Source organism: Glycine soja, chromosome 14 (assembly GCF_004193775.1).
Source record: "Glycine soja cultivar W05 chromosome 14, ASM419377v2, whole genome shotgun sequence".
Taxonomy (NCBI): domain Eukaryota; kingdom Viridiplantae; phylum Streptophyta; class Magnoliopsida; order Fabales; family Fabaceae; genus Glycine; species Glycine soja.
The window spans coordinates 45,909,381-45,981,469 of record NC_041015.1 but is presented as its reverse complement, the minus strand read 5'-3'; the positions used below and the strand labels follow the sequence as shown (position 1 = coordinate 45,981,469).

The 72,089-nt window shown below is 31.7% G+C and overlaps 5 protein-coding genes and 2 long non-coding RNA genes across 7 annotated transcripts; 1 reads left to right on the top strand and 6 right to left on the bottom strand.

Annotated features, from left to right (window-relative positions):
• Nucleotides 1-265: 265 nt before the first annotated feature.
• On the bottom strand, nt 266-1,600 carry LOC114384459. The gene is made up of 3 exons (XR_003660698.1): nt 1,538-1,600; nt 1,292-1,463; nt 266-461 (listed from the first exon to the last, which is right to left on the bottom strand). It is a non-coding gene; the product is annotated as an uncharacterized LOC114384459 (long non-coding RNA).
• Nucleotides 1,601-1,829: 229 nt separating this feature from the next.
• Nucleotides 1,830-2,064, bottom strand: LOC114384458. Its single transcript, XR_003660697.1, has 2 exons — nt 1,998-2,064; nt 1,830-1,904 (listed from the first exon to the last, which is right to left on the bottom strand). It is a non-coding gene; the product is annotated as an uncharacterized LOC114384458 (long non-coding RNA).
• Nucleotides 2,065-2,574: 510 nt separating this feature from the next.
• LOC114384138 lies at nt 2,575-3,937 on the bottom strand. The gene is made up of 4 exons (XM_028343800.1): nt 3,895-3,937; nt 3,620-3,711; nt 3,178-3,336; nt 2,575-2,977 (listed from the first exon to the last, which is right to left on the bottom strand). The coding sequence occupies exons 3-4, from the start codon at nt 3,321-3,323 to the stop codon at nt 2,575-2,577; spliced, it is 549 nt and encodes a 182-aa protein (XP_028199601.1). The 5' UTR covers nt 3,324-3,336; nt 3,620-3,711; nt 3,895-3,937.
• A 7,105-nt stretch (nt 3,938-11,042) lies between these two features.
• On the top strand, nt 11,043-12,476 carry LOC114384137. Its single transcript, XM_028343799.1, has 2 exons — nt 11,043-11,258; nt 12,090-12,476. Exons 1-2 carry the CDS (start codon nt 11,043-11,045, stop codon nt 12,474-12,476), a joined length of 603 nt encoding a protein of 200 aa, XP_028199600.1.
• Nucleotides 12,477-18,530: 6,054 nt separating this feature from the next.
• On the bottom strand, nt 18,531-19,740 carry LOC114383741 (protein EXORDIUM-like 2). The gene has a single exon (XM_028343475.1). The coding sequence runs from the start codon at nt 19,695-19,697 to the stop codon at nt 18,747-18,749; it is 951 nt and encodes a 316-aa protein (XP_028199276.1). The 5' UTR covers nt 19,698-19,740; the 3' UTR covers nt 18,531-18,746.
• A 21,213-nt stretch (nt 19,741-40,953) lies between these two features.
• LOC114385508 (protein EXORDIUM-like) lies at nt 40,954-42,152 on the bottom strand. The gene has a single exon (XM_028345622.1). The coding sequence runs from the start codon at nt 42,076-42,078 to the stop codon at nt 41,134-41,136; it is 945 nt and encodes a 314-aa protein (XP_028201423.1). The 5' UTR covers nt 42,079-42,152; the 3' UTR covers nt 40,954-41,133.
• Nucleotides 42,153-66,320: 24,168 nt separating this feature from the next.
• On the bottom strand, nt 66,321-67,496 carry LOC114383089 (protein EXORDIUM-like). Its single transcript, XM_028342682.1, has one exon. The coding sequence runs from the start codon at nt 67,421-67,423 to the stop codon at nt 66,482-66,484; it is 942 nt and encodes a 313-aa protein (XP_028198483.1). The 5' UTR covers nt 67,424-67,496; the 3' UTR covers nt 66,321-66,481.
• Between the last annotated feature and the right edge of the window lie 4,593 nt (nt 67,497-72,089).

Sequence of the window (72,089 nt, the reverse complement as noted above, 5' to 3'; positions counted from 1 at the left end):
AAGCTGATAAACAATTAGTTGATATTACATCCACATAAGAGGAAACGGAAAGTAAACTAGATCACATGGATTTGAAAGTGTAAAGGTGCTCACAGGAATTAGCATCAAGATTGTCACTGGAATTAGCACAATAATGTCAGTCATGGTTCTGTTTAGTCTCTTTCTTTGACTCCCGGAAGCCTTGCAGCCGTGCACTTGCCTTACAAGTATTTCTAAACCAACCATAATGTCTATGAAGAGCAATATAATACCCATCCAAAGGTCCTAGTAAAATTTTCCACAAATAAAGAACCTACAAAACAACTTGTTTACAAGAAACACGTGATTAGAACTCTTACTGCACTTGTGGATGCCAACTTGATGCTGTATCTCTTGATAAAACTTTCATGTTGAGGATTTGACTTGTCGACACAGGTATCTTCCTCGTATGTTTTCTTATTTGTGATTGCTGAAATTGGAGCCTATGATTAAAAGAAATGAGAAAGAATTGGTTACTAAGAGCAAGGAATATGTATAACTGATGTTCCACAAAGTTGACACTTGAAAACACTAGTTCAAAACTGTAGGTCATTGGTTTGTTATGCATTAAATCCTGGGCCAACATATTTCGTGCAGAATAGGGAATCTTACTACCATGCATCCATGCCGTGCAGAAAGCACATGCAGTAATACTGCAATAGAGCTCATCACTTTCAATTTTTACACTCAAACTATGTTTATTCTGCTAACTTGCATTATTAATATTTAGAAGGAAAAGAAAAGATCATGACCACATAGCAATTTCCTTTCAAACCCCATTCCTAAAACAAAAGGAGTTCATTATAAAAAATTCACACTACTGAAGAACTTCTCTCTTTGGTGGATATCTACCGAGTACTTTGATCATTGTAGCTGATTTCTGTTTTTACAATGCCTTCAGTCTCAGCTATGAAGCTATTCAATAAATCTCAATGACAACAAGATTCACTTTGTTTCCTAATCCTACTGATTTTCCTAAAGGAATTATAAAAACCCTTTAGATTCTCTCTTATCCTTCAAGGATAAATTGCCAACTACCAAGGATACTTGATAAAAATAAACATCAATAAAACCAACCTTCATCATTGCCAAAATACATGAGCTAAAAGGCCAACACTGAGAACAAAAATTGAACCAAAACCTTGCAATCGAATTAAAAAATGGCTAGATAAATTTGAGTATCACAGAAGGCAGCAATTTACATCCCAAGTTTAGCAAGATAATGAATTTCCTTAACTTAGTATCTATCATGTGCGTTGCCTAAGTAACATACCTTATTGAATATACAACTGTTTTGAAAATTGTTCTTTGGACATCCTTCTGTAGTTAAATCATGTGGCATCTGCTGCACTTCAAACACCAGAGGTAACTTGGGTCCATTTATACTTCCCATATATGATGTATGGTTGTCAAATGCAGCATGATCCACAGTATTTAGTGATTCACTGCAAATAGGCACTATTTAATGATCCACAATATTTAGTGCTTATAAGAATCCATCAAACCAGAACCAACCTACCCTGAATTGTCATAAGCAGCCCAGTGATATTGCAGACAAATACTTAACAAACCCTGACTACGATGTTAAAAAGAGAATAAAAAATACAAGGTCAATAGTAATTATATTCTTTGACTAGTAAAACTGATGTATGAATTAAATATTACCAACAAAGCAAGTATGAGCGCAAAGCTGTGTCCAATGATTTTTGAGTTGAGCGATTGAAGTGTGCAAATCCAGAGAAAACATCATAGCACACAGTAAACACTACAGAAGAAATTATCTCTTTCTCTGCCTGGCGAGCATTATGTTAAGACCTTTTCTCCTTGCAATTTATTTGAACATATGAACCATAAAAATCAAGCCATCCTATCTCATCAGTTACCACCTGAAAGACAAAATAGATTACAATTAGTGACATTTAAGCCCGACATAGAAAAGGTATTTAACATCAGCATTGGCTGAATTAACAGAAACTAACCTCCATGAAACACTGATACACTCGAATGGAGGAAAATTCTGGATAAACAAAAAGACTTCCACATTCCAAGTAACTAAAATCAAAGCATTGAATCTTCATGATCAGTATCTTCAAAATTGGAATGGTTAAAATGTAACAAACAAGCAAAGAGATCAACCTGAGGAAGTTCTTAATTACTCCGTCAAGATCCTTAATGCCCATTGCCGACAAAAATATTCTAGTCCTTCTTCCAAGATATGTAAAAAGTCCCAATGTGGCCAAGCTATCTGCTTGTATCTGTAAAAGGTACACCATAAACAACTATCTGAATGTAGAATGATATATAACCACTACACGTGTAAAAAAAACGAGATTAACAAGATCAGGTATTTGGTAGGCATGTCAGACGTGATCATGTAAACTGTGACTAGGAATATATTCTCTCTGTTTTTTAAAACTGAAAAAAGAAAAATGCATGCACAATGATAAAACATGTTCTCTTCATGTCAACTGTGCATCTAGAGAACAGGACTGAAATTTGATCCAAAATATGTTTGCCTAAATGTTTATGCTATTCATTGTGAATGTGGCAAATTTCTTAAATAAAAATTATAAGATTAAGTTCTATGAATCCATGAATTTCTGCATGAGTCTGCAATTTGACCTTTTGCTGAAAATTTTGCTTTTTTGAAGTGATGCTTTCTTCACAGAAAGCTTTCAATAATTTCTTATGGGCCAAACCAATCAAAAACTCTAGGTCCTCAGTTTTCTCATTGGGAAAGACCTTCCCACCAAAATGGGACAAGAAATTCAGTTCAAATCCCGCCTCAGTTGCTAACCGGTGTAACTTGTCCACAGGTGCAAGATTGAGTGAGAAATCCATGAGCTTGACCAAAACATCTTCAAGGGACAATACAAGTAAGGGGCAGCAGATGCGCCTAGCGCCCAATTTCACCACTGCACTACAACAGGTTATAGCCACAATAATTCCTGCAATACCGCTGAATAGTTTTTTGTCAGGCTAAATTCCTTCTGCTGAATATTTGGCGAATCTAACAGAAATAAACATAATAAAATCATCAACTTGAAGAATAACTTTGAAAGTCAAGCCAATGCAAGGACATTTGTTGACTATGAAAAAGGATTTTCATCCCCAAGGTTCAAATATATGTTTCTGAAAACAAGGTTGTTTCAAGCAAACCTTCCTGCATATTCCACAGACCACTTTTTTAGAAGTGGAATAAAATATCCAGCTATTCGTGGCATTTCAGTCTCTCTAAACCACTGCACCAAATACGGATGCTTCATTTTCAGTCGAATTTCAATGTGCTCTCCTATTTGATTCATTATTGGGCTCAGACTGAAACCAGGGAGGAAAAGTTACTCAGATCTGAGCAATGCTTATATCAGTTGAATATGACAATATCACGTTTACTATTACTAGTCATAACTAGTAAGGATAAAGTGGAAGTAGTAAATATAATATAATATGATGCACAACTATTCTTCCAATCATAGGGTTGATAAAAGCCTAACTTGTTACATCTATTATATATATATATATGTCAATGTTACAACTGACAAGAAAAGCAATGTCCCAAAATTATGTTACAAGTATGCAAGAGAAAAGGGTAAAAGCTTACATCTCTTTAACAGGGGAAAATTCATTTAGACGTTCATGTGAAAGCAATATCTCCAAATCAATTGCTGCTTTAATTAAAGCATGAACTGCAACCTGAAAGAATATGCCATCTGTCATATTTTTATTAGATCCAATCAACCATTCTGACTCAGGGCAGAAAATAAGTGTATGCACCTTTTCTTTAACAGGCTTATATCACAATTTGCCAGCTAATAATGTATATAAAAAAAAGTGAATTAACTTGTAGGAGACAACTAAATATTTTGCTGCATGTACCTGATAAGCAATACGTCTATGCCATTCATGCACATTCTTCCCAATCTAAATCCAAGTCTTTCAAGTGGAAGGTAGTCAAATGCATCTAAATCCAACTGCATACTTGCTAAGTGCAATGGCAATTTCTATTGTCTATTATTCAGGCATGTTCATAAAATATATATTTATAGGAATGGAGGGAGAAACTATATTGATTTTGACTAAAAGTATATATCCAAAAGATTTAATGTCATAAAGCAACTTTTTTTTATTAAAATCATTGAGAAACTAATCCAAACATGATATTATCTTATTTATTAGTCAAACAGAAAAAACATAAGCATTCCAAAGAATGACATCATATGCTTAAAAGAAGTATGGTATCTATGGAATCAACTACACATGTTTTTTTCTTGCCAAATAGTTTCAGTTTCAAGTCTAAAATATTGTTTGGTATATCAACGAGTTTTGCATTGACTGCCGAGGGCCTAACACAACCTCCTCCTTTACTCAAACTTGGAACCAGATATGAAACCATAGGTGGAGTTCCTGGATCTAAAATTTTGTTAACCCTATGATGACAGGTAATGTTTATATGAATCTAGAGTATATATATAATGTACTCAAGAAGTAAAGGTGATTTCTAACCACAATATCTGGGCGAACTTCTTCATAAAATCAGTATTTATGTTAGTTACCTTGATATGCATTGGATGACCTATTCCCTCGAATCCAACTCCTCATCACCCTTTAACTATCACCCTTTAACTATATCAAACTCATTCCAGAAAGAGCTTGATATACATTGGAATCAGTATAAAGTTAGTTACCTTGATATGCATTGGATGACCTATTCTTTCATGTGTATGAGGGATGGCATCATGAAGTATATTTGAAGTCTTCAACCTTTGCCATGTTTTCTGTCCAAAAGTAGAGAATCAGCTATGCATTGTCCACATAATTACATCTATGTACAATGTCAAAACTTCACCTTCCTAAGATAATTTTGAAAAGAATTTCTAAAATTAAATTTCAATACTAATACAAGAGTCACAAGCTAAATGAGATTCACATCTGTGATGCCAAAAAGATTTCAAAACTAACAAACAAATTTGTTTTTTAAATTGAAATGGATTTTGGGGGGTATTTGCTGACTCGATATATTCCTCTAAAATAACCCTTTGAAAATGTGTTTTCCACATGTTAAGAGAGATGGACTCATCCTAAATAGGGACCTACAAATTGTCCCATGCAATCTTTGCAAGAGTGTGTGCCTCTCTCTCCATGTGATCCTGTTACTTTAAAAACTCAAATGAGGACTCAAATTTGTCCTTGTCTCCATCATGCAGAATTGTCTTAAAAGACATTTCTTTGGAACCCTTTTTTTAATAACGAGGGTACTGGTGATAACACCTAAACAGTTAATGGTCAATATCTGCTTATTTGTTATTTGAAAATATAAATATAATACATTATTTTTGTTTTCTTATTTCAATTAAGTGAGACATTTGACAAAATATTGACCACAACCTACTAAGGGAACCAGCACAATCACGAAAATAAAGGGTACCCAAGAATCTAGCTTAATATATATATATATTCCCTGACACATCTAATTTATTCATTAAAAGCTGATAAGAAAATCATATTACCTCTGTGAAGCAAAGAATATATCTTGAAGGCAAAATCCCATTATAAGCATTCTTCACTCTTTCAATAGTGGGGAATATAATCCTAACAGAAGGATTCTTCAGTTCTTCGCTAGCATTCCAGCAGCCCCACTGCCAAGGCATAATAAATTATTGAATTAAATAATAAACATAATTTCAACAAATCATGCATCTTGCAAAAAAGATGTAAAACTTTTCAAGGAAATATAATGTAAGAGCAAAGGCCTTCAAATTTCTTCGGGATCAGACTCTTCTGAATCAAAATGTTGCAATGATTTCTTCCCAACAGAAGATGAAAAATCAGCAAGAAATTTTGAATTGGCAGATGAACCAATAGAAGATGCACCTGATAGACAGAAAAGGTATCAAACAATATATAGTCCAAAAGGAGGAAAAAAGAATGAGGTCAGCTTGTTGATTTTAACCTGTAATGAAGAAACGTTGCCATTGTACTCAATAATATTCAAAATGGGCACTTAGTATTTAAAAAAAACGGGGAATAAAATATAAATTTGAAAATCATGACATAAATGGGGAATCCAATGTACATGGTGCAAAAAGAATTCTCAAGCAACTTAGTATTTACCTCCCTCAAAAGTTTGAACTGGGTTGGGAACAAGAACACTAATAGCATTTTCATCAACATAAATAATTGGATTTCTTCTTAAAACAATCTCCAACTTCCGATAAAAATTCTTACAAGACTTTCCGAGGAAAGAATTCTTTTAGTCTTGCACTATTTGAGTCTGCCACAGTACGGAAAAGATGGCTCAAACCAACCACAGATGCCACAACTGAACCAAGAAACTTCAAACCCGATAAAAAAAATGCACATGAATTAGCATCTACAAGAGTATAAATAGCAGTCAAAGAATCCATAAACAGAGGAGAAGTGGCTTCACCTAAGCCACCAAATGATTACATGGCTAACGATATTATTGTTGGAATTTAACATGAAAGCTAAGATATTCTACTAGCATACCTTAACCACAAGTCAGGTTTCGGGGTATATTATTCTAACCCAAGCTAGGTGAATACATCAGTTATCAATAACGGATGGCTGCGGAACATGGCAGAAGGCTGAAATTCCACCACATAAGCATGCCATTGCGCCTTATGGTGTCACCATGGCCAGACTTCCTTCAGAAATTGCCTACAGCAGTTGGAAAAAAATCCACCATGGCAGGGCCATAGCCACTATTTAACAACACTTGATACAGTTTGCAAATATTAAATTTAAAAGCACAAAAGTATGTTAGTTTATGTCCAAAAATAAATACAGAGGCAGTGGCAAGGGAAGCCAACCCCAGCACTGCAAACAGCAATATCTCTGCATGACATACTTGAGTACATACAGGAGAAGCCTCAAAAGATTCTGACAGAACAGAAGTTCTATAAAAGTGAATTCCAGGTACTGAAGTAACAAGATGTCCTATTGACCTCCAAAGTCATATTTTGTAAGCTGAGTAATCTAGTGAGCCTGGCTGGGTGCATCAATAACAAGAAATGCCATAAACCTAGCCAACTGAGCAGTGAAGTCACAGTTTGAACCTTGATGAATGTCAGCATTGCTAATTTTTGGGAAAAGTGATGCAAAATCAACAGAAGTGACATGAGGGAAATCTTGTCACCATATAGTGTTAGTCACACTGTTCCACTACATAACCATGAAAATTGATCAACAGTTTTGCCATGTTAATGACATACAAACATTGAATCATATAATAGTTGTAAACCTACTATAAGCATGACTTAAGGTACCTATAGAAATGCTAATTTACATAAATATAACCTGATGATACAAATGTTGCTATTATAGGCTTCAAAGTTTATATTAGGGACACTAAGGCAATTGCAGTTGATGTCTTACAGATAACCATTTTACAAGTATAATGCTAACAGTTACAATGTTTTTATACTGAACTGAAGTATCATATAAGTTAACTTAATTGAGTGAAGTGGCCTCCAAAACTGAATGTTAATAACTAGAAGTTTGGTTCATAGAACACCTGCTTTTCCACCAAATAAAGTAGCGTATTGTGGCATGCAATTGTAATTGGTAGATGAAGGCACCTTTCAATATGTCAAGAACCTAACAAGACACCTTGGTTAGGATTGTAAAACATATAAACACAAGTAAAGATACAACATGGTCTGAAGAAAGAGCACTGTGGAAGGAGCCACAACACGAGACAATAATAGCCTGGAACAAGTGTCCATGAGTAAAAACATTCATAGAAAAAACAACTGAACTGATTCTCATAAAAATTAAAAAGAACAATCAAAATAGAATAGCAACAAAAGACAGATTCTTGTGCTCAAATAAAGAAAAATAACTTTCAGGTTGTAAAATTGAATGGTAAATTACTAACATTATGAACAGACAACAAAAGTAGAAAAATATATAAATAAATATAAACTGTTAAACCTCCTACATCATATAAAACAGAAAAGAGGATGATATAACAAATTTGGTGAATCACTGATTTTGGACTCGTTTGCCTAGGGCCAGCTATTCTGCCTACAAAGCAAAAGCCTCAACAAGGAAAAATTAAACTCATTCACAAATAAATAAAAAATGTAAAATTACCATGCTGTGTCGGGATCCTTTGGCTCACAGAAGGGTCTATTCTTGGAAGAATTGTGTAGTTGTCCTCCCCATCATTCACTCTAAATCTGATAGAGGCAAAGAAATCTCATTGCCAATAAGAAGCATTGCTTCTTTACAATTATAAAAGAATAAGTATGTACAGGAGTTAGAAATTTGTGAATTTTATGTCTGATGTCTTATTAAAAAAAAAGAATCAGCGGTATAGCAAAAATGTAATTATTGAAAACCTAAGGGTCTTCCCTTGCTTGATATCGTTCCATCTGCCATTAATGACAAGAAATTAAAAGAAGAAGTTCCATTCTCTCAATCCAACAATTTTGTAGAGACAACAAAACACAAAGTTTCATAAATATATTTCCAAATAAATACAAGCCAATATAGTGACATTTGTCTCAATAATGTTCACAATAACCAAAAAATTTCCTATGTCAACTAAGACTTTGTACATTGATTGCTTTGAACTTTAAGAAAATATGCTGCCCATTTCTGGCGAATCGTTGTAATTGTTTCGTTGTCTAACGCCGTTCCATCAAGAAACCACTACAAAATATGAAGAATACAAAGGGTGTATTTAATGAAGATGTAAAATGAATGAAAATACTACTAAAATAGTAATTTGAAGATGTTAAACCGAACATACCATGCTCCAATCATTCTTTAAACCCCCACTAATGATGTTCCACATCCAATGCATCACGTAGTAGCCACACTCATACCCTCCACTTTGAACATGGCTCTACATTCCATCTGTCACATGGGTATTTTACTGGAAACAGTAACAGGGATGCATGCAGAAAATGGTTTGCTTTCACACGGCTTGTGTGAATCGAACTCTGTCATAAGTGATTTGAAGGAACATAATTATAGGACAAAGCAAGAGCTTGATATGTGCAGAATCTTGAAAGGGAAATTGCTGGCTGACATCAAGAACAGTTTTGATCGTATTAATAAGAAAGAAGTTGAAGCTGGAGAAATCACCATCAAGCTAAATAATTTTGCTAAAAACATATCAGACCTACAACTTCAGGAGGAGATGATGCTGCAAAGGTCGAATGAAATGGGATCCCAACTTGCTAAACTGATGAGGGAATTGGATGTGAGTAATACAGATATTGTGACATCCCTTTTAGATCAAGACAAACTACTGAAAAAGAAAGTAGTGGCCATTGAATGTGAGGCCGAATTTTTTATGGCAGATTGGTATGCCAGAGACTTTGAATCAGTTACCATTTGATTCATGTAGCCAATCTCATTTAGTGGAAAAAGGCTTTGGTTTCTGTTGTTATTTATAATCTTTGATGCCATGAGCCACTCTTTGTCTTTCTTGGTGGCATAATAGTTGAAATTCTTTTTACCTTAACCATTATCACTATTTTTAAATAAGGAGTAAATCTGTAAATGACTATTAATTTATTATTTTTAATTTGAAAACATAAGCTTACTCTTATAGTATAAAAAAGCTTCTATTTCATTTTGATTTGATATAGAATTCTAAACATATAAAGAACCCTTGTCACCTAATTCAATATATTTTTCCTTGGTAAAAGAAAGTGGCCTAGGCCCAACCAAAATTGAATTCTTCTACGGACTTAATTGGCTCAAATATCTCTGTAAATATAGAAGATGATTACAAAGTTAGGAGGATAAGAAATCCTCCTTTATAAGTAAAAAAAAATAAAATGAAAACAGAGATCCAAGAATCAATGAAGCTAAGCTACCCAATATCCCAACATATCTGTAAGAAAAACCCTTGTAAAATGGTTGTGTACTCCATGTAACTTACTCTTGTTTCTTTTTAAAGTATGACATAGAAATATTGAAGATTATTCTAATTTTCTTTTAGGAATAACTGTGGGAAGAGCTTTGGCATATTTTGCCTGGATGAAATGAAATTTTATATTATTTGGATGGTTTATACTGTACACTAGATGGAGTAAATGCTAATATGGCAAACCATGGTTTGTACTTTAGTATTGTCAGTGAAATTAACTTACAGGGTACTCTAGTCTAAGTTGAGGGCCTTAGTTATGATGTTGAGACTCTGTTTTTAAAATATGAAGATAATTGTTAATGAATCATGCTTGTTTTCTTAGTCTTTTGAAAATGATTTTGAAAATCATGGTTTGGTGACCAAAATTATCATGCAGGTATATTTATATCTTTCTGCTATTGGGATGCTTTTGTTGGGAGGAGCATTAGCATGCTATAGTGAGCAACAACTATTCTATTTTTCCATTCTAAGTTTCAGTAGATTTGAATTTAATTCATTTCTTTTGCTTAAATGGATGTACTGCTTTGTTTGTCTTGTGTGTGGAAATGCATCAGTGTTGAGCAATGCACGAACAAGGGAGCAAAATTGCACAAAAGGAATGAAGTTGATGACTTCAATCAACCATTTTAATTTAAATTTCACTAAAATTAGGATTCTACACTAACTTCTGGTAGGGATTAAAGACCAACAAATTAAGATTCAACTGTATATGAACAAAGTTGAACATATCGACAAAATATCAAATTAAAAAAACATAACCAATATATCAATATAAATATAGTTTACTATTAAAACACCATACGAACATCAACCAGAGCTTCAATAAGAAATAGCCACTGACCCGTTTGCAGCCCACTCAAAAATGCATCAGCTTCTTCATCAACAAGTCATCGATGACATGCACGTGTCTTCCCTGCAACCACAATTACCAAACATCATCATTAAAAGAAATTACATGGAACCTGCGACCTTTCTTCAATAGTACACGAACCAGTTAACCTAAAACAAGGTTAAAATAAGCTTAACCTAACAAAGTTAGTAATTGACTAACCAATCTCTGTCTTCACGAAACTTCGAGCCGAGAAGTTGGAGCGATGAAGTCGAAGAGGTGAGGTCAATGTCAAAGAAAGGAGCTTCAATGGAAGAAGGGGTAGGGCTTCAATGTCAAAGAGCTGAGGTCAATGTCAAAGAAAGGAGCAAGGTGAAAGGTCTAGGGTTCAAAGCAAGGAGAAACGAAGGAGCAAGGTGCAACATGAACAAACACGCGAGGGTTCAACCGAAGGAGCAAGCAGAAATGTCTAGGGTTCAAAGCAAGGAGAAAGGTAGCAGAAAGGTACAGCCGCGAGGTTCAAACGAAGGAGCAAGCAGTTTGGCTTTTTTTTATTTTTAGAATTACGACAGTTTTTTTCTAAAAACCGGCATAAATTTTTTAAAACATAACATTCTAAGATAACCGCCTTAGAAAGTGCGTCGTAAAATGCAATTTGTTACACAATAATTACAAAAATGCCACTGCACCACTTTCTAAAGCGGTTCCTCAAATAACCGTCGTAAATCACGTGTCTTAAAAAGTCATTTTTCTAGTAGTGTGTCAATATGTCGTTTGTTCGGGTGAAATTAAACTCAAATTCTTTAAACAAAGTCTCAAATTTGAGTATTGTGAAAGAAAAAAAAAATATAATTAAAAAAGGAAATTGCAATAAAGGTAGTCTATCAAAATCCACATGCCAAGGTCATGGCTACCCTTCGTAAATTCATCCTTGACAATGGTCGAAGTTAGAGGAGAGATGGTGGTAGTGAGGAAGAAGCGAGATTAAGGGGGGAAAAAGTTCACTAAATGTTTTAGTATCTCATTGAAAACTGAAAACATCAATCATTATAAAACTTTTACTTAATGCTAAAACATTAGTCAATTTGAAATGAAGAGAGTAATTTTTTTACTTATATTTACATTTTAAACATTTGTTTCAATATTTACGACCTCGGGATTTTCCTTTCAACGTGATGCTGGAAATGTTTCATTAATTATAGGTTAGCAAACAAACTTCTATAATTTTTTTTCAAGACATCTAAAAAAAATTATAACAAAAATTGACATACTATAAAATCAAACACTTGTTAAACATGTATTTGTAAAAAACAAATCTATTTGTTAATACTTAAGGAAGAAGGTGGAGGAAGATACTTGGGCTTCCCTGCAGTGGTGGGTAGAAGTAAAAGGGCTAACTTTAACTTTATTAAAGATAGGGTGTGGCAAAAAATCAGCTCTGGGAGTGGGAGGATGTTATCAATGGCGAGAATAGAAGTCCTTATAAAATCAATGGTGCAATCTATCCCTACTTATTGTATGAGCATTTTCCAAATACCACAATCTACTGGGGATGAGATTCAAAAGACGGTGAATTATTTTTGGTGGGGGAAGAGTACGAGAGGAGTGAAGGGAATTCATTTGTTGAAGTGGGACTTCATGGGTCTTCAAAGCAGGCTTGGGATTCAAAAATCAGTTCGCTTTCAATTTGGCCATGTCAGGGAAGGAGGCTTAGAGAATTAGTTCCATGCCAAATGTTTTGCTAGCTCGAGTCTTCAAAGCTAAATATTTTCCAATAGGGGACTTCATGGGTGTGACTCTAGGACATAACCTATCATATACTTGGCGAAGCATTTTTTATGCTAAAATGATTATTAAAGAAGGCTTTAGATGGAAAGTGGGTAGTGGTGCTGAAATTAGGGTGTGGAATGAACCCTGGCTGAGGTTAGAGAGCAATCTTTATCTAGAAACTCGTATTATTGATGCCTTGAGTGGAAGTTGGAATCCTAGCCTTATTCATCAGTTGTTTTGTCCTCGGGATGCTAATGCAATATTGAGGTTGCCAATCATAGATCCTTATACAATGGATGAGAGAGTTTGGAGATTCGCTAACAGTGAAAATTATATGGTTAAAAGTGCATATCACTTTATTATGCACTGGTTTATAGATGACGACAACGTGAACAATGATGGAGATTGGCAGTGGATTTGGAAATTGGAGGATCCACCTCGTGTGAAACTATTTTTGTGGAGACTTTGTAAGGAGTGCTTACCTAGAAAGGCTAACCTAAGAACACATGTTGTAGACTGTACACTAGAATGCCCTCTTTGTGAGTAGCAAATAGAAAACTCGTTCCACACGTTTGTGACTTACTCGGTGAACTGGAGCTATTGGGAAAAAATCCAGCTACATCAAGTGGTTGAAGACCTGATATGTGAAGTGGATTTGTGCTCTGGATTTATTTCCAGGTTGCTTTGTTGTGTCAGTGTAGCAAAGGAAATTAGTAGCTATGATGCTATGGAATGTCTGGAAGAGAAGAAATGATAAGTTGTGGAGTAATAAAGTTGTGACAGATTTAACAATGGTTTATAATGCAAATAATTTCTTCCAAGAGTGGATTTAAGCAAGGGAGGTGCATAGGAAAGTAGGGAAAAAGACTGATGAGTACAACAGTGACCATTGGATTCTTCCTCTACTAGGTTGTATAAAATGCAATGTGGACACGTCTTTTAGAGAGCATCTGAATCTTAATGGAGCCGGGATTTGTCTTCAAGACCATCAAGGTAACATTATGGCTATTAGAACTAATTTTAGACACCCTTGTTTAAAGGTTGCAGAAGGAGAAGCATGGGCGCTTGAGGAAGCTATGGTGTTTCAAAATGTAACTTTTGAAACTGACATTGAAGTCACAGTGAATAAAGATCAATAATAAAGCCATGGATAACTTTGAGTTGGGCCACTTAGTTCAAAAGCGTAGGAGAACGTTAGTGATCGACTATTCCATCTTATGCCATTGTTTCCAATCCAATATGATATATTCATTTGTGGAGCTATTTACTTGATCTAGACATTTTTGGAACACCTCTAATAAAGGAACAAATAGTCCATTTTGAAAAAATTTATTGTTAATCTCTTTCGGATATGATTATATCTGATCCAAATGAGAAGAGCTTGCATTAGTATCTCAATTTCAATTCAAGCATGGGTTTTGCTAGAGACAAGTCAATGGTGTTGCCCATCTCTCTCTATATTTGTAATCATGCCATTGCTAGTGTTGAACAGTTAGTGACCAATGAGATGATATAAATATTTTCCAGTAAAAAAATACTTAAGGAAGGAATAATGACAAAAGAGATATGTTGATCAATGATGTGCCTTATTCAGCTTGAAAAGTTTCTTTATGAACAATAGGATATGACGATCAAAATTTAAATACTATATAGATATATACCACCAACAAAAGTAAAGTAAGCTCCTCAACAATTCAAAGTATTCCAATTTATAATCAACCCAAAAAACAATCCAAATGTAAATGAAAACTAGTTAGGAGGTGTCATGAAAATCTAGCTCAATTAATTGAGTAAGGATGTTTAAGTTGTTGTAAATCTCTTGACATTGTCATCGATTTCTATAGATATAAGAAAACTAATTAAAAAGTTTTTTTTTTCGCATAATTGAAAACATGTCTAACCGTTTCAAAATATTTAGATTTTATAAATAAGGTTTAAACTATAAACATACTTTCAGACAGAATACAAATTAGTTATTTAAATTTAATTACACTACAAGAAATGTCACTATTAGTGACCCACAAAAATGTCACTATATGTACATTATCTGTGGGTATAGGTATATTAGACATTTACCCACACACAATTTTAATGTAGGTTTTGAATGAGATTAAGTCACACATACAAATATCACTATAGCCTATATCTATACTTTATAACAATTGTGGGGAATTAGTTTATTAACATATGCCCACAGTATGCCCTGACACTGTAGCATGTAGACCTTTTTTTCTCCACTGAAATTTGATACATTATATTTTATTACTGGTTGGGTCTCCCATTCCCATCGCTTGATTATATTTTATTACTGTATTGCATGCATAAACTAATTTTATGATAAATTATATGACAAATCTAATTTTACAAAAATAATGCTAAATTATTTTACTTCTATAACAATTGATTTTCTGCAAACTCAATTCATTACTTAACCTGCCAATGACATTAAGAACATATTCTTAAGCTATCTACACACTAAACAATAAGATTAATAACTAAAAGTGGCCCTTGATAATCCATTTCGTGATCATAATTTGTTCAAAACACACCAAGATTATTAAAGATCTGTTTATCATCCAAAGAGAAAAGAAACACACTACCTAAACTGATAGAGATTTAAAACACTAAGTTTCATTTACACTAATACAATTAAATGTAATAATACATGACCACCTTGGAAGTTACCATTTTCACTCTATAGTTCACATAAAAGATCCCTACAAAAAGGAATTAGAAGAATTTAGAACAACAAAGATAAGACGACAATAATAGGTAGTAAAATAAAGAAGGAAGGATCATAGAAAAATGACAAAGAAGATTGAACCTGCTTCAAGTGACCCTGGGGAAGTAGAAAACCTTCTCCCAATACAAGGAACATAAAATTAACCATTCAAACCACTTCAACTAAACTTTAAAAACCAACAATAAAAATCATCAAGTAAAAGATATTTGATCAATGTCACAATGAAGAAGGAAAATATTCACATGATCTCTTAACAAGGAAGAAAAAATAACCAGAACATCATATCCTATAGTAGTATAACTAGTCTAAATCAGATCATTGAATGGTAAAATCAACTTCTATATATTATTATAGGTACATAGATTATCAAGTTTTTGTTTTTTGGTTCAAAAGTATACCGTTGATTGAGTTCAATGTCTTACAGTAGTAAATATTAATTTCTCCTAGGTTATTTAAGTTGGAAAATATATCTAGTAAATAAGTACAATGCTAGATCTTAATGTTAGAGAGTTAACATGAAATAGTGAAACATTACTTACGCTCATTTGCATCTTGGTAGCTCTCTCCCATTTTCCTTCCTAACAGGGAATTGGTGTTGATTTATATCTTACCTTATTACTTCACCTGATCATTTCAGCTGAAGAAAAGTGAAATGAATCATGTGGAGAAACAATATAAGGTATTATGTACCTTTTTTTTTCCAAGATAGAACTCAATAGGTTAAGAATATAACAATATTGAAAATATATAATAAGTCATTAAATCCATGAGATATAATAATTAGGGGAATATCAAGAGAAAAGAAAAATATCTTAGATCACTTTACCTCAATTTACTTGGGTACATTATGATTTACAGGAGCTGAGTTTTTTTATTCAAATCAACTTCTAAACTACATTTCATAATTAAAATAACATTATAGATAGAGAATGAACAAACGTCAAGAGAATAATGACACAAAATTTAAAGATTTGAGTTTAAATACTGTAGAAAGAGACTTGTCTAGGCTCATGACTTTATTTAAGCTTAGAAACCATGAAGGCTCTTCCTGTTGATATAACTATAAACAGAATAGAGGAGCCACTGCTTCTCAACTCAAAGTCATGCTCAGTAAAATATTGCATTAATAATGTCTATTTCAATATAAGAACTTTAGCAGAGGATGAATGTGTCCTAGACAAAAAAACATGAATCTTGATCACATATATTGGAGCTATAACTCACAAGAAACACAAAATATCTGATAGCTAACTAAAATCCTAAGCAAGTGATGCACAAAAAATTATAAAAGATTTGCCAAGCAAGAACATTGCACACCTTAAGAGTAAACAATAACTAGGCAATTCCATAGTTGTAGATTACAATAAAATCATATTAAAAATACATACGTGATCCATTAGGTGACAAGATCATCTATCATTATCATGCAAATCAAAGGAAATTGGTAAGACCTGCCCATAATCTACAAAACAATTTGTGTTATAACCTGTAATAGATCAATAATACTAGTCAACAAGCATAAAGAATGATTAATTTCCAGCTTCAACTAATGTAAATTTAGGATATTTTTTTAATTAGCAAAGGTTTCTTGTTTTTCCCCTCATGTTAACCTCAATATAGATAAAACAATTAGATATTTTAAAATCAAAGAAATATTTGTTTAAGAGCAAAAAATGTAAATATATTTAATATAAAAGCCTTGTAGGATGAACTAAAACAACAACTGCACAAAACAAAATACCAAATCAATCTAGATATATAGAATGTAAACGACAATGCTTACTTGCACTTTTGCTCCTTTTTTGGTAATGATATTGCTTTATTTACAAATACAACCTACTGCTACATCATAACAACAAGTATTATAAAAAAAACAACCATCATGAACTATGTAAGAAAAATACATGAACACTATGTTGCCACTTACAACAAAAACCCTAGTTGTTGCCATGATTGCTCTGAAACAACCAGACTAAGGAAATTATAATAAACTTCAATAGCAAATTGAAAGAAGCAGAAGCTACATTGTGATTCTAGAAAAATATAACAGAAAACACGCCAAAGATCATGCAAACCATATATGTTATCACAATCGTCACCATAGAATCAAGCAAACACAAAAAAGCTAATTGCTACTACAATGTGATTCTAGATTAATCACTAAAATTAACATCAAAATCAAATACTTCAAAAGACAAGCGAATAAACAGTTTGGTGAAACATGAAATTCATGATTAAAACTTTAATTTTACATTGTTGATGATCAGATCGAGCTTAAATCCAACTCAAACTCGACCAAAAATACAATCAGTACTGCCAAAAATAATTGTTGTTTACCTAATTGAAAAGCATAATATGAATGTGCATGCGAGAGAGAATGATGCGATGAGAGTAGAACGCGAGAGTGACGAAACAAGAGGGGAATGAAGGGAAGCAGAGGAACGAAGAGACAGCTAGAGTGCACAAGCGATTATGAACCTTTACACTTTTAGTAGAATTAAAAGAAAAAAATAATGAAAGGGAAGGGTTTTACCTACATCTACTATATGTGCGTAGATATTATACTTACCGTAAATTATGTATCACTATAGATGTATGTCGGTATAGGTAACTTTTTTTGTGGTGTTAGAATATATTACATGTAATGTAAAATAAAATTAATATTGTTGAACTTTATATTAAATATCTTAGATAAAATATACTCTAATAAGTTAATAGCTTAAAATTTTTGGCTGAAATGTAGTAAGTTTGTAGTCTCATAAAATGAACAAATTTTTATTTTGGTTCTTATAATTTCTTTTTAATTTTTATTCTTCAAAATATAAAGCCATTATTTTTAATTCTTATTGTCATATGATATTAACTGCTTATCTTTATTGGAAGATTAAGAGACAAGTGACAACACCCATTAGTGTCTAAAATACCACGAAAACATGTAATATATTTTTTTATTGAAAAATTCTGGATTCTTAATTAAAATAAAAGTTATTTATTTTCCTAAAATAAATAATTTTTTGTAAAAAATATATTTATATTAGACTTTTGAGGATTGAATTTTTTTTAAAAAAAAATTATGCCATCTAAAATATAAAAAATCACCCACAAAGACCTAAAATAATGATTTCAAATTTTAGAAAATAAAAAATTACAAGAATTAAAAACAAAATTCACTGATTTTATAATTATTATAAAAAAAAACTTTATAATGAGATTATGAGAATTAATCTCTTATTATTCATACATATTTTTTTTCCAAAAAAGAGTATCCAAACTATCTATTATTATTTATTATTTATTACTTATTACCACACATAAACTAACATTACAATAACAATACAAAAAAAATGACTGTCCGAGGCAAACTTGCAAATCTCTCTCTCTTAGACACAACTTGCAAATTTCTCTCTTCTCTCACACGCACACAAACCCACATTCTATCGTCACTTTTTTTTTTTAATTTTTTACACTTTACATTCATCTCACACGAGTGTCTTGCAGGTGGAGGTGAGTGGGTCCCACATCGCCGGCAGAAGGAACTTCCGGCCGCGCATCCCCACCGCGTTGTAGCTCACCCCCGTCGCGTTCTCCGCCAGAACGTCCCCGGCGTAGCCTGGATACGCCCCCTTCCCGAAAATCCCGGTGCACGCCGACACCGCCTCAAGCGGCGCACTCGCCGGCCCCTGGTAGTAACCGTCCTCAAACGGATTCGTAACCGCCCCAGCCAAAACCGTCGCTAAATTTATCACCATTCCGTCAACCCCAACATCGCCGTTAGGCGACACTAACGGCGGCGTTTGGGGACCGTATAATGGTTGGTGGAACGGCCACGCGCACTGCCCGGGACACTGCGTAACTGAATTCCCCACCCACGCGTACGCGATCTTTTCGGAATTTCCGTTCTTGCCCCTCCCGTGGGTCCCACACTGGTTCATGCAGAAGTCCTCGACCGCCACGTCAGCAGCGGTGAGGATGACGTGGACGACGCGATCCCCGGGCGCCGAATTTAGTTTCGGATTCGACGCGAGAGCTACGAGGTTGTCGTTTTTGAGTGATTTTCCGAGGGAGTAATTCTCGTCGAGGATTTGGTTCCCTACGACGAGGGTGCAGGGGCCTCCCCTGTAGCTCTCGGTGGTTTTCCACCACGTGGAAACTGAAGGGGATTCAGGTGATGACGTGGAGGTTAGGGATTCGAGGAAGTCGATGACTATGGAGCGTTGCGTGGGGGTGAATGTACCGTACCATAGCAAATGGAGCGTAATGTTGCCCTTAAGAAGGGGACCTTTGTGGTATTTTAGGACAAGTGGTTGTTTTTGAACCAAAGCTAACATGCGATTCGGGGCACGAGAGGTGGCTTGGGAAATGTTTGGGAGAGAAGATAAGAGAATTAGAAGGAGGAAGAGGAGATAGGAAAATTGGTGTGAAAGAGCCATTGGCGATGAGTATTTGAGAGTTTGAGAAGGGGTAGTGTTTATATCATTTTGGAGTAGTGTGTGTGAGGAAGATCGAGTGTGATTTTGGATATGGTTTTGTTTAATGTTAATTAATGGAAACCGTGTATTTTTAGTTAGAGGAAGTACTACTGTCTCTTTCAGATGCTAATATATACCCCCTATGTGCATGGTTCATCTTCCACTTCTATTGCCATGTAATAATTGATTAATTAATGATTTGGTAGAGATTTTTGAGTAATAATACATGAACTCTTCTCTATTAGAAATGTCTCTTAAACGGATATGTGCAATATATATCTATTGCCATATGTATAATTTATTAATGGTTGTATAAAGATTGTAGATAAATGATACACCAACACTTTTCAGTCACAAATATCTCCTTAACAGTTAACACATACTACTATCATTTTTTTCTGTGTTTGTCTGGTCTCGTATCATAGCCGCCGTAGGTAAACAATGCTGAAACATGAAGTTACTCCTTTTAACTTCTCCTATATAAGTTACTCCTCCTTTTAATTAACTTTTCCTTTTAAGTCGCAGTCAAACTCAAGTTATTCTAACACAACAGAAATAAACACTATAATTTGGATCCGCTCTAGTTAAATTTCACTACAGCCACCATCCTACAAAATCTCAACCATTAGTTATTACAATAATAGTCGAAGAGAGAGTGAGAGTGAGTGATCAATGTCAGAGATTTCTACAGCATCCTTCTACAGAGATAGCAAAGGGTCTTGGTTTATAGACAGTAATATCTCTCTTATCATATGTTTTTAGTGTTTAGGGATCCTCAATTTAAGATCTAAAGAGTAAGTGTGTATTTGGTTTCACATTCAGAAATTAATTCTTAATTTATAATTAATTTTGAATATATTTTCAAGTAAAAAATTTAAAATTAATTACAATTCCAAAATTAATAATGGATTGAAATAATTTTAATAGTTTTTGCATTATATTGAATAAAAATTTGTACATAAATTTTACTTTTAACTTAATTTTATAATAAAACATCTAAATACAAATTATATCACTTTAAAATTAATTTTAATTAAAATTAATTTTACAAAATTAATCATATTTAAAATTAATTTTATCAATGTACAAACTATTTACGCACTAACTCTATGAGTACATATATCCACCTTTATCACGTGTTTTGGGTGTCAAGTTATTCCTATCTGAAAATCAAAGACTTACTTTTTGAGATTTAAAAATTCACTTCTTATCAAAGTTTTAAATGCTTACAGTATTTCTTCACAAAAATTAGATTCTAACTTTTCAAGATATCAAAATTTTCTTATCATGCCATAACACCTGTTATATCTATATTTATGTTTCTCTTATTTATTTATCTTTCTAAATATCAAGTATGATATAAGTGTCCGCCCCTCATTTTACAAGATTCTACCAAGGCTAATACATCAATAAAATTCTTAAAATTATGAAGGGTAATTGTTTTAATCCTTGAAATTATAAAATAACGATTGTTTTAGTTTAAAAAAAATATCACAATAAAAATAAGTAATATTTAATAATTTAAAAAATGGAAATGATATTTTATAATTAAATTGATTAATATTTGTAATTTTAAAAATTAATTGGACGTATATGACTGGGGTAGGCATTTCCTAGGAATGAGATGAGAGTCTGAATCTGTGTTAGTTGGCAGTCTGGCACGATGTATCGTTCTCATCCGCCGTTGCTAGTTGCTACTATGATTTAGTACCATTTTGACTAAAAACTAATTAATTTTAAACCTTTTAATTCATCCATCCGATCATTTTGTTAATTACTAAATATTAAAAATTATTATAACGATATTTTAGAAAAATATAACATAACTCTTTAATAAAATATGATATTTGTTGGTAAATTGTAAATAGTTTAAGTGATTCATATTGATCTTTCTTGAGAAGGGTTAAGTATTCAAATATTTTATATGAAAACAAAAATTCACCAACAAAATAAGCCCTACATCATTGAACATGTTTTTCAACTTAAATAGAATTGTTTATGCTGATTAATTACTGTCTTTGTTTCTTTTTCTTTGTCAACTTTTAAAATATTTTTTTTATTCCAATTACATATACCTGTATTTTTATATGTTGAAAATAATATTAATTAGGATAAAACTTAATCGTAACATCATAAATTTTTTTAGTGTCATTTTTCAATTAAAATTAAAATTTCATGCCAATATATAACTCGTGTAAAAGAGGTCATCATCACCAAAAGTGGAATTCTAATTTTAACTAGAAAACAATATAAAAACACATAAAATTATATCTAATTAAGTTTCATCTCCTTAACTATTACTAGTATATTAATTTTAATAATATCTTTATTTTTATATAGTTTTTAATTATTTTAGACTTTTATAATGTATGAAATGGAAATGATAATGAAGTTATATTAACAAAAAAAAAATTAAAAATAAAAACGTAGTAGTAATAATAGTAAGGCTCATTTTTGGATGGCTGGGAATAAATGGAACAAAGATGATCATCAATAAACATTGACAGATAAAGTCTAGGTTTTGTTCATGGGTACCAAACGAAAGGAAAAAGTTGAGAATTAATGCCCTCTTTTATTCATTAATTACTACTTACTAAATTGCTTTGACAAGGGACACACAAAATAAATGAAATTGATAGCAGAAAAGAAATTTGCCCCACTATGAAACTGGAAACGCGGATTAATAAATTTCCACTAATTAACTTACTTGGCAACGTGTAGACAGATATTGTTAGGATTCCAACCTGTAGACACTCAAAATAGTACAATGCAAAATTTTCTCCTAGCTAACTACGTATTCTTTTTAGGAGTTCAACTCCGATATTTTATTTAAAGCAAAAGCAGTAAATTTCTGAGACATTTATTTTATTTAGTTAATTTTATAAATATTATTCTATATGCATCATTAGTTAAAGAATTATTATTTTTTTTGGATTATAAAATTTATAAATTAAAATAAAAATATTTAATATTTAATTTTACATATATTATTTTATTATAAAATTTTATTTTAATATAAATTAATAAAATTTTGTTCTTATTTTATTATAATTTAAAAATATATATAAAATATATATATTTTATTTTAAAAAATTATTTTATGTTATTTATACAAATTATATAAATTTAAATAATTTTTAAATAAATTAAAAAGTATTACCTTTTATAATTAAATTAATATTTTTTATTATTTATATATATATAAAATGTGCATACTTTTTATAAATTACATAAATAATTTACATATTAATTTTTGTAATTTTCTTGATTATATAATTGATTTTAAAAAAATTATTTATTAAAAAAATTATAACTAAAACAAAAATATTAACAAGTAAGTTTCTTAAAAAATTAAATATTAAAATTTTATTAATTTATATAATTAGAATAAAATAATTTATATATTAAAATAAATTTACGTAGTTTGTGTCATTTACATATTAATTGATTGATGTAATTATATTAATTTATATAATTATAGTAAATTAAAATTAATCTGTATATTAAAATAAATTTACAAAATAATTTATATATGAAAAATAAAAATTATTAAAATAAAAATAAAAATATGTAAATTATTCAAAATAAAAAAAAATATTTATATATTATTTTTTTAATAACTCTTCACTAATTATACATATAAAATAGTGTTTATAAAACTGATTAAAAAAAAGTGTCTTAGTTGTTTATTTATTTATGTTTAAATAAAAAGTTATGAGTTTAACTCTTATTAAATTAATGTTTAACTTTAGATGGTCAAATGATAGAAGGATCAAAATTATTTATTTTGAAAATGGAAATTGAATGTCTTAATTTAGAAACAAAGTTACTAATCATATATTTAAAATTATAATGAGACCAAAATTATAATTTAGTCTTGAGAAAATAGAAGAAATCTTTGACCTAATTAAATGAATGATATTTTGAAGAATACCATTAAATAAAATATAAATATTAAGATTTATTTATATTTTAAAAAAAAGAAACTTTTATTATTTCAAAGAGAAATGAAGTATTATTTATATATTCCTAAATGTTTTCTTCCTTGGATCCTAATATTCCCGTGACTCAATTATACAAGTAAATAGAGAAGGTTGGAAAAGTATTCATGTGGACAACAAACCTCTTCCCTGAATTTTGAAGTGCTACCGTTGAATGCTGATAAATACTATGATCTAAACCATAAATGTCAGGTATTGTGTGGAGCAACCTTTGGACATTGTCGACCAAAATTTCATTGGTTGCATTTCTTGGGAGATTCACTGAACAGTCTGAATGCCAATGGGTCGCGTATGGTGTAGTGATGGTTCTACCGTGGGTGTGTACATGTATCATGTATCGTGGTCCCCTGCAATACATTGAAATGATGGATTGCATTGGGACAATAATCTTTTGAAAATTCTAGTTTAATGGCAAAAGTAGAATAGTACATTGTGACTATAGTTTTTGCTTAGTGCAATTTACACGACCAGCCCAACCCTAAGGTAAATATCAAGTCTTTAGTTGCTTTAAACTCTTAAATAATATTTTAAAAATTTAAAAATATATTAATGATTGCTAGATAAATAATATCTGTTGTTAGTAATAATTAAATAGTTTTTTAAGTTAAGATATTAAATTATTCCTCTTTTGAAAATGTCTCATCTATTCGTCTATTTAATCCACTGATTAGTCTCATGTACTCTTCTCTTCATTTGTATTATCTAATTCACTCTTCATTTATATTATCTCGTCAGTTTTTAACTTACTATTTTGTATTGAAAATATGTCAAATAAAATTAGTTGCAATAATTTAATAAGTAACCTTACATCTTGAAAACTCAAATAATAAATTTTAAATGTATTAGTATAATTATAATAAATTATTTTTATTTATTTAAATAGTTCTATTTGTTGGTTTTGCAATTGTTTTATTATAATTTGTTTATATTTATGGATAAAAAAATAGTCTCATCTAAAATATTGCTTTAAGCCTAGCTACGCCAAACTTTGATTATTTCCGCATCAGTGAATAAGGAAAAGTTTAGACTTTAGCATGAAACTCTACACATAACCATTGAACCATTGATATATGTATAATCAGCCAATTAATGAATATTGCAGCCAAAAGGCACCAGCTAGGATTCGGGATTTGAGTAGAAATTTCTACCTTCGCCAAGGAAATATATAATTGAGAAGGAGAACATTACAGAGAAACTGTTTCCGTAAATCCAATATCTATATTTCATGATTGACCATACAAAATTGTCCGTTAACAACCTAACTTAAGTAGTTGAACCACACTTTTTGTTTTTATTTCAATTCCAAATATATATGGAAAGAGTTACTTTTCAAAACATTAAAACTCTTTTTAAAGTAAAAGAGTTACTTGTTAAACCTAAAATTACATGTAACATGTCTAATCTTATGTGAAAGTAAGTAAGAAATATAAGATTCACTCGACGTAAAAGTAAGAAAAAGGAAGAATAAGTTTTGGATTCAAATTTTTCTACCAGTAAACTATATTAATAACTAACATTTGTCGATAAAAAAAATAAAAACCTTAAGTGAAAGTAGCACGAATTGAATCATTTAGAGTTTGAATGATTTAGGCTACACTACTAAAGACACACCAACACACCTAGTTGAAGGTTGTATTAATTTATATTAATAGAGCAATTATATGAAAGAATGTCTCTAAAATTTAAAAAATATCAATTTTGCCTTGATAAAAATTTTCGTATTAATTTGATCTTTGTAAAAATAAAAAATATTTTTGTTGGTCTCTAGTTGTAACTTCATTTGACAATAATTTGATGTGGCTAATAGACTTAATTATTTTCTCTTTCTGTTTTCTCAAGTACACTTAGAAAACATCAGAACCTATTATTGCTTCATCTTCTCCTTAATCTCATTAGAAATGCGAGAAAATCGTCAAATGAAAAATGACACTTTTTGGAGAGTTTTAATTATCAGAAATTATTTATTTCATTTTAAGAGATTTATTCATCATAATTTGTTTAATTCATTTGTAATCAAATTACACGTGCAAGTTTACTAGTCATTTTAGATTAGTGTCTAACGAAATTATCATTGATGACCAATAAAAATATGTTTTATTTTTACATGAATTAAATTAATACAAAAATTTTATGAGAACGAAATTAATATTTCTTAAATTTTACATGAAACTCAAGCATATTTTAGTCATATTTAATTTAGAAAAATTAAAAATAATCATTTTCACACAAACAATCTATACCGAATAGGTCATATAATTTGGCCACTGATTTCTCATAAAGAATGTATTGAAAATATAATTTTTTATGTTATTATCTAATTATATTTTATACTATGAAAGAAAAAATTATTAATTTTTATAATAATTATTTTAAAAGTTATAATTAAAACAATTTTTATTAGTTGAATATGTAAAAATCGTTACACTGTTAATTCATAAAAATTAAATTCTTTTTTCTCAAATTTCGTCTATGTTTGATGAGATATATATATATATATATATATATATATATATATATATATATATATATATATATTTTGTGAATTACATAAGACGGCAAATTTCCCACTTTAGGTTTCTTTTAGAAACTATTTCCCAGAGTAGGGCTGTTTCTAAACAATTTCCACAGAGGTGCTGTGTTTTCACGTACTCTGCATGGAAATTTTCATGCAAAGCGCCAACATGAATAACGCCTCACTTAGGCACGCGACACGTGGTTGTGTCGCCTTTGCCACTGGCGACAACAGTGGTATCGCCACCTGCAATGGCGCTTTGCCCATGCAGGGTGGAGTCGCTGGTCAAACCAGCGCTTTATCCCTACGTGTAGCAACAGAGCAGGTTGCAGAAGTCTGCTTTTTGCAGAAAGTGAAGGCGCCATTGGTGTTGGCGAGGCCACCTGAAAACGCCAGCTCCTTTGACGATTTAGGGTCTTTAAATACCCTATAATTTCCCTTTTATTGCAGGTGCTTCATCTGCTTCATTTCCCTTTTCTTGCAACTGCTTCAGCTGCTTCATTTTTTTGCAATTGCCCGTGCCTTTGAGCTTGTTTTTGTTTCATTTTCGTGGCTTTAGCAGTGAAAAAAATTGTGTGGTATGAAATATATTTTAAGTTATTTTGTTAGGTTGTAACTTATTTTTCGTATGAAGTATTTATTTATTTTAAAATTAAATTAGTTTTTATATTTGATAGGCTTGTTTAAATGTGTGTTTAAATGTAAAAAATAAAAGAAAAATTGTGTAACAATATTAATTTGAAGATAATATTTTGAGTGAAAATAAAAATATTTTGAATATGAAATTTGTAATAATTTTTTAATTATATTAGGTTGGTGTTGATAATTTATTAGTGTGTTAAAAATTGATGAATGTTTGAACTTTGAATAAAAAAAAAATTCTAGATTATATTTATTTAAAGTAAGTATTTTGAGTATGAATTTTTTTAATATGAAGTTGTAGTATTTTTTTTAATTAGATTAGGTTGGTTTTTGGTGTGTTAAAAATATACAAGCGTTCAACTTGAAAGTGTTAAATATTTTATTATATTTGTAATAATTTTGTAATTACCTTTTTCCATTTTAAAGCTATTAATGTTAAGATTAATTTTTTAAATACTAACTTCGTTCATGAATTATTTAATTTTGTGTTAAAAATGATTATCTTGAAATTGTTCATTTTTTTTAAGTGTGTCTCATGAAATTAATTTGAAGTTAATTAAAATTTTTTAAAAGAGAAATTGAATGTGAAGTTCCAATAAAGAGATCTTTTGGGATTACACTTTATTAGTTTGGATTTAAAGTTTTATAAAATTGTTTGTGTTATTTAAGTGTGTTGATGTGAAATTTATTTAAAGTTAATAATTTTAAATACATGTTGATTAGTTTAAAATTACTACATTGAAATCGTTAATTTTTTAAAAGTGTGTGAATGTGAAATTGATTTGAAATTGATGTGAAACTAATTTTTTTATTAAATAAAGTTTTATTTTGAAGTTCCAGTAATGAGTTTTTGTGATACCCATTTTGTAATTTATTTGACGTGTTAAAATATTTTTTTTGTAGGTACAGGATGAATTCGGTTATAACAGTGTGTTGTATTTCAATGGAAGGGTATATGAAGATAATGATGGTGTAATATTTGAAGGAAGTAAAAAAGCGATTCAGATTAAACGTGAAATTAGTTTCAATGCTTTGAAGAAAAAAATTGGAGATAAGGTAAAGTTACAAAATAATGAAATTATTTCTGCTATCAGCGGTAGATTTTTAATGTCAGGAAAATATATTGCCTTGCAAATTTGTGATGACGAAGACGTTGAAACGATGTTGGAAAGTTTTAAACAACAAGACCAAATGTGAGTTTTGGAATTGTACATAGAAAATGATGTCGCTGGTAGTTCAATGTTTCATTCTGCAAATTCGCTTACATCATGTGGTTCAATGGTTCAATATTTACAAAAAACTTAATTAAAATAAGGGAAATTTAAATGTATTATACAAAATAAATTAAATCACATCCAAAGACAATTTTACATAAATAATAAATTATATTTTTTTAATTTCAATAACAAAATATATTATACAAATAACCTAATTCATATATATTTTATAAATAAATTAAATTACATACAAATATAAATTTCAATATATAAATAATATTTATATTTTCAACTAAAAATTAAAATAATATATATACAAAATTAATAATTAAATTTTTGACTATAAACTAACGTAATATAAAAAAATAAAAATTAAAAACTAAAAATAACATAATATAAAAAATTAAATTCTAACCTAATTTAAAATTAATAATTTATACTACATAAAATTATTCTTAATCTATGAATAATTTACCATATACAAAATTAATGACTTTAAATAATTACGAGTAATATAATTTAATATACAAAATCAATCATTTTAAATACGTAAAACTATTATAATTTAAACATAACATATTTTATCTAATAATAACTAAAACTAACTTAATATAAAATATTTCATTCTAACCTAATTTAAAATTAATAATTTCCGGTACATACAATTTTTCTTAATCTATGATATTAAATATTTAAATTAAATGTAATCTACCATATACAACATTTAAACTAAAGCTAATCTAAAATTAATAAGTTACGCTACTTCAAATTATTTCTAATCTATTTTACAAAAAAATTCAACTAAACTTAATCTATCATATCAAAATTTAAAATATTCCTAATCTATCATATAAAATTAATAACTTAGAGTATGCAAAACTATTCTTAATTTATCATAGAAACCTAAATCTAATCTACCATATAACATTAATAATTCAAACTAAACTATACAAAATTATTATCTTATACTACCTAAAACTATTCATTTATCAAAATATAATCTGGCATATATAACATTAACAATTCAAACTAAATTATACAAAATTATTATCTTATACTACAAAAAACTATTCATTTATCAAAATATAAACATTTACATAAATAAAACATATAAAATATATTGAATATATAACTTACAAGCTTTTAGAAAATGGAAGAACACAAACTGAACAACACCACCAACTACCTCTCTCAACACAAGCAACCACCTTCTTTTTCACCTTCAACACACAAATTTTACAAGGAAGCACAACCTGGTCTCTCTCTGCACTTGGGTTTTTAAATCCCACTGAAGGCTGAAAGCGCTGACCCCACTAGCGCCTCCCTCTCACCCAAATCGTCAGCTCGAGTGGCGCCTTCCAATTACGAACTGAGCAGCTGCAGGTGCTGCAGCTTATGCTTGCAGCTCTGCAAACCCAACTGCAGGTGCTGAAGTCGTTGGTCAAACCAGCGCTTCCATGCACCTTTGGACGCGCCAATAGGAGTTGTGATATGCAGTCCTTTGTCGTCAGTCACAGTGACGACATGCCACGTGGCTTGTCCCTGTTGAAGGCACCATCAGCATTGACGTCATGCATGACTGTGAAAAATAGCACCTCTATGAAAATTGTTTAGAAACAGCCCTACTCTAAAAAATAGTTTGTAAAAGAAACCTAAGACGTCGATGATCACTTATCCTCCCAAACTACGTATAACTAATTTTCTTTCCTGACCCAAAAGTTCATTCAATGGTGTCTTGTCAACGGTAAAGGAAGGTACGCTTGCTCCCCGCATCACAATGTTGGTAGTTCCCTTGATTTCCGCGAAAGGTTCTTCAGTATTCAAGTTTTAAATTAATTTCCTTATACTTTAGCATTAGTTTGGAAGCGGGAAAAAATGTTATTTAAACTATTTAGTTTAGAAAAATAAAAAATATAATTATTCAGATAGTTAAAACTTTTAAATTTAGTAAAATATAATTGAAATAAGCAATAAATTCATCATTTAACTACTTTTTCTCACCTAATTCCTACGCTGACTTGAACAAAAAAATTCATGCATAGTTACCACATCTCATTAATTTTCTCTTTCATTTTTTCCACGTTCCAAATTACATAAAATTATTGTGATATTCTATGTGTTGGCTTTTCTTTTTTCAAGAAAAAGAAAAGATTCTCTAGTTTCAAATGATTTTGTTAACGAGCATGGTTTTTTTAATTGGTTCTTCTATCTATACTCGGTAAAAAAAATTAATATCTTCCATAAGTAAAAAAAAATTCATACATTTTTAATTAATTAATAAGGAAAATTTTAAACAAAAAAAATGTTATAGAGATATTTAATTTATAATTTATTTAACATTAATCTTTAAGTTAATATTTAGGAATATTAAATATATTTTATTGATTACTTTTAGTTACTTAAAAAAGAACGTTATAAATAAGTTTTATTCTATGATGTAATATTTAAAAAAAATAAAATAAATAGTTTTCACTTTTATTTATATAATATCAATCAATTCTTAGAAGTGATATTGACAAATTATTAAATTTGTTCAATTCAATTTTAAAGGTCTTTTAATTAATAAGCATTTTATGGTCATTGGTTAAAAACATTAATAAGTACGTATTAAATAAGTGTGTTTTTTATATTTCAGAAATTAAACTAAATAATTTTAAGAATGAGTTAATGTACGTATGTCGACAGTATATATGAGTCATGACCAATTTGAAAGAGTTGTCGAATGAACTAAGCGGCACATATTTGCTTGTCCTGGTGAAGACAGGGTGCATGATCGTTCGTGTACCGTTGACAGTGCGGTTGGTAAGAGCAGACTTTTTATAGTGGTAAGGATAATGGTAAGTGGGCTTGGCAAAGTCAGGTACATAGAAAACCTAAGAGAAGGTCGGAATGACCAACACCACATGAAACCTATAAAATATCGACACTCACACGGATACCTGAACATCCGTCAAATACATCAAAATTAATTTAAATATTGGTATCAATGTCATATCAGTGTCGTGTGGGATACCGGACACGACAAGAAATTGGTGTGTCCATATTTCTTAACATGGAACCCTGGTTGGTGAATAATGAATGGATGTGTGACACTGGTCACGAGAGTTGGGGGTACCCAACCCTATGTGGTCTGTGTTGTTGTCTTCCTAATACTACAATAGTGCCACGCTTCAGTTCATTCACCACCATATCAAAATGCATTCATGGGCCTACGAGAATGTGGGGTCCAAGGACAACCACCCTGTTGAATTTTTTTGTTTTTGATACGTTACAACTAACAAAGAAAACATTGTTAATAGCTAGATATACTTGATTTATACAAAGTGCAAGTACTAATGATGTTTAACTATAATTATTATATATCAAGATAATAATTTCGGTGTAATCTTTCTTTTAAATATTTTTATTTTCAACTATTATAAATTATTATAATATTTTATTTTAACTTTTTAATATCGATTACATATTTCAAAACAAATTATATACAGTTACATAGATAAGTAACTTTCAATTCAGACACGGTATTTTTTTTCCACTAGTAAATTAATGATAAAAATATTTACTAGAAACTGCGTTGAAAATATCATAAAGGTACATTAATAATATTTATTAATAGAAAATCTTATAGTTAACATTAATTCCTACCTAAGTCTCTCCCATGACTAATTACTTTGATGAAAATTGAGTCTGGATTGATAATCATGAATGGTGAAATAATAAATATAAACGAAGACGTATAAAACATTTTAAAGATGAAAATGATGAACTTTCATTTGCACAATAGCAAGTAGTTTGCTAGAGCTTTACAAGTACACATTAAATTACAATCGGCATGATCTACATCGAATGATGGGTGATGCTCAAAAAGTTACATCATCATTGTTAATTTATTGATGTTTGCATTAAGTTATTTTTCACGAGAGGTTTTTTCATTTTTATTGAATAGTTTTATGTCATGTATTGTCTTGAATTCATGTTCTTAATTATTAAGATCCTATTGAGGAATTTTCTCTAATAAAACGTCATTGTTGTTAAATAAAGTATAAAATCAAAATAGAAAAATAGAGAAAATAGTAAAGGAGAAGAAAATATAAGAGAAAGGAGAAGTTTATTTATAGGTATTAAAGATAATTGGGAAAGTTACAAAAGATAAATATAAATAATAAAAAATTATAAAAGATAATGAAAGATATGGACAATCACAAAGAGATTATTCATAACCTTCTTCTATGATACCCATTATTTAAGAATGTATATCATTAAAACCTTTTTAAGAAAAATCTTGTGGTATAAAAACCTAATGAAAAAAAAGAATATATCGCTCTTTCATACATAATCACCTGCCTCATTAAAAATCTTGTCAGGAGAATACAATGGTACAAAATTATAGCAAAGCAAAAAAAAGTGCAAAACATATTTATTTCTCCCCCTCATCGAGATCTTTAAGACAATAAAATCCAATCTTGTGAGTCAGTTTCTCAAAAAGTTTTCCTTAGTAATGAGTCTGTAAAGAAATCTTCAAGACTCTCATGCGAACGAACTTATTGAGCATTTATATCACTATTCTTTTACAGATCATGAGTGAAAAAGAATTTTGATAAAATATGTTTTGTTCTATCTCCTTTGATGTATCCTTTTTTCAACCAAATAATAAATGTAACATTGTCTTCATATGTGATTGTCAATTCCATTTTTTCTCATGTTGAGCTAAAAAATTTGCATGATTAATTGATGTGCCTATTTTGATTTATTTCACATATTGTCATGGGATTGTTGTATCACGTCATGTAAACTCATGATATATCACTAAGAGGATCTAACACAACCTATAAAACAAAGAAGTACATGCTTAAATATCTTCATATTAGTGAAAAAATATATTTTGCTAGTGGATTACTGAGAAATGATATACTGGATCATGTATGCATAGTATGATACATTAGTGTTTCAATAACACTAACAGATGGTACTTCAAGACCAAAAATTTCTTCATCCTTTTCTCAAGATCTAGAAGGATCTTAGTTCACATCTAGAGACTTTCAATCATTGAAATGTACAACAAATATGATTTCTCATATAAAATCTTTTAAGCACCTATGCTATATAAGTTTCTTGGTGCACAAAAATTCTATTCTTTAAATATTTATTTTCCCAAACAAAACTTTGTGTTTCTTAGGTCCTTCATCTCCAATTATTTCTTTAATCAATATATAACTTTTGGAAGTTCTTTAAGAGTTCCAATAATATTTATCATCTACATAAACAACAATTATGAAAAATCTGTTTTCAAATTTTTGTTAAATACATGGACAAATAGGATCATTTTTATATCCTTCCTTTAGCAAGTACTCACTGAGTCGATTATATCAAATGCAACTTGATTGCTTTAGTCCATAGAGAGTATTCTTCTAAAAAATATGCATTATTGGGAAAATTATATCCTTCAAAGAGTTTCATGCAAATGTCATTATCAAGAGAGTCATATAAATAAGTTGTAACAACATCCATTAGATGTAAACTAAGCACTTCATGTGCTACTAGAGTGATTATGTATCAAAAGTACTTACATCCATTATAGGTGAATATGTGTCTTCAAAATTAATGTCAAGTCATATTTTCTATCTCTCAATATCACCATTCTTGTTTTGTTTTTGCACAAGAATCTATTTGAATCCAATTGGTTTAACATCTTCAATTGTATAGCCAAAAGTCCAAAATATGTAATAGATTTTATATCTTCAAGTATATGAATTGCAAGTCCAAAAACCTAACTAATTTTACGTCTTCAAGCATATAGATTACATGTCCAAAAATCTAACTAGTTTTTCATTTTCATGTGAATGTACTACATGTCCAAAAACATAATTGTATTCTCATTATCTTTGTCATTTATTACATTTACTCCTACATTATATGCAAATACATTATCAATGTTCACTTTATTTTAGTTCCATCATATTCCATTCATGAAATAATATGATATCTCTTTATTTTCACTAATTTCATGTACTTGAGTTCTTCTGGAACTAAAATATATAATTATGTCAGAGAAATATCTCATCATTCTTGTAACCTCCATTTGGTCGTCTTACTATTTACCTCCTTTTCTTAATTAAGGATTTTTATCTTTGGAACCAACGTGTCTAGCATACTTCATGCATGTCTGAGACCCATTTTGCAATGTTGTCTAATATGGACATCAAATTTATTGGAGTATTAGAAGTTAATACATATGATTTAACCACTTCTTTTGAATAAATTTTGTAAATTGAATTATCTTTTGAACTTTCAATTCAAATTATTTTATACAAGGATTGAGATAACTCATTTCAACTAATTTTTTTCCAACTGCTTACTAACTACCCCTCATCTTGGAAAAACTAATTCAAAATAACAATCGACAAACTAAGTCATAAAATAAATCTATTGTTGATGATTCAACATATGGAGATTCACACCCAACATATATTTTCAACCTCTTTTGAGGACTCATCTTAGTGTATTGTGATTGAACAATTTGACTTATACTTATAACGTATACTACACATACAAAGAAAACAGAATATTAAATTGAAAATAAAAGGTTGCATGCCGAAAATAAATTTTAGAGGGGAGAACTAACTATTTGTTGGCATGATGCAAATCAATATTGCAGCATGCAAGATTACATGTCTTCAAAAAAACGTTAAAAGTTTTGGTCTCACGAGTATATGAACATGTTCTATATGATGTTCAACATAAATTCTAATAGTCATACAATATTCATTAAAAGTATGAGATGCAAATTTATCATCATTATCAATACAGATTGTCTTAATTGGATAATTTGAAAATGAGCTCTAACTTGAATTAATTTAGACAATGATATCGCAAACATCTAGTTGCGAGTTGACAACAAGGAAATCTGTGACCATCTAGTTGATGCATCAATAAAATCATAAAATATCTAAAATATTCCCATGATGGGTGTATTGATCCACAAATATCACCATATATCCGTTCTAAAAATGAAATTCACTCATTTTTTTTTCCTTGGTCATGATTTAATTATCAACTTCCTTTGGGAATATATAGCATATAAGAAACCATTGGATTGAAGAATCTTCTAGCTCTTCAATGGGTATCCACATGAAATTTCAAATATTTTCACATCATAACAAACACGGGATGACCCAACCGATCATGTCAAACGTAACACTCCAAACGAATCACTCCGGAATGAGAGGGATCTAGAGGTTATACAGGTATAAGACTGCATAGTTGAAGATAACTTAAAAGAATTAATTGGTATTATATATACTGATAAGATATATCTACTTTTTTGTAGCCTATTACATAAGAATTTCACTATTAAATATGCTTGACTTGGTGTAATTATGAATGGGTAACCTTCTAGGAAGTTTCCCAAAAAGCATGTGAATGATGACAAAGCATGCTAAAAAGTTTCGTGTTGATTTATAGGGACAATCAACAATCTTAAGTGATGACATAGCAGTTGAGTAGTGTCAAAGTTGGTTGTCGAGGTCTCAAAAATAATTGCCTACAAAGGATTCTGGCCGGTGGAGGGTTCTGATGAACATGAATGTTGAGTGAAGTGTCGTAGTGTGAGAGTGGCTGAGAAATCAACAATTAGGGGCAAACTTTTGATTTACAATCGCATATTTTTTTTATTGTACTAATAAACACGTGTAAATTTAACATTGAATTTTTTCTTGTGTGAGTCATTATACTATTAACGAGACATACAAAATATATCTCAAAATATGTCTTAAATTATTTTTTTTGATATTGCTCACCAGACACATCACATACAATTTATTCATGTTTATAAACCAACAAAATCATTCAATGACAAGTATTGTGACCCTAATATGTGTAAAAGTTATTATAATTAGCCTATATGAAATCAATCATGCACAATACATAACTTTAAAGAAATTTCATATTTCTTTTAATATGTAATTAATAATGTTCATGATAAAAAAACGAATAATGATAACTCACTGAATACACTTATAAATATAAATATAACAACATAAATATATAAAGCTCAAAATAATTTGAATTTTGATCACTGTCAGAAGCACCACATTTCATATATTGGTCTATAAACCAATCTAATAATATATATATATATATATATATATATATATATATATATATATATATATATATATATATATATATATAATCCATATACACATATATACATTATTGGTTCCCTAAATTTACAAATCTTTTAAACCAAATAATATGTCTTTTGACAAAAGCATGAATCAAATCATAATGTGAGAATAAATGTGATTATAAAATAATTCGAAAGTAATCTATATAAAACATTTAAACAATAAGTAATCAATATTAATTATATCTATAACAATAATAAATCAAAGTTATATAATAGAAATAAACTATTCAAACAAATATTTTATAAAAGTACATATATGCAACATTCACTTCAAGGAATGAAGCAACATCAGTCAAATGAATCATATGATTTTTCGAATAAATTTTAGACTATTTTTCTACAAGTATACAAGAAAAAAAAATCTCCAAATATTTCTTAAGTTATTATTCTTTCATATTGTTACTACTAAAGCACATGAAATGCATGAAAATATATATTTCTTTTTTAACATATCATCATCAATAAGTTTCTCTATATATTATCGATCAACCAGTAACAGACACATAATATATAACATGTGAATATATTTACCCCTAAAGATAACACTTATCAATATAAATATGACAATAAATATCATATAAACAACTATCATAAAGAATTAAGAATATATTTTGTTCCTACTTTAAAATTATTAATTAATATGTATCTAACTATTTAGATTGCATATACCCAGGGATCATACCAAATGTTCTAATAATAGTTATCAAATATAATTACTAGAAATCAGAACATATATTAACAAATAAAATATTAATATAACATATTACCTTATATATTACTTGATTCAAATGTACATATAAAAATAATATATGTAAGACTATTAGGTTAGGATATCACATATAAACTGGGATAAATGAATATAAAAAATTGAGATATTGATAAATGATAAAATATCACATTCTTCATGAATGAAAAATTATTTTTTTTGGTATTATTTTTTCACTTCTTGTAAGAAAGAATTAATATTTTATATTCTCATTTTTCAAGAATGAAAAATTCTATTTTTTTCACTTTTTACACTATTTTCTCAACTCTGGTGAAACATATTATTCTTTTATTTTCCATTTTGTATTATTTTTTGACTTCCGGTGAGAAAGAAATAATATTTTATTTTCATTGTGTGTATTATTTTTCCACTTTTAGTGAGAGAAAAAAAATTTAAAATTTCTTTAATAAGGTTTTTGAGACCTTTTCTAAAATATTTTTAGAATTTATTTATTCAATGTCTTCAAGAAACATTACATAAATTTTCTAAAAATTTCCTTTTTTTGATAAAATCTTCAAGACGGTCAATTAATCAATTTCACAATTATATAAATATTTTACCAAATACATAATAAGAATAATGAAATTAGAGAGAGAAAAAGATCTGACCTTAAAATATAAATTCAAAAAGAACAACTTTCTCTAATTGATTCTTTACAAAGAGTTTTCTTGCAAATTACAACACCAATTATAAATGGTGGGTGGAAGAAAGACAACCGTGATGATGACATGTTAATAAATAAAATATAACTTGAAATAAAAAAGTAAAGAGAAAAGTAAAAAAAAGAAGAGAATGTGAATTTAAAGAGAATAAAAATTGTGTATATTTTCTCGATAGGAATAACCTATTTATAATTATAAAAAATAATTGAAAAAGTTAAAAAATATAAACAAGATAAGATTATAAACAATAATAAAAGATATATATAACTACGAATAAATTATTCATAACACTTTCCTCTTTTTTGAATTATTAATTTGTGTTATTATTAAATTAAAGATTCCCATATTAGTGTCCTAACTTTTTTATATCTTAAACTTTTATTTATTTTGTCAGAATTCTCGTTTACAATTATTTGAATTCAATTATCAAACATCTATATTATATTGTAAATAATTTGTTGAGCTTAAAGTTCTCTCTCTTTATATGTGTTTATGTCTATTTGTATGAATTTGAAGTGGGAGAAAACTAAGTATTTTTTTTCGCTAATTTTAAGGATAATTATATATTCTTGGGGTACTAATTAGCCTTTTATTATTAGAGCTTGCTAGTCAATAGACTTGCCTATCGAGGGGTTTTAATTACCTATCATTGTCATGTGAGAGGGGATCAAATCTTGAACACGGGTAGAGAAATATGTTTCATGTGACTCACTTATTGAGTTTTTTTTTTCATACGTTAAATCACAATTAGGAATCTAATTAAATATTGACTAAATATTAGAAGTCAAAGTGGCCTAATGTGAAGAGTAAAAAACTGGCATTTTGTGTGTCCTAGTTCTTGTCCCTCCAATTAAAATTTGGCGAGTTAATTGAAAGTTTGACTTAGATTTTCATTCTTCTTATGTCTTCTTTGACACTCTCAACCCACACACTTAATTAGTATTTTTCACCGTCTATCAGTCTATCACTTCTCCCTTTACCACGGCTTAATTTTAATTGAAGGGACACGGACTAAGACACATAAATTGGGACAAGTAATATTGATCCACAGATATTCAACTTACGTTGATTTGCAAATAAGCAAGCTAAGTCAGGTTGGTCTGTGAAGTAAACGGATCAATGAAATAAGTGGCTCACGGATTGATAGACTAGCCTACACACCTAAATAAAAATACATGAAATACGCTAAAAAAATAACATAAAATATCAAAAAATTATTTATGTGCGTTAAAATTTAAATAGATTGTTCTACAAACTTGTGGACTAAATACGTTTCATCCATGGACTATGAGTTAACTCATATAAATGCACATTTAAATGAGTTAAGCATTACCGAATTTAAGTCTACTTTGCTTAAGAAATTATGCAAAGCAGGCAAAAATAAACTTTGCTTGTTTGGCTCATCATAAAAACGAAAATACAAAAAAAAAAAAACATGTGAAATTAACAAAAAACAATTCTCTACTCAATAAAGAGTTTTTCTCCCATTTTATTTAGGAACCTAAAACTAATATAAAATTTCCTATCATTTTACTGTATTTCTTAATTCTTCTTTCTTGTATAAAGTTAAAAATCAGTATTGTATATTTTCTTTATTTCTATTTACTTACTCTTTTACATGTCTACATAAATAAATATTAAAAATTCATTATTTATATTTCTATCTCTCTAAAGAATGCATTTTTTTTACTTTATCTTTTCAAATTTAATCTCATATTTCTTTCATAAGACAACTAGGCCGAAAGTCAAAGAGCATGAACTCAAATTCATACTTTTACAAGACAAATACCAAATACCAATTAATTCATTAAGATGGTTAAAAACTTATTGCTCATCAATATAATATCTAATAAAAGGCTTTTTATGTAATCAACATCGTAAGAACCAGTGGACCCCCCCCCCCCCCCCCCCACCACCCCACACCACCCCAATTTTTTTAAAATTACTTATACACCCTAATTAATAAATATTAGTATAAGATTGATCCTTCCAATCATTTTAATATAAGAATATACATGGTGAACTGCGTATCTCTTGCACAAGTAATTTTAATATAGAGAAATATAGGCATAGAGAGTGAATAAGCCTTTATGTAAGTGACATAATTGTGGAGCTGGATTAGAGCAAATTACAAACCAACTTCACAACATGTCAACACTCATCTTTTGTTGTTACACAATGCTTTCAGCTCCTATTAATTTTTCTTGCAGAGTTGCAGCTGTGGTTCGTTCCTTTCTTTACCTATAATTTCTTTTTAAAAAATTTCTTATCAATATTTTTGCTATATTTGTTTTTTTTTGTTTTCAAGTTTTTTAACAACATTATTGAAGCCTCTTCTTTGCTGTTAGCCTGTCACCTAGAGACATTTCAAGAGTTACATATTTGAGCGGTTGAAAACTTGAGGTATGTGTGAAAAATGTTATCTTTTACTAGGTTTTTAGACTTCTATAAATTAGGAAAAATATTTATTGAATGTCTTGTGTCTTGTTAGATACCCATAGTCTGGTTCTTGTTGTTTAATTTTTTTTCCTTTATTTTTCTAATGTGATTAATTAGATTACGTAGCAGTTTTTTTTATTACATTGAACTCTAACTTTTATACCATTCTGTTATTTTGTGGCTTGTTATATTATTTGGATTTCTATTCTTATAATCTTATCATTATTTTTTATATTTTGAGTTATGTTATATCATAAATGTCACATTAATTAGGGAGTAATATTTTTAATAGATACAATAGTGAAACATAAAAGAATAGATTTTAGTGAATAAGAGAAGATTAGTTTGAAATTTTAACTTCAATATTTTATCGTGGTTACTTCTACTCATTCAGATTTAAAAAACTTATTCATCATGTTTGAATTATGTCAATCATTGATAAGAACAGAACAATTAAATACATTTTATTTGATTGATGGATTAGTTCGTCTTGTCTTAACTCTTCGTGTTTCTATAACTACAACAAAAAGATTTTTTATTTTTTAGCAATGAAGATTATTACAAGATTGCATAACAGGATGAAAGATAATATTTTTGCAATAATATGATCATTTACATTAAAAAAGAAATAACTGAAAATTTCAGCTCCGAAAAGTTCAAGCATTTGAAGTAACAAAAGAAAATATTTTAAGTAGAAGTGATTGTTTTATTTATATACTAATAGTAGTATATGTGTGCTCACCTTTATATGAATGACAATGATAGTATATATATGAATAAAAATTACATGTAAATTGAATTTTAAGTATCTGAATATCACTTTATTTTGGTCCCTTCAAATGGGTAAAATAACATTCGTAAGAGTTAAGACAATAATTTGTTTTAAAGCTATAACAAAAGAATGAACAAATAAAAGAATCTCTCGTAGTGCCTAACAACTAAACATAGATGAAAACATAGAGACGTAGTTTTACACGAGCGTGGAACAAGATGAGGTTTTAGGATCAACAAGAGCTGGCAACAGATACTTCCTTCCGTTGACCCCATTTGCGTTGTAGCTGGCACCGGTGGTGGGGTCCACCAAGAGATTCCCTGCATAGCCAGGATACGCGCCCTTACCATAAACCCCAGTGCAAGCCGAACCAGCTTCCAAAGGAGCTTCTTTGGGTCCTTGAAAGTAGCCATTTCCAAAAGGGTTAGTGACAGTCCCAGCAAGAAGACTAGCCACGTTGATAACCATGCCGTCGAGACCCACGTCGTTGTTGGGTGCAACCAAAGGTGCTGGGTTCTGGGGACCGTAAATGGGTTGGTGGAACGGCCACGCGCATTGACCAGGGCACTGTGTCTCTGAGTTACCCACCCACATGTAGGCGAACTTATACCTCTTACCGTTCACACGCGCCCCCACGGAGGACCCGTGTGTTCCGCACCTACTCGAGCAGAACCCCTCCACTGCCACTTCAGCAGAAGTTAGAACGATGTTGATGGCGTTTCTCTGTGGACCCTTGGACGCGAGTTTTAAGATTTGGTTGGTGGTGAGTGATTTTCCTAGAGAGTAGTTTTCATCAACGATTTGGGACCCTAGGGAGAGTGCAAGTTTGGGGAACGAGTTTTTGTAGTATTTGTCGGTGGCTTTCCACCACGTGGCAACGGATGGTTGGGCGGTGAGGGGTTTGGAAGAGGAGAGAGAGGTGATGAAATCAGCAACAATGGCTTTCTGAGAAGGTTTGAACTTACCGTACCAAATTAGGTTTACGGAGATTTTGCCTGTGAGGAGAGGGCCTCTGTGGTATTGGAACTGCAATTGGGGGTCTGACTCAGACAACTTCCTGGCTGAACTCAAATGTAAAATCATGGAAAGAGTTACAAAGAGACTCAAGAAGAGAACTCTTGGAGATGTAGGAGAGGCCATCATGGAAAGAGCCACAAAGAACTAAGAAGTGAGATAGATGTTGGAACTTGTAAGGTGGTGATGGAAAGAGAGATGTGCTGGTGGGTTTATATAGTTGGTGGGGTGGAGTCCAAATCTATAAGGTTAAGTGCTGGTGCCAGCTTGATAACGTGTTTGTGGTTTGGTATGGTAGTCCATGATGAAATACAATAAGATTGTGAAAGAGTATAAAAAAAGAGAAAAATAACTTTTGACTCATATTTTTATATTTTATTTTAATTTAAAATTTTATATTAATTTATTTTTTTTATTCTATTGAACAGATCTTTTGGGATGATTTGATTGTGCTCAAATGAGAAATAAAGCATAATTCAAATATTTTTTTCTTAATTCTCTTTCATTCATTTTTCTTTTATACAACTAAACTACCCTTAAAGTTTTGGGTTGATTAGAGAGTAGTGGTCTTATAAGTCGTGGGGTAGGCGCCTACGCGGGGACAGTGTATGGCCAGCTAAGGTTAGTGTTGGTGTGGATAATAACAACACTGGAACGGGACAAGAAGACAAAGCCGTGTACCCTTTGTAGAAGGGCAGGGATCCGTTTTATTTGGTGCATGCAAAATTGCAAATTTAAGGCATGGCTCTTAATTATTCCTCAAGGAATATGTGCTGGATCTGCTTGCAAATTTGGCCGTTTTCTATACTTCCATAATAATAATAATTTGACTTCTCGATATAAATGCTTATGGAGGAAAAAATATGTGCTGAACTGGATGTGCTTAATTTTCTTCTTCATGAAAATTAAAGTAAAAATAGAGTTTGTGGCAATTAGCAAATTCTTTTGTTAGCCTTATATAGGTTAGTAGTGTGTTTCGGCAAGTTTTATTTTTTTCTCTAAAGTATTGGAACATTAAAAAATATATTATTTATGCTGATACGCATTTATGAATACATTTTGTTAGTGTTAAATTTGTAATGCACTAGTTAAGTAATCTGATTTTTGTTATTTTTCTGGTAATTTGGTTGGCAATCCTCCATTTTCTCTAACCGAATATTAACAATTTTTTGGATATGTTGCTATTAATATATTCTTTTTAATACTACATGGTTAATCAAAGTTGGACTCAGATAGACATAGTATATCTTCATCACCTCGCTTTTTTCCTCTCCTAAAAAACGACCACATCCGTTGCCGTGGTGGAAAGCCACCGAAAAATACTACAAAAACCCATACCCCATTTAGAAATTACAGTGAAATTATATTAATAATATTTTTAATAAAGTTTTCAATTTTAATTTTTGATCTGTATCTTAAACACATTAAATCGGCATTAGTCTATAAAAATATGAATTTGAATTCATGTTCTTTGTCTTTTGAGTGATCATAAGTAATTGAGATTTTTTTATTTAAAAGTAATTTTAATTACATATTCTGTATTAAAAAATATGCTACTACACTGCACAGAAACATTGTTTTTTGTGCAATTAAAACAATAACTACATGATCCCATCTTGTCTTAGACTTGTACGCTTCTTACTCTTCACATTAATTAGGCCACTTTGACTTCAAACACATAGGAATCATTTTAGTTAAATCTTTTGATGATATAATGTATAAAATATATGTTTAAACTAACTTCTTTTATCTAATAAAATGTATATATTAACGCATTGTGTGGCTATTAAGAAAGAAGAAAAAAATAAGAAATAAAAAATGGAAAAGAGAAAAATGAACCAAAGTTAAGACAAAAAATATGTATTAGATAGACGGGAATAAAAATATTGAATTCTTTCAACATTTATTTAGACATGTAGAACAGTAAGTAAATAGAAATAGAGAACATATACAATACTGATTTTTAACTTTATACAAGAAAGAATAACTAAGAAATAAAGTATAAAGAAAGGAACTGTACCAAAAAAAAAGTATAAAGATAGGAAATAATTAATATATTACTTTTAGGCTCCTACACAAAATGGTAAAATTAACTCTCTTTTATGAGGAGAGAATTTTTATTTTTTCGCATGATTCTTTTTTATATTCTCGTTTTTATGATTTGCCAAATAAGCAAAATTTGTTTTTACCTGCTTTTGTGTCATTTCTATTTCTTTTCACCGTACTATCATTTGAGATGACCATTATAAAATCAGTGATTTCACATTCTACCAAAAACATTCATAAATTTATAATAAAATTGTCATCTATTTTAGCCATACTTTTATATATAAAAAATCCTATTAATTATATTTTTTTTAAAATTTGTCAAAATAGAATAAATTAAGTTACTTTTTGAATAAGTTTTATGACAATAATAGCCAACAATCATTAATTAAAGAAAGAATTGCTTTCAAATTATGGAAGCTACTATGTACATGCAAGTTATGTAACTTGTGTATAGTGCAAAAAAAAAAAAATATAGCAATCTTTAAATTGATCTCATTTCATAGTATTATGACATATCATCCATGCCTTATCACCACCTTTCCAACTACTCTATGATCAACCATTATTTCTTGTCACTGGAGATGATTTCTTCTTCCTGTTGAAAACAATGAAGACGAAGCTCTGTCACGAAAATCATGAGAAAATTTGGATGTAGACTCAAAACTAGATAGGAAGCACATCAACTCACAGAGAGGAACCTCTAATTTCGACAATGACAATAGGTGGCATCGAGGAAGAGGAAATCTCGGTTTTGCTACAATAATGAGTCCCACCACCACTCTTTTTCCCTCCTTTAATTTCTTCAATCTAAAGATCTCTACCAAAATTGCCCCATTTTCCCTTCGTCTGCTTTCTCCAATTTGGATCCTTCCCAGATCCAAGAGGAGATGGTGAAGTGACAAACTAAACTCATTTGTCACCACAATCGTGGAAAGAGAGTGAGGTTGGAAGAGGTGGAGAGTGGACGAAGGAGATAGAGTGCATTAGAGAAAAAATAAATCGTAGCGACACTATAGTAGTGAGTCGGATTCCAATTCGAGCTTAGAGGAGTACAAATCAGAGTGGTCCGGTTCGGAATCGAATAATGAGGAATGTAGGGGAAGAAACTCAACTTTGCACACAAAAACACATACACTTAAGAGAATGGAAGTAGAAATAGTAATTGTATATTGATGATGAAGAATAAGGTTACACACTACACACACTTTGGAATTGGTGCCTTATATAACAAGTAATAAAGACACTAATAACCCCTCTTCAACTAAATCCGGGGAAGTAGGATAGAGGTCCTACATCACTCATTTCAAATTCATTCATCATTTTCCTTATAAACTCTCCAATCTCCCTTACACTACTAACCCCTCTTCAACTAAATCCTGGGAAGTAAGATAGAGGTCCTACATCACTCATTTCAAATTCATTCATCATTTTCCTTATAAACTCTCCAATCTCCCTTACACTACTACCTGCCACCAAGAGATCATAAACATACAGGCAAACAATTAAATGATATATATTTGTGACTGCCTTTAGTGCTTTCAAATACACTCCATGTTCTGATATGCATTTAACAAAGCCAATTTGGCTAAGAAAATTGTCTATCTTCTTATTTCAGACTCTGGAGCTTATTTGAGGCTATACAAGGCCTTTCTCAATCTATACACCTTCTCCTCAAGCCCTTGAATCACAAATCCTGGTGGCTGACTCACATATACTTCTTCATCTAGTGGTTCATTCAGGAAAATTGACTTCACAAGTAATTGATGCATAGACCAGCCTCTCTAGTTGGCAATTGCAACCACCAATCTCATTGTTTTCATCCTTGCAAACAGGTGCATAAACCTCACCTAATCAATTCTTAATTTTTGTAAAAACCCTTTAGCTACCAATCTGGTTTTATGCTTGATCACTTCACCATTTGGATTAACTTTCACTTTATATAGCCACTTTAAGGCTATAGGCTTTTTATCATTAGGTAAGCTTACTAATTTGCAGGTTTGGTTCTTCTCAATTGAACTGATTCCATCTTTCATAGCATTGATCCACTTTGGCTCTTGAATTGCCTTTTCAAACTCAATTGTTTCAGCCTTTTCCATTAGGGCACAGTGCACCAATTCACCTTCAAAATCTACAGTAGAATTTGGTACAATATCATAATCATTCATATTAGAAGGAAGTTGCCTTACCCTTGTTGATCTTCTGAGTTATGTAAAGGCACTTGTTGATTTCATATTAAATAGGATTGGTAGTATCAACTATCATCATGTTGATCCACTCCTAGCTTCGGGTTTCCAATCTCAACCTATTGTTTCATCAATCACCATATATCTACTCATTGTTACTTGCTTATTCCTTGGATCATAATTAGGGTGATAACAAATGAGTATCATTTTTTCTCCTTTATCATCAAGCTTTCTTCTTAATTGATATGGTACATGCTTAAAGCAAATGGATCGAAAGATCCTGAAATGAGCAACACTGGGTTAGATTCTAGTCCAAGCTTCCTCTGGTGTTTCCCTTCTAGTCTCTTAGTAGGTGATATGTTCAATACATACACAGCTGTAGAAGTTGCCTCATCCCACAAGTAATCTAGCAAGCCTTTACTTTTAAGCATACATCTCACCATATTCATAATGGTTCTGTTCTTCTTCTCTATAGTTCCATTATGTTGTGGTGTATAAGGAGGAGTAACTTTATGAATTATTTCCTTTTTTTCACACAAACTATTGAATTCATTAGAAACATACTCACCACCACCATTTGTTCTTAAAACTTTTAGAGATTTACCACTTTGTTTCCCTACTAGGCACTTAAACTTTTTAAACACTTCAAACACATCACTCTTTCTTTTAATCAAGTAAACTCATACCTTCCTAGTCAAGTTATCAATAAAGGAAAAAAAAACTACTTATTTCCACCAAGAGACTCAAATTGGATAAAACCACACACATCAGAATAAATCACACCAAGCTTATCATTGGCCCTAGTTGGAACCTGTTTATTGAATGAACTCCTGGTTTTGTTGCACTCCAAGCATTCCTCACACACTTCGCTTGGAACTTCCATAAGTGGCAATCCATAAACCATATTATGCTAGTTCAATAGATTCAAATCTCTAAAATTCAAATGTCCAAATCTATGATGCCAAAGCCACTCACACTTGTATATTGTAATAACTAGGCATTCTTGTTTCATGACATCAATCACAACCTTGAATGTTTTATTTTGAGATATGTGATCCTTGAGGACAAACCTCCTCTTAATATCAAACACTTTTAGAACATTGTTCTCTATATTCATCATAAATCCTTTTTCTAATACAATCCTAGACTCAGAAAATTACTCTTCATACCAGGCACATATAGCACATCAGAAATGAAGGATTGCTTACCATCCTTCCTCTTGATCAATACTTTACCAATTCCCCTTGCCTTGAGTGAGCTATCATTAACAAATCTTACTTTATTCTTTGTTAATTCATCAAAGCTAATGAACCAATCCCTTTTTCCAATCATATGAGTGGAGCATTCTATGTCTAGATACCAAGATGAGGTGCTTTCAACTTTTGTGCTTATGGTAACCATTGATAGCATTGGATTAGAATTTGATCCATCATCATGGGCAAGTTTTGCCTCATTGTTGGACTTTTCTTTTCCTCCTTTTCCACTTTTGCACTCATCTGCAAAGTGCCCCCACTTATAGCAGTTGTAATACTGAATCTTCCTCTTATCAAACTTCTTTTTGCCACCCTTTTCCATTTTCTTTTCCCTTTCTTGTTCTAATTCCCTTTGTTCCTAAAGCTATTTTGGGCTTGCAACGCCTGTTTGTGAGCCTTCTCAATGCTCCTTCTCTCACTGATTCTTTGTTCATGTGCCTCAATAGAGTTTTGCAACTTTTTAGCACCCATTGAATCAAGATCCTTTGATTCCTCAATTGGCACATCAACATGGTCAAATCGAGGAGTCAGAGTTTTGAAGATCTTGTCGATAATTTGTTGATCTAACAACTCCTCCTTGCAAGACTTCATCCTATTTACTAGCACCTAAATTCAATTGAAGTATTCTGTAATGAACTCTTGATCATTCATTGACAGCAACTTGTATTTCCTCTTAGGCAACAATTTGGTGGATCAAGAATCGTGCCTTGCTATCAAGTTTCTTATACTCTTTGTGGGTTGCCTTCTATTCTTTTGTAGCATTCCTCCCAAGTTCTTGAAATCCCACCTCTACAACATCGTCAACATCTTGAAAGCCAAATATGGCATTCATCTTCACCCTCCAATCATCGAAATTCTTTCCATCAAATACTTGTAGAGAATCGGGAACTGCACTACTCGTACTAGCCATGTCCCTTCTCTTGAAGTTTTGCAAGTTCTTCACTCAGAGATACACACGCTTGATGCACACCCTCACCACGATAGGCTTAATCACTCTTGCAACGTGCCTCACAGGTTTCAAGATCATGCAAGCTCTAAATACCAATTTGTTGAGGGGGAGAAACTCAACTTTACACACATACACTCAAGAAAATGAAAATAGAAATTGTAATTGTATATTGATGATGAAGAATGAGGTTACACAATACACACTTTAGAATTGGTGCCTTATATAACGAGTAATAAAGATACTAATAACCCCTTTCAACTAACTAATTGCCTAACAGTCAATAACATAATTTATGTTATTTGAATTACCCTCACTAACAAGGAAGAGCAGAAGCGAAGGGAGAAAAAAGAATGAGAAAGAAAAGGGAGAGGAAGTGTAGGAAAGGGAAATAGTGAAACAAAAGGACCTTGATGACGTGGATACGGTTGTTGGAGTTAGAGAAACCACCAAAGATCCAGTGGAGGGTGAAGAAGTTGGGGAAGCAAACAAACAGAGGGAGAGGGATTGTAGATAGAGCTATCTAGTGTGTAAGGTGTATGGTATTACTATGTACCTTAAATTAATCCAAGGGTTAAAAAGATTGTGCATCATATACAAAGAAATTTTCTTTCCCACTTTAGCCTCGCCTTTAGATTGCTGTAAAAAAAAAAAGAATAATGTTGCCTTGTGGCAAAGGCAAGTACTCTAAAATTCTTTTTGGGATCTTTAGTTTGGTTTCTCAAGGGTTACAAGATAAAAAAAGAATATGAATATAATAAATGATAGGGATAAGGATGAGAAAATATTTGTTCTAGTTCGAAGTTCAAGTTATGAATTAGTATTTGTAAAATTGTCTCATTGACAAAGGTTAATAATAAGTCTGTTTTAATTCTCAAATAATCTATATCAAATAAATATAGCAAGTACTAATTAATTTCTCAAACAACTAAATTTGAAGAGACGAAGTGAAAGAATTGAAGTTGTTGGGTAGAGATGCCTAAAGTAAAGAATTGAAAAAAAAAAAGGAGAATATATTATGTTCTTGTTACAATAGAGAACCCAATTGGATATGGGTAGAGTTGTAGTGTCTGAATGATGATTAAAAAAAATTACAAAGTTATAAGGGAAAAGAATGGAAGATCTATTTTTTGCTTCCCTCTAATTTGAGGAATTTGGAATGGAATTAAGGGAAAAATATTTAAAACATTTTTAATTATAATGATTAAAATATCCATACCAAGATTTTGAAAACTAACATTATAAGGATACAAAAATAAATAAATTTTTAAAACTCACCCTTTCTCCTTGCAAACCAAACAAGAAAATAGTTATCTCTCCTCTCCTCCATTAAAATTCTTCCTCTTCCCTCCTCTCAACTAAACATAATATCTAGTCAAGATCCTCCTTCTTTCTTCCCTTCTCTTCCCCACCTCTCCTCTTCCCTCATTTAAACCAAACAATTCTTATTTTGTGTTTGAACCACCCTATTTTGTTACAAAAGTATTAAAATTTCAACATTTCTAGAAATTAATGTGGAAGCAATGCCTTCCAAGGTTATTTTGATGATGCCAAAGAATCAAGAGTTAAGCAAATTCCAAAGATTCAAGAATCAAGTTTCAAGAATAATCAGAATCAAGAGAAGACTCAATCAAGATAAGTATTAAAAAAGTTTTTCAAAACATTGAGTAGAACAAGAAATTTTCACAAAATCATTACCAAAGAGTTTTACTCTCTTGTAATCGATTACCAGAAGATAGTAATCGATTACCAATAGCCAACATTGTTTTCAAAACTGATTTACAAAGATATAATCGATTACCATGAGCATGTAATCAATTACCTGTGTTTTAAAACGTTAGATTTCAAATTTCAAGAGTCACAACTTGTGTTTATACATTTTCAAATCATTTTAAACTTGTGTAATTGATTACACAATACTTGTAATCGATTTACCAGTGTTTCTAAACGTTTTGATTTTCAAATTTAAACATGAAGAGTCACATCTGTTGATGTGTAATCGATTACACCTTGATGGTAATCGATTACCAATGACTGATTTCGAAAAATAAATTTCCAAAAGTAACAATTCTTCAAGTAACTTGTTTTTGAAGATTTTTTCAAAAGTCACAACTTTTTAAGTGACTAATTTTTAAAAGAGTCACAATTTTTAAAAGGTGACTAGTTTTAAAGAAATAGCCAAGAGTCACAAACTTTAACTTGAGTTATCAAGAGATTATAAATATGTGACCATGGCATGAATTTAAAAAGCATCCTTCAACATCTTTCAACGCTTTCTACAGAACTTTCTAACTCATTTCTCAAGAATCTTTCAACAAGTTTCATAACAAGTTTTTTACAGATCTTTCTGATTCATTTCTCTTCATCTTTCTAAAAGTTTTTGTTCAATCCTTTCTCTTTCAAGAAAAGTTCTTTGATAAAAAACTTGTGCTATTTTTTTTTCATTCACTTCTCCCTTTGCCAAAAGAATAGAAGGACTAACCGCCTGGATTCTTTTGTGTCTCCCTTCTCTCTTCCATGAGAATTCAAAGGACTAATCGCCTAAGAATTCTTTTGATTCTTCCCTTCCCCTTAAGCAAAAGATTTCAAAGGACTAACCGCCTGAGGTATCTTTTATTTCCCTTACAAAGATTCAAAGGACTAATCGCCTGAGAATTCTTTGTCCCAACACATTGGAGGTACTTCCTTTGTGGTACAAGTAGATGGTACATCTACTTGGGGGTTGTTATACTGAGAACAAGAGAGATGGTACATCTCTTGTGGATCAGTTCAAGTGGAGGGTACATCCACTTGGTTATTCAAAGAGAATAAGGTAGGGTACATCCCTTGTGGATCTTTGGCTTGTAAAGGATTTTACAAGGTTGAAAGAAATCTCAAGAACCGGTTGTAGGCACGAACCAATATAAATCTTGTGTTTGTCTTCTTCTTCCCTACACTCTTTAATTTCACTCTTTAATTTCCGTTATGTTCTTTTATTTCCGCTTTACTTTTGTTCAAGTTATTGTCTTTGTTCTTTACATTCTCCAACTTAGTAGTAAAGCTTAATTGAATCTAGTAACATTAAGAAGATTAAATTTTTAATTAGTTAAGACACATTAATAATTAATTCAACCCCTCCTTCTTAATTATTTCGAGACCACTTGATCCAACAATTAATATCTAGAATATGTTAAAATTTTAACATTTATAGAAAAATAATTTTTGAGATGCATTAAATTTTCATAATATTATTTTTAGAAAAAGAAAAAGAAGATATTTTTGGACAGATTGAAACAAAACAAAACAGGATGTATAAGTAAGGCACTACAAAACATTATTTTACAAAAATAAAAAGAAGAAATTTTTGGACAAAAAGATTGAAACGAAACAAAACAAAACAAGATGTATATCTAAGGCACTACAAAAATCAATTTGACTTTTTAGATTGGCCATGTATATAAAAAAACCTTATACAAGAGGCTTCTTGGGATGGTTTTGAGGGATGCTTTAAATCAGATTGCTTCTGAGATTGACCGTCTACGTTATCTCGGCAACAATCTCTCTTCTTGTGGTTGTGTGATGAGAAGCACGCACGGGCTTCCTTGTGCATGTGAGCTTTCTAGGTATACTGCTAGCAGCATCCCATTGGAGTCAATCCATCTTTTTTGGAGGAGACTTTGCTTTTCAGACCAAGGGTTATGTGAGACGGAAGTCACCATCAAGGAAGAAATAGAGGTCATATCTAAAAGGTTTGATGAACTTGATGTGGCTGGCAAAGTAAATCTGAAGAGTAAACTTCGAGAAATCGCATACCCTGATCATAACTCTATGTGCCCTCCTCTGTCAAAGGTGAACACTAAAGGTGCACCGAAGAAACCGATGAAAAGAAGTCAAACATCCACAAAGCGTGATCCGTCTTACTGGGAGTATATTGATGCTTTTCATTCTGTTCAAAGCAGCAACTCTCCAGTGAAACGAAGTGCATCATGTTCTCAACCGCGTCAGCCAACAAGGATCATCCCAATGTTGGATCAATATGCGTCATTCTTTCAAGGTTTCATTCGTGACGTTGTGGATGTGAAAGCGGACGGTAACTGTGGATATCGGTCCATTGGCGCTTTATTAGGTATGGGGGAAGATTCGTGGCCGTTAGTGCGTAATGAATTGCTTAAAGAACTTGGTAGGTGGTCGCATGAGTACATGAACCTCTTCGGTGGCACAGAGAGATTTGAACAATTAAAGTTGTTCCTACTTGTTGATGGCTTTTCAAAGGTATGTTTTTAGGTTAATTTTTTTTAATAACAATGTTTAAATTACTTACATGTGTATGTTTGGTTCATTCAGGTTAGTGTGGACAAGTGGATGGATATAACAGACATGGGATATGTGATTGCTTCACGGTATAACGTAATCCTTGTATCGTTGTCCCAACAACAAAGCATGACATTTTTCCCTCTTAGAAGTCAACCACCACCTGACTCTTCTGGCCACCGCATCATATGTGTTGGTCACGTGTTTGGAAATCATTTTGTTCAGGTACATTGAATATAGTTAGTGTAACAATTATGCAATGACTTCGCTGGTTCGTTTGGCACGGTCAACGCATGATATAATGTTTGTTCATGTACAACAGGTTTATTTGAAAGACCATTGTCCGTTGCCGCCTCCAGCGCTGTTGTGGTCAACCAATTGCTATTCTCAGGCAAAGCAATGGGCAATTCCATATATTAGTAGAATGCAGCAATACACAAGCTTGATGTCATTCAAAACACACTATGTAGACCTAAATGAAGACTAAACATGCATTGTTTATTTAATTGTATTCATTATGCGATATAATTTGTTGTAACCCGTTACTAACCAATTAATATTATCAACTACTCGTTTGGTTAAGCAAGGAAATTGTTGGTCCAACAAAAATCATTTACGCGTGCAGCATACATCATTGTCATAATTGACAACACATAATGACATGCATGCGTATTACAGTTTGAGCGTGACAACACATTGGCTGACTTCAGTACACATTTTGAAACTAGCAGTCGCTCGACAATACATTCGTTGACTTGACTACACATTAGCGACAACACATTGGCTGACTTGACTACACATTTACGCGTGTCTATTTTTTTGTAAACAAAGTTAAACAAAGGCTCGGTCACAACCATCTATATATATGGCAGACTAGGCTACTAAATCACACATTATCTTGCTTTCAAATAATCTCCCAACTGATACACGAACTATGGCATTTCTAGGAGAAACTAGCAGTCAGACGATTGTCAACTCAAGGTTGGCTTTCATTTATCCAAATGGATCGATTATTCACAATGATACTGGGGTTTACTTCCAAACTTCAACTCCGGTGCCCATTCGAGTACCAAATAGGTGTGATTTTGCAAGCCTAAAAACCAGAATACACAATACCCTTTAGCTATCCGACAAACAATTTTTGGATGAAATTCACTACCGGAAGCCATTCACCGATACAGGTAACCAAATTCGCTTTGAGTGTATCAAATTGATAAATGATGACGATGTCAACACAATGTTAATGTGTAATGATCAATTTTCTTGTGTTGGTTCGATTGAGTTATTATGCACCGTTGGAAGAACACCAGATGGAATAATAAACTTACTTGAACGCACTATGCCTCGTATTCATGACGTGATCCTGTATTACAACGGCAAATGGAACATGCCACCGCAGAACAAATTTGTTGGATGCGCGTTCACAGGAAAAAATCCTAAGAAATTTCAAATTCCTTCAACATGTACCATCGATGAACTGAAGAATTTAATCAAGCAAGTTGCACCTAAAGGGATTCCCCTTCTTGGAATTCACGAATCACAAACGGTAAGACGATTGTTTTTCCGCCAACCAGCTCGGTTTGAGTATTCAGATACGGTTATAAAATATGAAATAAATGAGCTGATCACCAACGAAGAACTGCTGAAGGTGTTAGTACAATCTAACTACTGGAAAAAATATGGACCAATAGAAATTTTAGCTGTCTTTACTAAATATGTTGAAGACGAGGTCAGTGGGACGTCGCTAAACAACTGAATGTGATGTTTAATTTTTTGTTTTTTCGTTGATGTAACCTTTATATGTTTACGGCGTGTTTAATTCCCATAATAAAGTTGAATGTGTTGTTTCAGTGGTCCAAAAAATTAATTGTTAAAAGGGTTCATTTCGTATTTTTTTGGATTTTGAGGCTTTGTTTTGACGTGTTAGTTGACGGAACCGGGGAACGGGACTATTTTTTTTGGGTTCTTTGACGTCCAAACATGAGAAATGGCCGCCCTCCATTGTCTCAGGGCACTGGCACACCCACGCAAAAAAATCCCAAACATGGGTACTTGAACATGGAAAAATGGTTCATTTCGTATTTTTTTGGATTTTGAGGCTTTGTTTTGACGTGTTAGTTGATGGAACCGGGGAACGGGACTATTTTTTTTGGGTTCTTTGACGTCCAAACATATGAAATGGCCGCCCTCCATTGTCTCAGGGCACTGGCACACCCACGCAAAAAAATCCCAAACATGGGCACTTGAACATGGAAAAAGGGTTCATTTCCTATTTTTTTGGATTTTGAGGCTTTGTTTTGACGTGTTAGTTGACGGAACTGGGGAACGGGACTATTTTTTTTGAATTTTTTGACGTCCAAGCATGAGAAATGGTCGCCCTCTATTGTCTCAGGGCACAGGCACACCCACGCAAAAAAATCCCAAACATGGGTACTTGAACATGGAAAAAGGGTTCATTTCGTATTTTTTTGGATTTTGAGGCTTTGTTTTGACGTGTTAGTTGATGGAACCGGGGAACGAGACTATTTTTTTTGGGTTCTTTGACGTCCAAACATGAGAAATGGCCGCCCTCCATTGTCTCAGGGCACTGGCACACCCACGCAAAAAAATCCCAAACATGGGTACTTGAACATGGAAAAAGGGTTCATTTCCTATTTTTTTGGATTTTGAGGCTTTGTTTTGACGTGTTAGTTGATGGAACTGGGGAACAGGACTATTTTTTTTGGATTCTTTGACGTCCAAACATGAGAAATGGCCGCCCTCCATTGTCTCAGGGCACAGGCACACCCACGCAAAAAAATCCCAAACATGGGTACTTGAACATGGAAAAAGGGTTCATTTATGTAATTCTTACAAACAAAACTCATGATTCTAAAAACTTATGTTTTTTATGTAATTCTTACAAACATGGAAAAAGGGTTCATTTATGTAATTCTTACAAACATGGGTACTTGAACATGGAAAAAGGGTTCACTTATGAATTATTAATCATTTTAAAAACTTTTATTTTTTATGTAATTCTTACAAACAAAACTCATGATTCTAGGTTCCCTTTTTTTAAAAATAAATTTAAAACAACCGTAAACTTCGCTTAAGGACCACAAACAATCGGAATAACAAACTATATTATAAAATAATAAACTGTGCAAAACACGTCAACTATATTAAACAAAAAACTGTAATAATTACAAATATTCATGTCAACTACAACACAACAAAATAAATACAATGATCAATGGTCCGTGCGGCGTCTCTGACGAGCCCTGACCGTCCCATCAGCACTGGGTCCCCCTCTCGCGATCGTCAGGCAGTCCTGCATAATGTCATATAACTCTGTGCCTGCAGTGACTATCCTAAGGTTGAGCACACGCTCCAACCTCTGTGCAATCGCCTCATATCCCTCGTAATCATCCTGTCAAAGTCAGTAAAAACATTTATTATGAAAATCAAAATAAACAACAACTCATAAAACATTAAACGCGCAAATAATCTTACCACATATGGAGGGGGGTCAAATGCCACTGGAACCTGGGGGCTGGGCGGCTGTATGTAGTCCTCAGGGTCTGCAGCTGGTGCATCCCTCTGCTGGTCAGATGCTTGGGTCGGTGTTATAAAAGGGTGAGATATGCGGAAAAACCACTCAATGTAATCCGCAGATACCTGCCCAGGCACTAGACAAGGCTGACCCGCAGGTAGTAAGTGATCCGCAAACTCCATCCACCTGTCATCTATCTGATCGTGTGACAATCGTGCACTAACAGGCGGCGGAGGGATGCTCTGGATGTAACCGAACTGGCGTACCACCCTCTCCGGTCGAACTGTGACGATCATAGGACCCCATCTGAGCTGACCCTGGAACGATGAAATCTCCTGAAACGCCCTAACACCCCGATGCTCCGTGTACGGCAACCAGGACACATCTGTGACGGTCAAACCATCACAACGTGCCCTGTAGGGTGCTCCTGTGATGCCCTTCATGTGCGCCTTCGACGTCAACCACCGGGAAGCACGTGGGGACGTCTCCTGGTATGTATCGTCAATCATGCACTGATGCACACTAGGGAAGTGCTCATAGATCCAGCACTACACAATAATTGAGGTTAACATAACATAAAAACATGTTTAAATCATAATCGAACCTAACATATTAATAAACACAAAATTTACCTGAAGTAGCGTCAAGTACCCCGCAAGCTGTCGGGTGGTGGTCCTACAAGCCTCATCTAACTGGTCATACATATGAACCAGCGCGGCAACCCCCCAAGCGTAACCACCACTATGAGCGAGGTCCCGGAAAGCGTCAAGATGGACCACATGCACGTATGTTGCACTCTTATTAGCAAAAAGAGTGCAACCGACAAGGTGCAGCAGATAAGCGCGAGCTGCGACAATCCACCGCCGGGCCTGACATCTGGCCTCATAAATGTCACGAACCCATCCTAGTCGTACATATTCTCCACGTGTGAGTGCTGTCTCGGCTCTGGCCTCCTCCGCAGACACTTCCAGCAACTCCGTAAGCAAGAATCTGGCCTCCTCCGTAGAAAGAGCGTGGAAACTGTGCAAGGCGCCAATGATGGGCAAATGTAGAATGGACGACACATCATCTAATGTGATCGTCAGCTCTCCTACAGGAAGATGGAAGGTGTTAGTCTCACTGTGCCACCTCTCCACAAATGCGGATATAAGTCCAGGATCGCCAGTAATAACTGAACAATCTATCAGTGGACTTAATCCTGTGGCAGCCACCAGGCCTTCAATCTCAGGCACTGGCCTCCCAATCAGTGTCACCTTCCTCCCATGTGACATTAACTTCAAATCAGGACGTTCCTGATTTGAAGTACAAATTATACAATTATTAAAAAAAATTAATCATAAACAAATAAATAAACAATGACAAATAATTACCAAATTAAAATACCTGTCCATTCCACACGGCATGTGCAACATGCTCGGCAAATGATGTGAGCACTGACGGGTCACGTGGACCACCAGGGAATCCCTCTGTAGCATCATCACCATCTGACCCCTCACCACTATCAGCACCCTGTGTGTCCGCACGCATCTCAGGTGCCTCCGTAGGCTGCTCAGGGACATCATCAGTCATGTCAGCGATGTCCTCAGCCATATCACGTCCCTCCGTAGTCATCTGATGAACGCGTAGCCTACGGGCTGAGGCAGTAGGCCTACGCCTCTCGGGAACATCGCCAGCATCCTCGTCAGCAGCTCTATCTCTGCCTACAACTCTACCTATGGCACGACCTAAACCTCGTGTTCTGGCCATGATCTGTAAATCATGTCGAACACGTATTTTTTTCGGTCAAAATATACACAATTTTCTTTATAAAAAATCAACTTTATTTAAACAAATAAGACTAACTTAAATCAAATTATTTTCACACATACACAACCTAATTTTTTTAAAAAAATTAAACAACTTCATTTATATAAAAAAAAACAACTAATGTAAAAAAAAATTTATTAATAAACATGCACAACTTAATTTTAAAAAAAAATTAAAAAACTTCATTTATATAAAAAAAAACAACTAATGTAAAAAAAATTTATTAATAAACATGCACAACTTAATTTTTAAAAAAAAATTAAACAACTTCATTTATAAAAAAAAAATACAACTAATATAAAAATAATTCATTACTAAACATCCACAACTTAATTTTTTAAAAAAATTAAACAACTTCATTTATAAAAAAAAAACACAACTAATGTAAAAAAAATTAATTAGTAAACATCCAACTCTTAATTTAAAAAAAAATAAGAAACTTCATTTCTAAAAAAAAACACAACTAAATTACTTAGTAAACATCCACAAGTTAATTTTTTTTTTAAAAAATAAACAACTTCATTTATAAAAACAAAACACAACTAATATAAAAATAATTCATTACTAAACATCCACAACTTAATTTTAAAAAAAAAATTAAACAACTAATGTAAAAAAAATTATTTAGTAAACATCCACAATTTTTTTAGAAAATAAAATACTTCATTTATAATAAAAAAACTAATTAATTATAAAAAATTAGTATTTTTATAAAACTTCCAAAACACACAACTTTAATTATAAAAATAGACAACTTCATTTTTAAAGAAAAAACACTAATTTAAAAAAATAAACAATAAACAAAAACAAACACAACTACTTTTATAAAAAAAAATAATTTACAAATTAATATTTAGTAAAAATACACAATTTAAATTATAAAAAAACATGACATCAAAAACCCAAACTTCATTTTTCATAAAATCTAAAAAACAAAATAACCAAAATAAATAAAATAATTCATTTAAAAAAAAAACAAAACAATTTCTGTTTAAAAAAATTTAAAAAAAAAAAACAAAAAAACCACTTCCGGAAGAAGTGGTTCTTCCAGAAACATTCCGGAAGAAGGGGTTCTTCCGGAAAGGTCTTCCGGAAATTTGAAAGTTCTTCCGGAAGAGCGCGTCTTGCGGAATTCTTCCGGATGAACCACTTCTTCCGGAAAGTTCCCGGAAGAGGTTTTCCGGGAGTCTTCCGGAAGAAGTGTTCTTCCGGAAGACGTTTGGTTACTTCCGGAAGAACACTTCTTCCGGAAACTTTCCGGAAAATGTTCTTCCGGAACTTCCGGAAGAATCCCTAACGGGTCTTCCGGAAGACTTCTCCGTCAGCCTTTTCCGCCATTTTTTCCGGCGTACTCTCGTCTTCTCCCCTCTCGTCTTCTACCCTAAGGTTACTATCCTAAGGTTCCATTGCTATGCTAAGGTTCCATTGCTATGCTAACAGTGATGCACATTACAAGCTAAGGGTAAAGGGAAGGGGAACTAACCTGTTCGCGGAGAAGAAGAAGAAAGCCTTGGCGCGCCTCGCGGAGAAGAAGCTTCACGGAGAAGAGAAGAAGAAGCAGGTTCCGGGAGAAGAAGAAGCTGTTCCGGGAGAGAAGAAGAAGCTGTTCGAAAAAAAGTCTTCCGGAAATTACATTCGCGCTTTTTATAATTTTATTTTAAAGGGCAAAATGGTAGTTTCAATAAATTGCTGGGTGCACCAGCAATATTGCTGGGTGCACCTAGCAACTCCCTTACGTGAGCCGCCCATTAAACAACGCAAGAATTACAATTATATTCCCATTTGGGAGTTTCTATTCTCACCTATAGTTTCTATTCATACCCTCAGGTATTTTAAAAATTATTGAAATATAATTTCATTGCATAAAATATACAAATGAAAACGTGTTTTGTAAAAAAGTGATGAAAAAAATAAAAATATGTTTCTATTGTATATTCTTTTTATAGAAACAATTTTTGTTAGTATTAATTTTTGTACATCCTATTATACAACATAAAATTAACTGCTTTATGTATTTTTTTCATGAAATAATGTTTTCAAAAAGAATTTTTAGAGCACTTGGGGTGTGACTAGCAAAAGTGGGAGTGAGAATGATAACTTAAAGTGTTTTTCTCTTATATATATATATATATATATATATATATATATATATATATATATATATATATATATATATATATTTTAAATTCGACATGTTAAGAGTTAAGACTGTGTTTTTAATATGTCTAGATATTTGACATTTGTAGTTTTTTTATAACTAAAATATGTTTTTCCATTCCCATAAAATACTCAAAAGTTTGTTTTTAATTTTTGTAAAAAAAAATTATCTATTTTTTGTCCTCTTACAATTAAATTGCTATTTTTTTAAACTCAGAACTAGATTCAGATGAGTTACTTTTCTTGGTTCGGAACTAGATATTTGATGATTGTACAAGTAGTAAGCTTGGTCCGCTAGCCAATTCCATTCCAAATCACACGAACCGTTCCGGAATCGAATAATGAGGAATGTAGGGGAAGAAACTCAACTTTACACACAAAAACACATACACTTAAGAGAATGGAAGTAGAAATTGTAATTGTATATTGATGATGAAGAATAAGGCTATACATTACACACACTTTGGAATTGGTGCCTTATATAACAAGTAATAAAGACAATAATAACCCCTCTTCAACTAAATCATGGGAAGTAGGATAGAGGTCCTACATCACTCATTTCAAATTCATTCATCATTTTCCTTATAAACTCTCCAATCTCCCTTACACTATTACCTGCCACCAAGAGATCATAAACATACAAGCAAACAATTAAACGATATATATTTGTGACTGCCTTTAGTGCTTTCAAATACACTCCATGTTCTAATATGCATTTAACAAAGCCAATTTGGCTAAGAAAATTGACTATCTTCTTATTTTAGACTCTGGAGCTTATTTGAGGCTATACAAGGCCTTTCTCAATCTATACACCTTCTCCTCAAGCCTTTGAATCACAAATCCTGGTGGTTGACTCACATATACTTCTTCATCTAGTGGTTCATTCAGGAAAATTGACTTCACAAGTAATTGATGCATAGACTAGCCTCTCTGGTTGGCAATTGCAACCACCAATCTCATTGTTTTCATCCTTGCAAACAGGTGCATAAACCTCACCATAATCAATTCTTAATTTTTGTAAAAAAACCCTTTAGCTACCAATCTGGTTTTATGCTTGATCACTTCACCATTTGGATTAACTTTCACTTTATATAGCCACTTTAAGGCTATAGGCTTCTTATTATTAGGTAAGCTTACTAATTTGCAGGTTTGGTTCTTCTCAATTGAACTGATTCCATCTTTCATAGCATTGATCCACTTTGGCTCTTGAGTTGCCTTTTCAAACTCAATTGTTTCAGCCTTTTCCATTAGGGCATAGTGCACCAATTCACCTTCAGAATCTACTGTAGAATCTGGTACAATATCATAGTCATTCATATTAGAAGGAAGTTGCCTTACCCTTGTTGATCTTCCGAGTTATGTAAAGGCACCTGTTGATTTCATATTAAATAGGATTGGTAGTATCAACTATCATCATGTTGATCCACTCCTAGCTTCGAGTTTCCAATCCCAACCTATTGTTTCATCAATCACCACATATCTACTCATTGTTACATGCTTATTCCTTGGATCATAATGTAGGGTGATAACAAATGAGTATCATTTTTTCTCCTTTATCATCAAGCTTTCTTCTTAATTGATCTGGTACATGCTTAAAGCAAATGGATCGAAAGATCCTGAAATGAGCAACATTGGGTTAGATTCTAGTCCAAGCATCCTTTGGTGTTTCCCTTCTAGTCTCTTAGTAGGTGATATGTTCAATACATACACAGCTGTAGAAGTTGCCTCACCCCACAAGTAATCTAGCAAACCTTTACTTTTAAGCATACATCTCACCATATTCATAATGGTTTTGTTCTTCTTCTCTATAGTTCCATTATGTTGTGGTGTATAAGGAGGAGTAAATTTATGAATTATTCCCTTTTTTCACACAAACTATTGAATTCATTAGAAACATACTCACCACCACCATTTGTTCTTAAAACTTTTAGAGATTTGCCACTTTGTTTCTCTACTAGGCACTTAAACTTTTTAAACACTTCAAACATGTCACTCTTTCTTTTAATCAAGTAAACTCATACCTTCCTAGTCAAGTTATCAATAAAGGAAAAAAAACTACTTATTTCCACCAAGAGACTCAAATTGGATAAAACCACACACATCAAAATAAATCACACCAAGCTTATCATTGGCCCTAGTTGGAACTTGTTTATTGAATGAACTCCTGGTTTGGTGGCACTCCAAGCATTCCTCACACACTTCACTTGGAACTTCCATAAGTGGCAATCCATAAACCATATTGTGCTAGTTCAATAGATTCAAATGTCTAAAATTCAAATGTCCAAATCTATGATGCCAAAGCCACTCACACTTGTATATTGTAGTAGCTAGGCATTCTTGTTTCATGACATCAATTGCAACCTTGAATGTTTTATTCTGAGATATGTGAGCCTTGAGGACAAACCTCCTCTTACTATCAAACATTTTTAGAACATTGTTCTTGATATTCATCATAAATCCTTTTTCTAATAACAATCCTAGACTCAGCAAATTACTCTTCATACCAGGCACATATAGGACATCAGAAATAAAGGATTGGTTACCATCCTTCCTCTTGATCAATACTTTACCAATTCCCCCTGCCTTGAGTGAGCTATCATTAACAAATCTTACTTTATTCTTTGTTAATTCATCAAAGCTAATGAACCAATCCCTTTTTCCAATCATATGAGTGGAGCATTCTATGTCTAGATACCAAGATAAGGTGTTTTCAACTTTTGTGCTTATGGTAACCATTGATAGCATTGGATTAGAATTTGATCCATCATCATGGGCAAGTTTTGCCTCATTGTTGGACTTTTCTTTTCCTCCTTTTCCACTTTTGCACTCATCTGCAAAGTGCCCCCACTTATAGCAGTTGTAATACTGAATCTTCCTCTTATCAAACTTCTTTTTGCCACCCTTTTCCATTTTCTTTTCCCTTTCTTGTTCCAATTCCCTTTGTTCCTAAAGCTATTTTGGGCTTGCAACGCCTGTTTGTGAGCCTTCTCAATGCTCCTTCTCTCACTGATTCTTTGTTCATGTGCCTCAATAGAGTTTTGCAACTTTTTAGCACCCATTGAATCAAGATCCTTTGATTCCTCAATTGGCACATCAACATGGTCAAATCGAGGAGTCAGAGTTTTGAAGATCTTGTTGACAATTTGTTGATCTGACAACTCCTTGCAAGACTTCATCCTATTTACTAGCACCTAAATTCAATTGAAGTATTCTGTAATGAACTCTTGATCATTCATTGGCAGCAACTTGTATTTCCTCTTAGGCAACAATTTGGTGGATCAAGAATCGTGCCTGCTATCAAGTTTCTTATACTCTTTGTGGGTTGCCTTCTATTCTTTTGTAGCATTCCTCCCAAGTTCTTGAAATCCCACCTCTACAACATCTTCAACATCTTGAAAGCCAAATATGGCATTCATCTTCACCCTCCAATCATCGAAATTCTTTCCATCAAATACTTGTAGAGAATCGGGAACTGCACTACTCGTACTAGCCATGTCCCTTCTCTTGAAGTTTTGCAAGTTCTTCACTCAGAGATACACACGCTTGATGCACACCCTCACCACGATAGGCTTAATCACTCTTGCAGCGTACCTCACAGGTTTCAAGATCATGCAAGCTCTAAATACCAATTTGTTGAGGGGGAGAAACTCAACTTTACACACATACACTCAAGAAAATGAAAATAGAAATTGTAATTGTATATTGATGATGAAGAATGAGGTTACACAATACACACTTTAGAATTTGTGCCTTATATAACGAGTGATAAAGATACTAATAACCCCTTTCAACTAACTAATTGCCTAACAGTCAATAACATAATTTATGTTATTTGAATTACCCTCACTAACAAGGAAGAGCAGAAGCGAAGGGAGAAAAAAGAATGAGAAAGAAAAGGGAGAGGAAGTGTAGGAAAGGGAAATAGTGAAACAAAAGGACCTTGATGGCGTGGATAGGGTTGTTGGAGTTAGAGAAACCACCAAAGATCCAGTGGAGGGTGAGGAAGTTGGGGAAGCAAACAAACAGAGGGAGAGGGATTGTAGATAGAGCTATCTAGTGTGTAAGGTGTATGGTATTACTATGTAACTTAAATTAATCCAAGGGTTAAAAAGATTGTGCATCATATACAAAGAAATTTGCTTTCCCACTTTAGCCTCGCCTTTAGATTGCTGTAAAAAAAAAGAATAATGTTGCCTTGTGGCAAAGGCAAGTACTCTAAAAAAAATTTTGGGATCTTTAGTTTGGTTTCTCAAGGGTTACAAGAAAAAAAAAGAATATGGATATAATAAATGATAGGGATAAGGATGAGAAAATATTTGTTCTAGTTCGAAGTTCAAGTTATGAATTAGTATTTGTAAAATTGTCTCATTGACAAAGGTTAATAATAAGTCTGTTTTAATTCTCAAATAATCTATATCAAATAAATATAACAAGTACTAATTAATTTCTCAAACAGCTAAATTTGAAGAGACGAAGTGAAAGAATTGAAATTGTTGGGTAGAGATGCCTAAAGTAAAGAATTGAAAAAAAAAAAGAGAATATATTATGTTCTTGTTACAATAGAGAACTCAATTAGATATGTGTAGAGTTGTAGTGTCTATTGATTAAAAAAAATTACAAAGTTATAAGGGAAAATAATGGAATATCTATTTTTTCTTCCCTCTAATTAGAGGAATTTGGAATGGAATTAAGAGAAAAATATTTAAAACATTTTTAATTATAATGATTAAAATATCCATACTTAGATTTTGAAAAATAACATTATAAGGATACAAAAATAAATAAATTTTTAAAACTCACCCCTTCTCCTTGCAAACCAAACAAGAAAATAGTTATCTCTCCTCTCCTCCATTAAAATTCTTCCTCTTCCCTCCTCTCAACTAAACATAATATCTAGTCAAGATGCTCCTTCTCTGTTTTCTTCCGTCATTTAAACCAAACAATTCCTATTTTGTGTTTGAACCACCCTATTTTGTTACAAAAGTATTAAAATTTCAACATTTCTAGAAATTAATATCTAGAATACGTTAAAAATTTAACATTTATAGAAAAATAATTTGAGATGCATTAAATTTTCATAATATTATTTTTAGAAAAAGAAAAAGAAGATATTTTTGGACAGATTGAAACAAAACAAAACAGGATGTATAAGTAAGGCGCTACAAAACATCATTTTACAAAAATAAAAAGAAGAAATTTTTGGACAAAAAGATTGAAACGAAACAAAACAAAACAGGATGTATATCTAAGGCACTACAAAAATCAATTTGACTTTTTGCCTCTTACGTGAGCCGCCCATTGAACAACGCAAGAATTACAATTATATTCCCATTTGGGAGTTTCTATTCTCACCTATAGTTTCTATTCATACCCTCAGGTATTTTAAAAATTATTCCAAAAAATACCCTTTTCATGGAAATATAATTTCATTGCATAAAATATACAAATGAAAACGTTATGTTTCTATTGTATATTCTTTTTATAGAAACAATTTTTGTTAGTATTAATTTTTGTACATCCTATTATACAACATAAAATTAACTCCTTTATGTATTTTTTTCATGAAATAATGTTTTCAAAGAGAATTTTTAGAGCACTTGGGGTGTGACTAGCAAAAGTGGGAGTGAGAATGATAACTTAAAGTGTTTTTCTTTTTTATATATATATTTTAAATTCGACATGTTAAGAGTTAAGACTGTGTTTTTAATATGTCTAGATATTTGACATTTGTAGTTTTTTTATAACTAAAATATGTTTTTCCATTCCCATAAAATACTCAAAAGTTTGTTTTTAATTTTTGTAAAAAAAATTATCTATTTTTTGTCCTCTTACAATTAAATTGCTATTTTTTTAACTCAGAACTAGATTCGGATGAGTTACTTGGTTCGGAACTAGATATTTGATGATTGTACAAGTAAGTAGTAAGCTTGGTCCGCTAGCCAATTCCATTCCAAATCAGACGAACCGTTCCGGTTCCAATGCATCACGGTGGCCCTGATCTCATTGTCGACGACGGCGGCGACACCACTAGATCGTGCGGTGTTCCCCGATTCGGCTTGCTCCGACAATGTGGAGATCCAGATCGTGCTCAGCATCACCGATCCCAAAAGGTCTTCCCAATCAAAGGTTTGGCTCAAAATCATACACCAACATTTAAAAAGCAAACCAATATAAATTTGCTTCCACGTTATTAATTAATCCAAATAATCAAAACATACAGTAGCAGTAGTAGTAATAAACAAATGAATAAATGAATAATCAATAATCCCTACATAATAATGCTTATACTCCCTAAACTATTAGCACTCATCACTCACACTAGGGTGGAGCACGATGACGTGGCAGGGTCATACAAAGCAGGAAGCAAGTACTTCCTTCCATTAGCACCGTGCGCATTATAGCTAGCACCAGTGGAAGAGTCCACGTTCAAATTCCCAGCGTAGCCAGGGTAAGCCCCTTTGCCATAAACCCCAGGGCAAGCCGTAGCCGCTTCGAGTGGAGCCTCGGCTGGGCCCTGATAGAACCCGTTGCCAAACGGGTTCGTAACGGTCCCAGCCAAGAGGCTCGCCAGGTTTATTACCATTCCGTCAATGCCCACGTCGTTGTTCGGCGCAACAAGAGGTGGGCTTTGAGGCCCATATATGGGCTGGTGAAACGGCCACGCGCATTGGCCCGGGCATTGGGCCTCTGAATTCCCAACCCATATGTATGCGAACTTGTAGTTCTTGTTCTTTGCATGGCCCGCTGAGGAAGAACCGTGGGTCCCACATCGGCTCGTGCAGAAACCTTCAACTGCCACGTCAGCGGAAGTTAACACAACGTTGATGGCGTTTTTGTGGTCACCCTTTGAAGCTAGCTGAATGAGGTGCTTGCTCGTGAGGGATTTGCCGAGCGAGTAGTTTTCGTCGAGAATCTGTTTATTGAGTGGAATTGAAAGAGGGGAGGTTTTTTTAGTATTACTGAGGTGGTGGTAGTATTTTTCTGTGGTTTTCCACCACGTGGCGACGGATGGTTGGGTGCTGTGAGGGGATGAGGGTGACAGCGAGGTGATGAAATCGGAGACTATTGCCTTCTGGGAAGGTTTGAAGTGGCCGTACCAAATGAGGTTAATGGAGATTTTGCCAGAGAGAAGAGGGCCATTGTGGTAACGAAGAAGCTGAGTTTGGTCCTGAACTAACTCATTCAACCTCCTAGTGGCGAAAGAGATTTGAAAGATGGAAATTAGAAGGAAGATTTTCAACATGAAAGTTGACATTTTGAGAAAAATAATGAAATGAAGAAAAAGAAAGTGCTAACAAGCTGAGATAGCTTGTAGTAAAGTAAATTGTTTGTAGATTGAGATTGGTCAAGTGAGGAGTATATATAATAATACAATAAGAAAGAGAAAATTGAAGCTATGCAAGTGGGGGCACACTGGCAAACAGCTACACACTTTATTTTAGCGCGTTTCTTTATTCAAAACTGAAAAGTGTAGCTATAAATTCACGTTGTTCTAACATGGAGTTTAGTCCACGCGCCAAAGAGAATGAGAAAACCTATGTGGTGGAGGAGCGTGGAGAGCACGGGTTGGGGATAGCGTGGAGGGGGGTTTAAAAAGAAAAGGTGTGTTTATTGGGAGAGGGAAAGAGAGACGTTAGATGACAGTCTGGATGGTATGGGATAATTAACTGGCATTTACGCAATGGCAGCTTATGAAATGTTATATGGCTGTGACCTGTTGTGGGTATCCGAGGAAGCAGGCCTAACTACCGAGCAATTTTTTTAAAAAACAATTATAGTTTGAGGGTAAAATTTAACTTCCCAAAGGAAAAAATTATAATAAATTTTACGAATTAAAAGTGCTAACATTGATCACGATTTTATTTTTTTATATTGAAGTCATAAAACACGGTACAACTTCAACTATTTTTTTAATATGACTTTAAAATTATGAGTTTTTTTTTTCACGATTTTAAAGTTGTAAAAGAATTTTTTTTATTGAAGTCATAAATTATTTTATGATTTTAAGTTTTTTTTGCATGTTTTTTTAAATCATAAATATTTTTTTATTTTAATTATTTAATGAATTAATGGATGTTTTCTTTTTTTAGTTTTATTTAATATTTTTATATGATTTTATTTAATATTTCTATATTTTTTTTATTAATGTTAAGGATTATTATTTGTTTTGAAAATTAAAAAAATAATGTAAAAAACTTAAATTTAAATAAAAATATTAAAATGTATTACATATTCATTTAACAATAATTATTACAAAAATATTTTTATGAGTTGTTACATTGAATTTATTTGTTGATTATTGTTGTCCTTTTGTTCTATGACTATATCCTCTCTTATGTTCGGGGAATTATCACATGTGTTGTTGTTGAGGAATTCATCACAAACATGACTATTATCATTATCATCATCAACATTATTAGTATTGTTGTTATCATCATTTTTCCCTCATCCCTATGACCCATTTGTCATGCATTTTAAGTAATGATGGATAATATATGGTGTTGAAAGAAGTACCAAACATTTGTAAGAGTTATTAAAAAATATTTGAGGTAGAAAAAATTTGAAATAAGTATTGATGCATATCTGATGAGAATTCAAATGTCTCAAAACTTTGCTCACATTCTTGAATCATGATGTTGAGACGTATATGTAGAAATGTATTATTTTATTTCTATTTTAACAAATATTTTTATTACTAAATTATTTTTTGTTAATATTAAAATAATTTATAAAGCAAAAATTAATTAATACTATTGTACGAAATTATTAATTTACTTAATAATAATTGTAAAAATTAATTATTATTTTAAAAAAATTAATATATTTGATAAATAAGTTAATATTATAAGTTAATATTAGTAACAATATATTTTAGTATTTTACTTAAACAAACATGTAGTACATTAAATAAAACTAAAAAAAAGAAAATATACATTAATTCATTAAATAATTAAAATAAAAAATTATTTCTGATTTAAAAAACGTGCAAAACAAGTTAAAATCATAAAATAATTTATGAATTCAATCAAAAAAATTTTTTTCTTTACAACTTTAAAATCATGAAAAAAAACTCTAATAACTTTAAAGTTGTATTTAAAAAAAATAAAAAATAAAAATCATAAATTTTTTTACAACTTTAATATAAAAAAATTTATAACAAATATTATGACTTTCAATTTAATAATGATAACATATATCACTACATTATTTTAAATTTTACCTCCAAATGATCAATTTGTTTTTAAAAAAATTGGCAGTTGTTAGTAGTTCGGCCGAGGAAGCATGCATATAATTATTCTACTCATAATGTCTTATGTCCCTGTGTACCATAACTTGACACGTAGACATATCATATACGTATGTTGCTATGCTATGTACTACTAGCTTTTTTTTCTTAATTAGGTTCGATTTTTTTTTATGAGTAATTAGGTTCGATTTGCGTCAACGTTCCACAGCTACTGGAACTTCTAGAGTTTGGTAGCATTTATCACAAAAAAGTCAAAAATTAAAAACACATCACAGCCGTTTTTGGCCCGTAAATAGCTAAGGTGAGAAGTATTAATGTTTAAGTTTTTTGAGATTACAAATGTGACATAAATCTGTCAGAAAAAAAGACAGATTTCAAAGGGTGATGTTTTCTTTTCTTGTAAAATCTCTCCTCTTATTTTTGGCTAAACCAAACATACAGTTAATGAACCGATGAAACTATGAAAGTTGTGATTTAAGGTTAATTAAACTGTCTAATTAAGATTGATTTGTGATTGAACCAATAAATAATATAATTGTGATTTTAATATAATATTTAAGTAATAGAAAAATAACTTATAAATCATGAATTGAGATTGCTTACAAAAGCTGCAGGAGTGTAGATAATTCCGAACCCACGTGATCAAGGCAGTATATAAACTTATCGGGAAATACCATTGTTTGCAATTGTACATACAAATACTGACTGACACTGTTTTTTAATAAACAGATAATGTTCCACTTTTATATATAATGTTTTTTAAAATATTAGCATTAAATTTATATCATTTTTTATCTGGCCTTACAAATTTCGATACTTTTTCTTAATTTAAATTTAGAACATATTTATGGTTATTAATTAAGTTAATTATTTTTTACATCTTAATCAATTAGATAATTGATAAATCTAAACAAAAGTAGTAGTTTCCAATTAATTTGATTATGAATACATACTTAAAAGTGATAGTAGTACGTTAAGGACATTTCTCTCTCAATTTTATTAGTTTCTATTTCTATCGACCATTATATGCCTCTTCAGTTATAATATTTTTCAGTGGTTAGATTCACAAATTACAATAATCTTATTGAGAATCGATCTTACCCTTTTATTAATTGTCGGGCACCACCTAAATTATTTTTTATTTTTATTTCGAAGTTTTTTTTGTTTTGTAATGAAAAGATAATTAACGATTTTATTTGTTTCTTTCTTCTGTGAGAAGAACGGTTTGGCCATATCCATATGAATAAGATGAATTGATTCAATTCTTTATAGGGCGAACTTAAGAAAAAAATACATAACACAATTGAAAAGGACTTAAATCTAAATGAACATTACAACGATTTAAAGTTATGACAAAATAGAATGACGTCAATTGATTTATGGAGTTGATTTTTCATATTGAAAAAAGACTTTGGTTATATATAGCCTCTTTCTTTGTGGGAAAATATATCTTTCTTCAAAATCATTCAATTACTCGTCACAAATCACAATTTGGTGATCTTCTTCAATGGAGTAAAGTTTTAATTTTAGTCTAATTACTCATTGCTACCTGCCTTAACGCTATGATCATGCAAGGAATATTTTTAAGCTTTCCTTTCATAATAATAAAAAAAAGGGAATATTTTTAAGAATAATTGTGTTGGACTCTGCAGTAAATAAATATATCATTTTTCATGAGCCAGAAACAACATTGCAAATGGGTAGTACTTAGATCGGCGTTTGGATCCTCAGCAGCAAGTAGCTATCTACAGCTGTCTGCTGAAGCAATCTTAACCGTAGATGGAATATCCAACGGTTTATATAAATTCAAGTGTTAAAATAATTAAAAAACTAAAACTAAACCTTTCTTTCTTTCTTGTTGTCGTCAAAAAAATGTCTTCCGTACCGCAACTTGGATGGCTTCATCTCGATTTATTTAGCGCCTAGTTTTTTTATTTTTTTATTTTTTGTATTTTAATTTAGCGCCTACTCTAACGTAACTAGGTAATACTTCTCTATTTTAAATCTTTCTTTATCCAATCTTTTGTAATAATTCTTTATCTATTGCATTTGTTATTTATATTTTAGCTGAGATTTTTTTTTATTTCAGATCTGTTAAACGTGTATGAGTTTATTCATTCTTGTAGGAATGGATTTTATTTATTCATTTATTCTTTATGTATAAATCTAAATATTCCATTTTATAAAAATTAAATAAATTTATTTTATATTTTAGTCTCATTTTATACCGCACCATAAAAAGTTTCATTATATAGTTTTTATGGTAAAAATAATGAGAATTTTTCATCTTTTTAGATAAATATTTTATTTTTTTCACACTCTTTATTAAGAAGATAATTACATTCTTTTTTTTTAAATTACTAAAAAATTAAATGATTTTATAATAAAAATAAAATAATTTAATATAAATATAATTGAATAAATTTATCACAGTAGTAATGGATGCTCTATAATCATAACAGATAAAAAGGATACAACTACACAAGCGAATGATTAAAATTGCCTCATCATAATACTGTTAAGATTGTTGCAGGGAGCTATAGAGACCTAGCCAGAGAAACCGAACCCCTTAGATCGTGTCTTTAACAAATTACACACAAAAAACAAGACTATAATCTTAAACTTGCAATTACAACTAAACTAGTCATTGTTTTGGCCATTGTTATGTATGGGA

What these genes read in the sequence shown, in the direction of transcription:
- LOC114384137 (XM_028343799.1), top strand. Translation starts at nt 11,043, where the DNA reads ATGTCAAAGAAAGGAGCTTCAATGGAAGAAGGGGTAGGGCTTCAATGT. An exon ending in AGGAGAAAGGTAGCAGAAAG is followed by an intron (nt 11,259 to 12,089) that starts GTACAGCCGCGA and finishes TTAATACTTAAG; the next exon opens with GAAGAAGGTGGAGGAAGATA.
- LOC114383741 (XM_028343475.1), bottom strand. Translation starts at nt 19,697, where the DNA reads ATGGCTCTTTCACACCAATTTTCCTATCTCCTCTTCCTCCTTCTAATT.
- LOC114384138 (XM_028343800.1), bottom strand. Translation starts at nt 3,323, where the DNA reads ATGAATCAAATAGGAGAGCACATTGAAATTCGACTGAAAATGAAGCAT. An exon ending in TCTGTGGAATATGCAGGAAG is followed by an intron (nt 2,978 to 3,177) that starts GTTTGCTTGAAA and finishes AAAACTATTCAG; the next exon opens with CGGTATTGCAGGAATTATTG.
- LOC114383089 (XM_028342682.1), bottom strand. Translation starts at nt 67,423, where the DNA reads ATGTCAACTTTCATGTTGAAAATCTTCCTTCTAATTTCCATCTTTCAA.
- LOC114385508 (XM_028345622.1), bottom strand. Translation starts at nt 42,078, where the DNA reads ATGATGGCCTCTCCTACATCTCCAAGAGTTCTCTTCTTGAGTCTCTTT.